The 72089-nt window shown below is 38.1% G+C and overlaps 2 protein-coding genes across 2 annotated transcripts in view; one reads left to right on the top strand and one right to left on the bottom strand.

Annotated features, from left to right (window-relative positions):
- Nucleotides 1-13713, top strand: part of METTL14 (methyltransferase like 14) — a 21853-nt gene extending 8140 nt beyond the window's left edge. The window contains exons 5-10 of the mRNA XM_009576144.1: nucleotides 818-908; nucleotides 2476-2617; nucleotides 5136-5228; nucleotides 6660-6776; nucleotides 9430-9640; nucleotides 12124-13713. Coding sequence (XP_009574439.1) covers nucleotides 907-908; nucleotides 2476-2617; nucleotides 5136-5228; nucleotides 6660-6776; nucleotides 9430-9640; nucleotides 12124-12437 — 879 coding nt within the window. The 5' untranslated portion in view covers nucleotides 818-906 and the 3' untranslated portion in view covers nucleotides 12438-13713. The remainder of the gene's footprint in view (nucleotides 1-817; nucleotides 909-2475; nucleotides 2618-5135; nucleotides 5229-6659; nucleotides 6777-9429; nucleotides 9641-12123) is intronic.
- A 5183-nt stretch (nucleotides 13714-18896) lies between these two features.
- SEC24D (SEC24 family member D) lies at nucleotides 18897-70582 on the bottom strand. Its single transcript, XM_009576143.1, has 22 exons — nucleotides 70432-70582; nucleotides 68333-68459; nucleotides 66094-66242; nucleotides 63769-64038; nucleotides 62856-62977; nucleotides 59165-59276; nucleotides 58449-58576; nucleotides 39896-40034; nucleotides 38062-38177; nucleotides 35158-35282; nucleotides 30792-30983; nucleotides 30052-30145; nucleotides 27380-27496; nucleotides 26733-26903; nucleotides 25986-26082; nucleotides 25192-25337; nucleotides 22999-23137; nucleotides 22411-22529; nucleotides 20713-20892; nucleotides 20006-20197; nucleotides 19429-19518; nucleotides 18897-19037 (listed from the first exon to the last, which is right to left on the bottom strand). The coding sequence occupies exons 1-22, from the start codon at nucleotides 70580-70582 to the stop codon at nucleotides 18897-18899; spliced, it is 3117 nt and encodes a 1038-aa protein (XP_009574438.1).
- Between the last annotated feature and the right edge of the window lie 1507 nt (nucleotides 70583-72089).

Below are 72089 nucleotides of genomic sequence, written 5' to 3'. Positions count from 1 at the left end.
AAGTTGAACGGATACTGCTTGGGAGGTGGGAATGGTACCTTTTTGGTTTGTGCTGATACTACTGCTAGCAATAACAAAAACATACTGTTTCTACTTATTTTTTGAAGGGAGAATGTAATATACTGAAGAGTTTGCTTGGGTTTTTGGTTGCGTGGTTTTTGTTGTTGGGTTTTTTTTTTTTTCTTTGACGTTTGTGCAGAAAACCTAATTAGGGTTCTCCCTTTTGCATTCTGTATATATGAAAGGTTTGAAGATTAACATCATAAAGCTAAGTCTAGGAACCCAGTAAATAAATATACGTGTATTCAAATCTTCATGACTGACACCAGAGTACCAAATCTCAATATAAGGGTTGCCTAAGAGAACCAGCCACACCCCAGTTGCCACCTTAGAAATAGTCTTCAAAGGTTAAATAAGAGTATTCTGTAAATGGAATGTTAATTAGATCTTAATATAAACTTATGGATGGGGGGGATAACAAAATAACTTTCTCTCATTATTCTGGCACTTTTAGTTGAAATGAAAGATTGTTTCCTTCTGATAAAAGGAGTTGTGAATTCCTGATCACTGTAGTGCTCTAGAGAAGATTAGAGCATAGATGCTACATTCAGTAACAGCTGTAATTAACTGGGTGAAGGCAGGAGGCTTTTGTGAAGTACTGAACAAAAAACTGCTTTGAAGCGTTTGGTTTGTTGTAACAAAAATTAAAATGAGGCTAAGTATTAACATTTGGACCTATTCAGATTACTGGACAATGCTTAATCGATACAGATTTACTGTCTAAGTAGTTGTTAACTTCATGTTTTCTTCTTCTTAGGCTTAGCAGATAGGTTTGAAGAATATCCAAAACTTAGAGAGCTCATCAGATTGAAGGATGAGCTGATATCTAAATCTAACACTCCTCCCATGTAAGTGTTCCTGTGGAAAATGCCTTTCTTCTCCAGACCTGTTTGAAGTTAGCTGTCTGCTTCGCAAATCTCTATCTTTAGCACCTGCTCAGAATTTACATTTTCTATTTCTGTTGTATATACAAATTAATCAATTGAAACTTCAGAAGAATAAAATCAGTTTGTTTTTGTTAGTTTAATCTAAATGTTAATGTAGTATATAAACTAGATTTTCTTTCCAGTGTGTGATTATTTATAGTATCTAAAGACCAAGCTGTCAACTGATTGGGCTGCAGGCTTTAATTTGGGAACTAAAAGAACATCATATGATCGTGAATCTCATGATACCATGCAGTTTACAATAACAAGAAAAGCTTTAAAAAAACTGTCCTCTTACATAACCTTAGTTGTTCTTTTAACAGCTTTTTTTGTATAATGTTCATCTATCATCTTAGTATCCATTAATCAGATGTTACTTCGTAGTTTAAGACCAAAAAAAGTTTAGGCTGGCTGGAAGTGACTTGTCCTATTAACTTCAAATTACCTCTGAGTTTTTGCTGAACGTTAGACACAGTATAAGCATGCAGCGTGTTACTCCCAGGAATTTGAACCTATCTGAATATGAACCTAATACTTTTAATATACTGCAGTCCTAATCTGTATGGAGTAAAATAGTATTATTTCATGATAGTCACATGAAAAACTCTGAAATAGTTGTCTGAACTGAGATACAAACTGTAAAACTCAACTTGCTATTTTGCAGTTGGATGCATTTTGGCATTCTTAGCCTAAAGCACAAAAGGGGAAAAAATAGTAATCAAATGCTACCTTCTGATAACACCAAATACACTTATGGAATAATAATCTCTTCCAGACACTTTCTTAGGAAGGGGGACGTGGTGGTCTGCTAATCAGCTTTTTTAAGGTTAAAGGTATTGAGGGGAGGGCAGTGTAATTTTTTTGATAGTAATACAGGAGTGAGTGGTGGGCAGGTGTGGAGGCCAGTCGTAAGAGTGCGTTTGAGTGTGTATTTAATAAAATCAATGGGCTGAAATTATCCTTTTGCTACAGGGATAGAGAAATACATTTCTACTATATGAAAAGTAACCAGGTTTCCAGTGTTCAGAATCTTCTGAACATAACATATAAAAAATGGCAATTCTAAAAATATGCCACTTTCCCAAAGTGAAGCAAGATAGACGTCTGTTAGCCAGGCAGTGAGTGTTTGCTTCTTAAATGTTGATGTTTTCTTCTATATAGTCCATGGATGTACAGAAAGTTCAGTGATTCTGTACTAGATACTGTTGTACAGTCTGTGTGGGCATCTGTGTCCTGCTTGCTGAATTAGAATCCTAAAAACTGTTTATTGAGAGAAAGACGAATTTTAAAAAAATCTAACGCAACAGCATCCAGCCTAGGTTAAGTGAGAATGTGTTACGCATCTACTCTGGATTTAGTGCATTTAAGCTATATGAACTACATAGGAGACCCTACTCTTAACTGGCTACACAGAAGTGCTGTGTGGAGTATAATTTTCAAACCACTGTTATTACTTGTCCAAGCAATCAACCATCTTTTGTTTAAACAGGTACTTACAAGCAGATTTAGAAGCTTTTGATATTAGGGAACTGAAGTCCAAATTTGATGTAATTCTCCTGGAACCACCACTGGAAGAATACTACCGAGAGACTGGCATTACTGCCAATGAAAAATGCTGGACCTGGGATGATGTAAGTATTTTTCTTACTGCGAAAAGGATTTAATATACATGCATTTAAGCAAATAGTTTGAGGATTTAATTTGGTATCAAAATGTTTGAGATGTGTTTTAAGGAAAAATGGGATATGTTTTTTTTGTTTTGTTTTTTTAAAGAATAGTCCAGATTCTTATAAAAACCAAGTTTTATATTGTATGCATGCCTACACTATTTGTGTTAAAAGACTTTTTTTTTTTTTTGAGAAGTTTAATGAATTAAACTTCCTTTTTGTTTTCCCTGAGCCTGGTTGAAAACTTAAATCTAATAATAGTGGGTTTTCTCCCTACCCTCAAATTCCATGAGTTTTCTTTTCTGTTTGGTTTTTGCTGTTGAAATTCAGAATATCCATTGTAAATATTCCCTTTTTTCTTGAAATTCTCAAAGAGATTTTTAAGGTATGCTTTTTAATACGCTGGTCTTCTAGTCAAAAGAGTAGATGAGTATGCTTCACTGACACACCTCCTTTCTCCAATGTATTGATTGGGTAGGAAATTTTAACAGTCAAACCAACTGTAATCCTGAGAAGCTTAAGAAAATAGATAAACCTTACTTGTGGAATTTTTTTTTCTTGTGTTTATGTATTCCCTTACTGTTTAGTCACGTCACAGGTTTTTTTGGAAGCCATGTTGATTTCTGACCCCTTTTTGGGAACAAGGAGAAAACTTAATGTGCAAGATGTGATCTTTTTTGAGATCACTGTTGGTGGTTGTTTGTGCTCTGGTTGTTGAGTTGTTGTTTTATTGTGCTCTAGTAAACATTTAGAGAATTGAGTTAGAGAAAAGATTTTAAAGTTCTTTCTGTAGTAATGCATGTAGATGCTTGTAAGGAAGCAAACACTCAAGATGTATTGATACAGTAAATTCTGTACCTTTCCCTTTTCACTAAAGTCAGCTCTGGAAAAGCAGGGTGAGGGCTGGAGGCTATGAAGTGCTGGATGTCATCAAGCGTAACAATTTGATGACACAAAGCCTGCTGCCAAGTTGCCCTGTCCTTCAAGATTGAACTGGAGAATTCCTTCACTTGGGCATTGAATAAAAAACTTGTAATGCTAACATCAAATAGCGATAAATTGGCTCTACTCTATGTATCTACACTTTACTCATGTAAAAAAAAAACCAACAAACTCACAAAAACACAAACAAAACAAAAAAAACCCCAAACAACCCTACCCTCACAACAAAACGACAATCTGTAGTGAAGAGGAATAGCTCATTAAAAAAATACTTACATAACCATGTCAAGAATTCTTAAGTTCAGGCATATGGGTGGGAGTATGCAACGAATAAATACCTATTATTTAGAGACCCTATTTGAAAGGTATGCAGGACTATGTCTGCATTAACAGCAGATTTGTCATAATATGAGTGAATCAGTAGTTTGAAGCAGTTGTTGCTGAGATTTTCTTATCTGTGTTCTATGTAGTTTGGGCGAGGGGGATGATGGTGTTACTTTAAACTAGATTTAGTTTGTCCTTAGGCTGGAACCTGCACATGCGTAAGTAAATCAGTCAAACTGAAAGATCATGAGAATAAAACAAAATTCAATCCACCTTTGAGAAATGAATTTAAAAACAAAGGCATTCATGCCTGTGATAAGAGACTAGGTTAAGGAGATAAGAGACATGTTAAGGAAGAGGTAGCTTCTGTGTCAGCCATTTTGTTACATCAGGCAAAAATGGTGCTTGGCAGCATTGCCTGGGGGAAAAACATTCCGCCCTAACAGAAAAACTGGAAGTGTTGGAGGCAAGAGTCATCCTCTTAGTTGGGAGTTATATCCTCTTAGAATGGCTTCTACTGCATTATTTTTCTGTCACAATGGCACTGAATGAAGCTTGATTTGATGTGTTAGCAAGTTACAGATGAATCTTTTCAACTTGTAATGAGTAACAGATGCTTTGCATCTAACGTTATTTCATCCTGAATGTTACTCATTTGTCATTGTTGAATGACTGTCCTGATAAATTCTTGCTGCTTCTTTCCTGAAAGTGAAAATGCAGAGAATGTCTTTCCTGTATAGTAATAGGAATTAAGCTGGTTTCTTTTATCGTGTGTCTTCACAAGCTTCACATTAGTAACTCCAGTGCTGAAAAGAAACAGAGCACTATTACTCTGTTATTAAATCTTTTTGCTACCAATGGAATGATAAAATGAAGCAGAGGTTTAGGGGAAAAAACATCATGTGGTTTGTATTAGTCTCTTAAGTCCAGAATTTTCTATACCGATAGAATTTCTGTTAAAAAGAATAATTAAGCTAGTCACCAGCTATGTTGAAAACACACACTTGGGTACTGATAAGGTAACTTCTACAACATACTTTCTGGAAAACAGTTTTAAGAGGATGGCTGTGAATGGTATACAGACTAGCATCTTTAATAAAAGTGCTTCCTGATGGTTTTTGTGATAATGCTTCAACACTTACTAAGTATTCTTCCTGATACAATTGGTGATTTATATTTAATTCAGAAACACTTTTATTGCTATTATTATTATTAGATCATGAAATTGGAAATTGAAGAAATTGCAGCCCCAAGGTCATTTGTGTTTTTATGGTGCGGTTCAGGCGAGGGTCTGGATCTTGGCCGAGTGGTAAGATGATGTTTTAATTCAATTTATCAGGGACAGGCTTAAGAGTTTATTTTTATCGTTGACTTTTTCTGTATAGAATTCTCAACTGTAACTGCTGAGAGACGTTTTGTTACTGTGGTAGAGGACATCTAATTTTAAGTGGATTAAATAAATGTAAGTGTATCTGGCATTAACTGTTTAGATACTGTTATTTTCCAGATGAGTTGCTGTGACTATGTGAGGAAGCATAATTCTGCAGGGTCTAGAAATCTGAAGTGCTGTCTTGTTTTTGATGTATGCATGTTGCCGTAGGAGCAGGTTGCCGTGTTGAGTGCATTTACAACATTTTTTTTTTTTTTTTTATCAGAAGTCTTAATAGTTTTCTGCCAGAAATATTCATGTTAGTGGAAAGGTGCTACTGTTTCATAAAGTGAGATAAAATTGTGTGCATAGCACTGCTTATTTTCAGAAAACACCTGGAGTTTAAGTGGGTTTACTCTTGGTAAGCTCTATGAAATTTTACTTCCCTATAAGCTCTTGGAGTTTTAGAGTAAACTTTCTGTATGCCAGGGTAGCACTGCTTGTGTTGGGGATGATGGAATAAGAATTTCCAGTTGGCTCTTGCTGTGCTGAAACGTTCTTTGCTTAGTTTGAGCGGTGCTTTCTATTAAAACAATATGGCATTTGTTAAAGGACATCATGTGGTTACTAATCTGTTTGCTTTATCTGCTTTTCATTCTGAGGTTGGTTAAAGTAGCTGTTTGGGATAGATTGATTTTGGTCATAGACATATTCGTAGTAGCTGGACAGTTCTTGAACACAGCAATAGCCAAATGAGCTTGAGTCCTTAATGCCCAATTTTCTCCCTTTGCAAGGGAGAAACTTACAGAAGTTAAGGATTAAAAAGTCATGTAAGGTTGTGGGTTTTTTTGTGGTTTTTTTACAGATATAGGAAAAGCCACAAAATGGTAGCAAAGGCTTTTGGCTATTTATCTTCTCGTTTATAGAATTTTACATTAATGTGAAAAACTATCAGAGTGCAGGTATTAGTTGAGACAGGGCCAAGGCAGCTGATCACTATGTTGTTCAGGCTGGTTTTGATTAAATTTAGGTGTTGCTAGGTAAAAATGAGTGCAGAGTTCCATAGGGGATCTGTGGAGTATTTTTTTTTTTTTTTTTTTTTTTTTTTTTTTTTTGAAAAAAAAAGGTGGTATGTAGACAAGTCGATGTGCACATAAGCCTCTTGCTGGTGTGTGGGTTTTTTTTTTTTTTTTGGGCAGCTTGACAAAACATAGTGCAGTCATGCCAGTAAACTAAGTGTTTCATTCATCTGTGACAAATTTCTCTTCCAGCTATGCTTTAAGAAAAGTCAAGTACCTATATGAGTGTTCAGTTTAGGTTACTTAAGTTTTTGGTGTAGTGTGAACTGTTTTATCTGTCTATAATATTTAGTGTCTACGCAAATGGGGTTACAGAAGATGTGAGGACATTTGTTGGATTAAAACGAATAAGAACAATCCTGGAAAGACCAAGACTCTAGACCCTAAGGCTGTTTTTCAAAGAACCAAGGTAAAGGTTTGGCTCGATTTCTCTTCTGTTCCCATCCTGTCTCTTCATGCTAATGAAACACCTGGTGCTCCGCATGGTGACATGCTTTCAGACACGAGGACTTCAGAGTTCTGTTCTGCAAAGTACATTATATGGAAACAAACATATTTATAGGATGAATGATGAACTTCTGTCCCCTTGACTTTAGTCGGTGTGAGGTATAGAAGTTTCATCTACGTTTAATGCTGCTTGGTAAATTTCTATTATAGTACTCTAAATGTGATACTCATTTGAGCCTGGTTGAAATCAGGTAGCTGGGGAGGGTTCATGGATTGATGGGACAAGAATGAAATCCTGAGAGGGAAGATGGAAACTGAATACAAAATGTTGCTGTACGTTGTGATGGTTTTGACCTCTGGGTTGTTTCGGTTATGGGTGAATGGCAAATAAGCAGTTCATCTATTAGCAATACGTTTTGTGTAAAACGCAAGCTCCTTTCCAGATTAGGGGAGAAAAATTGCTGGCGGAGGAACACCTTTTGAATGGAACTAAACTTAGCAGTAGAATTTGACTGAATTTAATGTCAAAAGAAGTAGATTATAAATGGATGTAGTCATAAAAAATAACTCTGGAACCAGACTGCCTAATGGTTCTAAATACACGTGTGCAGGTATGTGCCCAGAGCTTGGACCGGATAGAGGACTGTTAGGGACCATAGCTCAGTCAGCGTCTCCTGACTTCCTGAAGATGACTGTAATGCCCAAGTGATGGAGTCAGTCAGCTTGGTTTAAATTAAACAGTTTCTTAGGGATGTGTTGTGGAGGACGTGTATTGAAGAAGGTGCAGAGAAAAAAAAGTATTCTGATTTAAGAGACTCAAATGTATGTCATTCAAAAACTTAGAGAAATGTAGATGGGATTAATAAAGAATTGTTTTGGGTGTATGTGGGTGTAGCTGTGGCAGTCTTACTGAATACAGAGAGTTGGCTGACAATTTAATAATTTAAAGTGTCATTAACCTCAGGACTCATTCCACATACATTAATCATTCGTTAGTATTAAACATTCTCAACTCTGTCTCAGATATGCCATTTTTTAGGAGTATAAACTTCCCTTTAAGTTATCTGGAATCTTTCTCTGACTTGGATTTACATTAATCTGAAGTTTGTTTGAAAGTGTGGTTTATTAATTATAAATATTTGTAAGTATATTGTATGTTTATTGCATATAGTATTGCAACTATGTGCAACTTGGTCATGAGGGAGAGGTTAAAACTAACACAGGAGGATTTGGGGGGGACTTTATGTCTTTGTTTAACGGAGGAGAATAGTTTCTGGTATTAGAGAATTTCTCTGTTTATTGAACAAGGGTTGGGCTGAGGTCACTATTTATAATAAACATTGAAAATTGAGCTAGCTTATTCTGACTAAATAAATAGTCTGTTGTGCAAGATGTGTTTAACAGTGATTACAACAGCAAATGCTATCCTATTATGTTTAGTTCAGGCATCTCTATAGATGGATGCTTCATGCTGTGCCACCTGCTATAGAATCTAAGGTATTAATGAATGACATTCCATGTGTTAAGAAAATAAAATGTTTTGCATAGTTCTTCTAAAGACTAGATTTATGAGGCTTTGCTTGATGGGTAATGTGTTTAGCAGTATTGTGCCTTTTTATTTAGTTAAACACAGGGTCCGAAAACCCTGTAGCTTGGGTGCATTTGATCAACTGCACAGATTTGATAGGTCACCTATTCTGCCTTCCATATTTATTCACTAACTCTTAAAGCCCTTGCCAAAAATCTGGAAATGATTACGTGCTCTTGTCTGCAAGTTTTTTTTTAAAGCCATCTGGTGGCGCTTAGTGAATCAGTGTGTTATGATACTGGGGAAAATCGCTCATCTGAGCTTAACATTCCCAGAAACAGAACTCTGAAATGAATACATAGAACCCTCTTTTCATCCTGTACCAGTTATGGTGATTCCTCATTTATAGATTCTACATACTAGTCACTTAAATTGATCTATTACGTTTTAGAGGAAAGGAAAGCAGTTAAAGAACATTTTTAATGCTGAGAGTGCATTGCCAGTTTGATAGCAGTTTTACTTTTTTGATGCAGTGATATCTTCTAGAAAGGAATCTGAGGGCGAAGGCTACTTTTGTAACAGAGGTACAAAATGAAAAAGTACATCTTATTTTCACTTACTGGCTGTTCTACGACTTAAGAACTCTGAAAATTATTTGTGTGAATAAAGTTAGGATCAGAATGCTGATACAAGTGTTAATCATAATTAATAACTATTCTTGCCATCACCTTGTACTCCCTTCCCTTGTGGTGATTTCTCAGCCTTTCCAACTTAAAGCTCTAACTTTGCTGTAATTGAAGAAGTTCAATATCTTATCTCAGCCTCAATTTGAGTTTTACCACTTCGTAGTGTAGTTCGTCAAGCCAGATAGCTTAAACTACTCTCTGCTTGTTTTCAGAAGGCCCTTCTGGTAGCTCCAGCTTGTTCTGTTCTTCTAGTTCATGCTTAAGGCTTCTCTCTGTATACGAGTAAGATCTACTCTGCCTAGAATTTCCTTTTCTCTCCATTGTGCTCAAACCACGGGCATCTGTGCTGCAGCAGTATGTGTGGCATGTGACAGGTACTCTTCTGTGTTCTCTGTGCATAGGAACACTGCCTCATGGGCATTAAAGGAACTGTGCGTCGCAGTACAGATGGTGACTTCATCCATGCTAATGTTGACATTGACCTAATCATCACAGAAGAGCCTGAGATTGGCAACATAGAAAAACCTGTAGAGATTTTTCACATCATTGAGCATTTCTGCCTTGGACGACGACGTCTTCATCTTTTCGGAAGGGACAGTACAATTCGGCCAGGTAGCTGTTACGTTTATTTTTGTCAAATAAATTCTAATTTACTTTAATTTTTCTCTTCCATCATCTGAGGCCACTTGATGGGTTATGATGGAAGTGAAGACAATAACGGTTAGTCCTAACGCATGATTCTCAAGGAGATACATTTTTGGTTTATGTGAAGATCTGTCAGTCACAAAGCAGTATTGTTTGGAAAGTCTATGACAACTACCAATTCTATCAATTTTTTTCAGAAGAAAGTTGTTTTGTTAACCAGTATTTTTGCCTGTTCATTTGTTTACACTTCTCAGAAGCATGATTTCTTTCTAAATCACTGCGAGCTTAGTGCTGGTCCTGTTTGCCAGTATCTGAAGACCCAGTGTCTTACACTGGGTGCTGTATCTGGCGTGATAAGAAATGCGTAGAAGTATATGGATCAGACTGAAGGTAACTGCATTTTATTTGTTTTGATGGTCAGGCCTTTCAATTTATCATGCGTAAGGGATGAAGGACTTTCACTGCAGGAGAATACAGGCTAGAAGAATAAAATCTATTTTGACACCTTTTTAGACTTCTGTATCAGTTGTCAACGACATTTCTGCCCTAAAGCCTAAGGTGAAATACAATTCAACAGTCCTGTTTCTTTCAACTACCAATGAATGCTGGGATTGACGGACTTCATACCTCATGTTATGGATAGTGTAGTCACACTTCACATACTGATGGATACTGTGAGTGTTGGTCTCTGAACAATTTACGGTAACAGCATGGCCTTTTCAAAAATAAGTGGAGGGTGTGTGAGTGGGGCAAGTGCTATAGCTGCGCTTGCTTTAGGTTTGTTTAGCAGCTTTGTGTAACACTGTTTTCCCCTAAATAGAGATTAATAGTTTGGATGACAGAGGAGAAATGGGTACAAGTCCATCCAAGGCCTGGTTTGCTGTATGTGAATGCTAATACTTACGATATAAAAAAATGTTGCTTATTCTTTTACTCCAGTTGGAATAGGATGTATATCGGTATACAAGCTGCGTGCAATAAGTACCTAAATAAATGTGAAGGTGTTGTTTCTTTCTTGCTCATACAACTACGGAGGAGTGATTATTGGCCATTCCTATTTTTTGACTGGCCTTTAGCTTGAATTTTAATGATGATGTCAGTATTAATTCTGTTGGTTACCGGTGTGTGAGAGAGTGTGGAGGGGGGCTGTTTTCTTTTGTAGAAGGACATCGTTCAGGTATTACTTCAATGCTGTTGTAGGTGAATTCTTATTCGTTAATGTCCCAGAGAGTCATGTTGGTCTGATTTTGTATTTTTTAATTTGGTGGTTACCCTGAAATTGCATTGCATACTTTAAGTCCTGTACTCATCACAGCAGTAGGGACACCTTTTTCCCTTTATTCTTTGTTCAGGAAGTTGGCAGAGCATGGTGTTTCTATTAATTAGCACTTTGAGGTTTAGAATTACTGTTTGTGAATCCTTATAGTGATGTGAAGTATGAAAATCTAAACAAATAGACTCAGACTTTTTTTTTTTCTCTCTCTCTCTCTCTCTTTTTTTTTTTTTTTTTTGTTTTGTTTTAAAAATGTGCAGGAAGCAAGGTAAATGTTACGTAAATTCCCAGGGTAAAGTGAACAGTGTTAAAGAATTGATCTGGGTTTTTTTTTTTATTCTTGTTTTTCTTATAAGCATGTTGTTGAGATCACTGAACTACTTTTTTCTTCATTAGTATATGATACGACTGAAAATGAAATTTCCACTGCCACTTTTAAGTGGTCTGAGCCCCATTTTAGGTCGGAACGCTACTTTAGCTCAAAATATGAAGAAATAGGAATGTGCTTGTTTTAAATGTCTGCCTGCCTTGATTCACTGGGTGAAGCTGAAGTGCCCACTGAATGTTTGTGCATAAACAGATTAATTTAGCTCTTTAACCTCTATTTTCATATCATGTGGGCTTCAACAGAATGTTATTTTATTGTGTTTTCAGATGTGTGCTTCCAGCGTGCTGTGCTCTTGGCTGCACTGTCACGACTGGTTTCTGGAGACAAAATTATCTAATTCAAGTTTAAATGCCTTTTAAAAAGGGGAGAAAAAGAGGAGGATGACGTTACTTTTAAGCTAGATGAATTTACTGATCTGGTTTACAGTCTGGTCCCAGAAGGGCTGGAAAACGTTGCTGTGGTGTAAGAACAAGTAGGGAGGAGGAGGAAGGGGTCTTGTGAAACCATAGCTTGAATGTTCCCATAGACATACGTAATTTAAAAAAAAAAAAAGAGGGAGGAAAAAAAAGGAAAAAAGAAAAGAAGCCCTTAGAAATATCAAACTAAAATCTTAACTTTTCAACAACTCTGGCTTTTCTAGAGGTGACCTTTTCATTCTGTTCAGCACAAGTGATGCGTACATAAGTGTCTGTCCCCATCACGTGAGTGTTCATCTACTAGGAAGAAGGCAGTAACAGCCTTGACGCATGGTTGGTTCTTGCTTTTGTCTACTCTGGTTTTGTTCCCTAGGTTGGCTGACTGTAGGACCCACCCTCACAAACAGCAATTTCAATGCAGAAACATATTCTTCATACTTCACGGCTCCAAATTCTCACCTGACCGGCTGTACCGAAGAGATTGAGAGACTTCGGCCCAAGTCACCGCCACCCAAGTCCAAGTCTGACCGGGGAGGTGGTGCTCCAAGGGGAGGAGGAAGAGGAGGGACTTCAGCAGGCCGAGGAGAAAGGGGCAGAGAGAGGAACAGAACTAACTTTCGGGGTGAGAGGGGTGGCTTCAGAGGGGGACGTGGAGGTACCCATAGAGGAGGCTTCCCCACCCGCTGACGACTGTTAGGTAATTGCTTCTTCCCCCGGTCCTATGCCTCATCTCTGAATCTTTTTCTTAGTCTTGTTTTTGCTAAAGTGAATTATTCTGGGGACTCAAGCTAGATGAGTTTTTTTAAATTGTTTTTGGTGCAAACAGTTACAGATAGCCTGCCTTGCAGTGACCGGCCTGGCACATCACCTCACCTGGCGGGCAGGGTCCTGCACCTGACAGCACTACACTCGGCCTCCTGGCAGCTTCGATTTGTCAAAGCAGAGAACACCACCTCTTCAAACCACGGATGGGATTGAAGTGAAGATACTTGCTCTTCCCTTACGAAACTTGCAAGGTGTGAGGTTTTTTTAACTGTCGTTTTCTCCAAAACATGGATTCCTCTTCCTTCTTTGGAGGTTCAGGTTTGGACTGACTTGGTTTAATATGATGAAGTGGGCATGAAATGCAGTTCTGAATTGCATGGCCATAGCAGACTTACTGTCTTATTCATGGAAGAAAAAGTGCTGTGTCTATACTGACACCTATTTTAACTTCTCTAAAACCAAGGAGCAAATTGAATAAATAGAGTTCTATTTTTTCTTACTGGGTTTAAATTTCCCGAATTATTCCTGGGAATAGGGAACAAGTTTATTTTTCATTTGTGGTGTATATGCACTCACTTTTCATGTCTGTAGTGGGGAGAGTGGTAATTCTGTGCAGTAGTGTCTTGTGCTTCATGGAAAGCAAGAAGTTGTGCGTTTATATGCAGTCCGGAACTTCTGCATGGGTCTGGATTGCTGCTTGAGTAGGGATTTTCACCCGGCGTCCGTTCGTAATAGCCTTGTTCTTCGGTAGAGAAAGCCAGTTTTATTGCAGAACAATTGCAATGTAAGTAGCAGAAGGACCTCGTTGGAGGTGGTATTGGAAATGCGAGGCGATGTTGTGAGCGCTTCCTGAAACTAACCACCTGGGTAATGAGGGCACAGGAATGGAACCGAGTGTGCTGCTTTGCCTGTGGACGTTACGCGCATTGGAAATAGACTGTTGGTGATCAGCTCCAGAGTACAGTGTGGAATGACAGCCATCCACTCTGGTAGGTACAATATTTGGTTTTAGCAAAACCACAACTCTGAACTACTTGGTCAATGCTTGGTAGACTGAATAAACCTGGCTGTTGAAGTCGCAGTCTTAGGTGTGGATTTTGGAAAATTGGCTTTTAAGTCTCATAATGTTTCTCTGTTGAAGCCTAGCTTTTAAATACCTGTCCTGTAACATAGTGGATTATTAAACTTGTTTATCAAAGCTAATGTTGAAATATTTTTCTTAATATTTTGTGGGTTTGTTCTCCTTGAGGTTTTGGAATTGCTAAGTTTTACTGTGGTTTCTTCCCTACTGTTGTAAAAGAGCAGGCAGTAACTGTTCTTTTGGTGCATGAAATCTTGGCACAGAAATTTTTGTAGGGGCTGGTCAACTTTGCGGCCTTGGTAGTGCACTTAGGAAGGGACTGCTGAAGTGCAAATGAAACTCGCCTATTGTTTACATTTTGTTTCTTGTATTGTATTCGCACATCTGAAGAGTGACAGGGTTTGGGGGAGAGGGTGTTCTGAGGGTAGTGCAGCCCTTGACTGTCAGTGAAGGCTGCCAAAGACTGCTTGGAACAGCATCTGATAGAAGTTATATGCCACAGTAAGAAAACTTGTTTGTGATTTTGCCCTAATCATGTTCTTACTCAAAAAGTAAATACTGGAGACACTTAGCCTTAGGAAGGTTGCTTTTGTGCCGGAGACCAATCTTTTTCTCTTTTTCTCAGTTAGTAGAAAACGTTAATTCCCATTTCCCCCTTTTAATTCTATGGCCGTAGCTGATAGTTCAGTGCTTAGGCTACTCTTAACATAGATGATTAGGCTACACTGAAGAGAAGACTCAAAAACAACTGGTTGAGATGTGCATCTGTATCAGTTTGCAGAAGTCGGGCTGCTGCTCAAGACTTCAGTGACTTGGGAAATTTAAAAAAAAAAAAAAAAATTTATGCCAAATAAATCCCTCTTGAGGGTGTAGAGTCAGGTTTCTCATTTTTCCCCTCAAAGCTGAAATAGCTAAAGTAGTGTAAGGAAAAACAGAATACTGCTCCAGAGGATGTTAGGTTAGATCTGTCTGCGTGGGCCAACTTCACTGGGGAAGTGTGATGTACATGTTGTTCACAAGCACCTGACCGTACTTTTTTAATTGAGGTTAACAGACAAGGAAATAGAACTTTCTACATGTCCCCTACGAAGAAGGATACCTGCCGGTCGTAATCTGAAGGTGGTGTTTCGGCAGTGATAGATAGCCTGTAAAGGTAAGAAAGACAGCAGCGCATGGGTGCGTGTACCCAAAGGCTTTGTGTCACGTACACGTGGTTGTGGAGATGATGCTTAGAAAATACTGTAGTGAGACACTATTCTTCACCCCCTCCTCCCCCCCCAATTACACAGTAAAAACATCTGGTCACTTTTTAATCACTGTTGATTTGGACCATATCTAAAGTGGTGTCTAGAGATTAAAAGCTTTTAAATTTCATTACCTGTTGTCAGTTAATTTCTCAGTTGTAACGCTTTAACAGAGGGAGGATAATGCTCATCATCAGTGAACTGATGAATATTTCATTTACCACAAGTAAGCGAAGACTTAATTTGAACACGCTCTCCTTGAAGATAAAAAGCCTAACAAGTTTCTTCCCTTCCAGTTTTATTAAATGCATAATGCCACCGATTTTGTTTGGGATGCCTGTCTAGATCTTGTCATCTTTCCATTCTGGAAGAGGCTTATAGTACTTTGAATATCTTACACCCTGTATGAATTAAGTAAGTGAAGGATTTGACAACTGACAAGATACGCAGGATGTCTTGGCATTTAGCTTCAAAGGGATTTTAAGACATCGGTCAACTGTACATCAGTGTGTGTAAATCCAGCCATCAGCTTGAGAATTCTTTCCGCTTTCCGACACTGCTGGTTGTAAGAAGTCGGTTGAAATGCTGGATGTGCTGTGCAGGTCAGCGCTCTCAGGGGTTTTGAAGTTCTGCGCCAGTGCAGTATTGCGAACACAGGCTCTTTGCGTGTGTTTGTAGATACCGAATGCTTTGGCCAGTAGAGTGGAAGTTAGGCTGCAATTGAAGAACAATTTTGATCTGACAATGGACGTTAAATGGCATGAAGTCAAGGGATTAATTTTAGAATACTGAGATGTTTTAAAATCCTTGGCAAGGGATAGAAATATCCAGAATGCACTCTAGAAAAGAATAAAAAGAACACTTCAAGCCCATTTCATTGAAAACATCTAAGTCTTTTGTTTCTTGAATGTGGCTTTTTAAGGCTACATTTGAATAGCTGAAAGTGCTAGAGAATGAGGCTCACTGTTTCTGTACGCAGTAGAAAAAAAACATTTCTCCTTCCAAAATTGGTAAAGTGGGTGGCAACTGTATTGCTATAGTAGAAATAGCCCAGTGCAATGGGATGAAGGTCAACTTAATAACATGGAGGAAAGCTTACTAGTCCTTTTCGTAATAGGGTCATTCTCATGGGTGAAAAAAGCAAGCAGTAGGTAAATTCTGTGGCAAACCGTGAAGTAATTTTCAGTATAAATATTGCAGTATTTCAGTATAATAATTTCAGTATAATTATTCAGTATAATTATTAGAATTAAAAAGGAAAAAGAAAAAAAAAAAAGGCCTAACTACTGTAAATCTGAGTTGAATATGACAGTACTACTTTTTATGCTGGGGAAAAGACTTTAATATGTCTGTGTGATAACTTTTATGACTACTGCAAGAGCTCCTGTATCAATGCGTGTCTGTATGCTGGTGCTAGTTTAGCTGTTTTGATGTCTTAATGTACATGAAAGGCTAGAGCTCTGATGAATTAGCCCTGCAAGTATAAAAAGCTTTGTCTTACTACAACTTTGTTCTGAATAGCACCTCTGTGCCTGAAATCCTGCTCTCTCTAGGCTTTACCTTTGCACAGGTAAGTGACGTGCACGCTTTGCTCCAGAATTCTAGGTGTACAACAAGTTGCCCTAAAGCAGTTGGTCAGTGTTGCTTGCAGGGCCTGAACTGGCCAAGCAGAAGATGCACGTGGTTGTGGTGCAGACATGATCTTCTGGCCATCAGCAAACTCCGTGGAAAAAGGTAAGGACATGGGTCCTGAGCAAGCGTGGCTGAGGCAGGAGCTGTCTGGGGGAGCAGCTCACCAGCTTCCTACCTCTGAGGGAAAACTCTCATTCACTGCAGTTGACATGAACTTTCTTCAGCAGCTGAGCACAAACATTTCCCTAATTGCACTGCCTTACTAGGTGAGAATTGCTGCATCTTCCCATTTCCCAACTCACCTGTTAAGTGATTTTTCTAGAACAGTTTACTTGCCAGGCTGTTTTGGCACATGTTTTTGTCAACAAGCTGTTTTGGCACATTTGAGACCTAGCTTGAGCAGGTCTCCTTACCATAACTGGGGGTGACGCTGACAGCAGAAACACACTGAAAATTCTGTAATGCCCAGATAAGCTTGCCTGTCTTTAAAGTTGGGGTAGGAGAAGGTGACCTACAGTGGTCTTCATTAGTTGTTGGATGCATAGCATTGTTTATGCTGTGTAGGAATTACTGTTGCTAATTTAACTTTGCCATGTTCCCTGCCTCCTGAAGTCAGGGTAACACTTTTTATGTTGTCTGGCTGTGCTTACAAGGGAAAGGCAGGGAGAAGAGTTACAGGAACCCTGAAGCCAGTTTCCATTGCACCCTCTGTAGTGACCTGGGGTATGAGGTTTAGGTGCTACTGTCTAAGAGGTGTTGGATAGCTTTTGACGGAGGCTGCTAGCATAAAAAACTTGGAGAACTTAGTATATGAAAGAGTAAACACACACATGATCATTATATTTAATAAGCTTATGTCTTTACACAAAGAGTTGCTGGTGTCATTTTACAAAGTATGCTAATTTGGAACGGCAACAAATACTTCTTACAAGGTAGTGTCCTCAGCCAAAAAGTGCTTGTCCTGGCAGCCAAATTCAGTCCGAGGATCCTTTTGTAATAATAGCCACCTATTTTAAGAGCTCTCAGTCAATGCACAAGGATACAACTGTTTCGATAAAGCTGTCAAACCAAGAAATATGCATCTTGACTACTTAGCTTGGATGTTACAATGATTAACACTAAGTAGCAATATTAACATGTTTAAAGGCACTTTTTTTTAATGAGGCCCAGCTCTTACCCTTACTTTTGAGGTTTTTTTGCTTTCCTTGAAACACTGATTTTTGTAACAACAGCTATTCACGTTTGGAAAAGTTCAAACCTCACGTGCAGAGGCATTGGTCCTAGAGATCTCTGTCCTAGAGGTACTTCATCAGTCTGTCTGTATCTGAGGTAAACAGCTCTTCAAAAGACTCTGGCTTTCTAAATTCTACCTTAAATACTCATATTAGCAGAGGCTTATTTTTCAAAGCGGTGACTGTGGAATAAATCAGTTGTGAGAGGAGGTCACTGTAATAGAACTCGTATTAAACAAGAGGCTTTCTCTTTATAGCACCACAAATAACCTTTGGTTCATGTGTCAACTGTCTTACAGTTGACCTGCCACTGAAATTTTGAGGGACAGATGTTTATCTGAGTTGTATTGGGAATATTCCAGTTAGCAAATGTACTAAATAAAACCGAACATGTTCAGTTTTGAAAATGTAATTAAATAGTATGCTAAATTAATTACTGCCCTTAAGCCTAGAGAATTGTACCATAATAGTGTCGCACTATCTGCCAAACTTAGCAAAAGGATTGTTTGGTTACTGATCTTCCTGTAGTCCATTGTTGTTAAGCTTACTCCAGTCCAGTTATAAACTTGAGGCATTTTTGTGTCCTGGATAGCCCTGGGTGGAAGGTTACGCAGAGCTCTGTTTCTGTAGATGGTAATGCTTGTCCCTTCTGGGAAAAAGGGGATTATTTTTTAGAGATTAGCTTTACATGAAGGACTTTGAAGTACTCAAATTGAACCACATGATTACTGCAAATCTGATTCAACTGTATGCCCTCACTTAAAAAAAGCAGTGTTTTCTTTTTTTTTTTCCTTTTCTGTATAGATTTTTAGCATCTTTCCTGGCTCTTGTACAACTTATGACTAGCAAAAGGAATAATTAAAGAGTCTTCTAAATTATATTTTAATAAATGCATACCATGTGCTCTTAAGCATTGACAGTTTGAAATCTGGCAGTTCAACTTAGAGAAAGAGTCAAGACTCCCAAAAGATTAATACCTGAGTGCAGAACTTCCTATTCTACAGCTTAATAAGTAAACTAAATACTCAGTGAGAGGTTGTGTGAAATGAAACTGTACAAAAAGAGCACAGAAAAGGTTCACTCTAAAGCACAGCAGAATGCCCAGGTATGGTGGAGCTGTGGGCCAGCCTTCAGGCACCAACGACTGTCTTGCAAAATCAAAAAGAAACTGACAAATTATACTTGAATTTCCTTAACTGAGCAGCTGGCAGATCTCTTTGTGAACACAGCATAAGAAATCCACGTAAGAAGCTCCTCCATAAATACTCTTGTCTTCTACTAGGAATTGTCGGAAAAGCATCTCTGGCTGCTCCCGTTGTTTCACTATAATCAGCTGAAAAGATGAGAGATACATACTTTTAGGATACAATCACACTAAATGGCAGTACTGTTTTCCTGTATCTATTACTGTATGCTGTTGAGGGGGGAAAAAAAATCCCAAAACTAATAAATCTCCGTATTTTGGTAGCTGTATTTATGAACACAGGGGAGAGAGGCTAGTGTGAATTAAGGTTTGCAGAATAAAATGGTAACCATTAGACTTGACTACCTCTGAAAATCTCTTTTGATTAAGAGTTAAGCACATTTGAGATGCTTGTGCTACAATGCATGCTGGAACTCACTGATACGTAAAACCTTCTACAGCTACTGGTAAGTTTTGTCAAAGCCAGTAGTGTTCTTTTGAACAGGTATGAGGAATGAGCTGAGGCAGAGCAAAGTCTTACCTTCATAGTGTAGGGCTTTTGGCTCTGGATATGCTCCAGTATTGACTTAAGTTTCTTAGAAAATGGATTGTCCAGGTCAGGCAGTGATGTCTGTCAGAACAAAAGCATGGCAGGCTGTCATCTTCCAGTTACATCTCTTATGAATATTCATACAAGACTAGCTGCTGATATTTATGATGCAGGTTACTGTGGATTTAATTCTGAACTGGCAGATGCTGCACAAAAACATCTCTCATCTGTCTAAGCCATTTTTCAGTTTAAAATAATCACTGTATGAAAATTCACTATCAGGAGAAACTATTGTGAATTTTAGCAACAACATTCAATAGGATTTTAATATCTGCCACAGTGAAAGTTTAAGAAGGTTTAAAAATGTTGTGAAAGCTCCTGAGTGTTCAGAGTGTAAAAGCTTATTAAGGTTTTATGTATTACTTCTGGCGTCTTAACACCTTCTGCTGGTCACCTGTTTCTGCTTTTAGTTGCATGATGAAAATCTGCCTCATTTGTTTCTCTGATTAGCACTCTTGTCTTACTAAATCATGAACTCTAAAAAAGGGACTAGTCTCCACCTACTCACCGCTTCTGTGCTGATGTGTGCAAAGGACGGCACGTTGAAAAGCCCTTGGATGAGCTCTGGGGGCGTGCTGACTCCCAGCCACAGGAACATACTCAGACCGTTGGCCAGAAGGAAGGCCCCTCCTTCTGAGAGACGTTCCTCGGAGCAGCGGACGGCAGCCGGGACAGCGTCACTCTTCAGATCCAGGCTGTGCTGTGGGGCAAAAATACACAAGAGTTGTAGACTTGGGTCACTTCACGGTGACTGAAGCTCTAATTAGATACTGAAAAGTAACTATTGAAAGGTTTAGTGTGTCTTAGTGGTTCCTTTCCAGATTAGAGGAATTAGAAGTCAAACCTCTTCTTTTGCATTTAATGCACTGTCTGCAAAGTTGGGAGACACTTGCATACCAGTGTTGATCTTTAGTAAAGCTGGCATCTTTTCATTAGCCTGGGCAAAAACCTTGTTAAAAGTACAGTGAGATTCTTAGAGGGTGCTTACATCGATGATAATGTTACTTCCCCATTTTCCATTAAACTAGAGGTTCTACCCTCCCTCCTCAATTTGGTTCAACTAGCAACTACATCACAGTACCACTGTACTCCAGTGTGGTAGTACCACACTTGCCCAGCAGACAGAATCTTTTCTGCATCTGCACAATTATAAAATCAGAGCATACTGAAAATAGTTTTACCAAAAAGGAAAAGATGTGCAAACAACATACTCACAATTGGCAGAAGCTGGGGATAGAAAAACAACTGTGTGTCGGCTACCCCCATAGACGTGACCAGCTGTCGATGGTAAGCTCTCTCATCAGTTGGAATTTCTGGTCTGCCAACTAGCACACAGCTCTTCAGCAGACAGTTCATGTACACTGGCAGCACCTTCATTGCATCCGGAAGGATGAGCTGAGAGGCAGAGAAAGCTTGTTATTTAATATATCCCACGTGCTGGGGAATGAGAGCTGGACTTCCAACATTTAAACAAACCACTGCTTGTTTTCTTTGATTAAAGAGAGAAAAACTAGAAAACTTTTTTATATGTGCTGTTTCAAACAAGATGCGGCAGCTCTGAATGGCTAATACATTTAATAAGAATCCAACAGATGGGTGGGTGTTTTTTCTCTGAACAATGTAGGAGGGAAATGAAGGTCCACAGTAAGTGTCTCTTTGGTGTTGTTTGTAACATATTTGGTCCTCACTAACATTAAACAATTCATTGCCCAGGCTTTTGACTATTGGAAGCATTGCATGGTATGTAAAAGCCTTAGTCTTTCTGTAACTTGAATTGCCTGGACATAAGGGTGAATAATTTAGAAGGAAACAACTGTTGCTTTTACTGGAGCATTGAATTTTAAGTCTCATAATTAGGATGTGCTAATAATTATAATCTATACATTACATTTAAGAAGAAGGAATTGGAAAATACAATTTTAAGGAGATCAAAAGAACTAATCTAGATCAAAGGCCCCCAAAATTGTCTAGAGTCCTTTGACCTTCCTATTAACTTCAGCATTAATGTACAAAATTGCCAACTGTCATTCAAAAAGTGTCAGAAAGTCTTTTTTTTTTAAAGTGCCTCAAAATCTGAAGGACACAGAGCAGTATTTTGAGAGTTGCAAGAAAAATAGAAGTTAAATTCAAATGCTTACAGGATTTGGATTTAGTTCAGCCATCTTTTGAGTATTTGTTTGAAACAAAAAAATACTTTTTGTCAGAAACAGTTGCTGAAAGGATTTGAAAACACCTTCCTGTTGGTTCAGTTAACCTCCCCAAACGTTCTGAATATATATAAAAGAATGGGCTGAAAATAATAGAGGTGTCTTAAGTTGAGAGAATTTTCAAGTAGTGTGGAATATATAAGTAATCAAGTTCCTAGAGCTTCTTACTACCCTTTGGTAAAAAAAGGAGTTAGTTAACAGACTGTTATCTTAATCACTATGGATTTTTTTGACCCCTAGGAGTTTGGCCCCATCTAGACCTCAGCTATTTATCACTCCAGCACACCTGAAAGACCTACATGCAAAGTCAGATTGTTTACTAAGATACAATGTTATTTTCATTTTTTGACAATAACAGTCTTATTTGTAAAAAATTAGAATACTAAAATCTTTAACAACATAAGAAGAAGAAATGAAAGCTTTGTGAGTCAGCACATAATTCCAGCAGGAAGAAAAAGGCTGTCTAAGCTCTTGTGTGTGAATATGATCATCAGTTTCCTCAATGGCATTGTCATTTGTTCCAGAACAACAGCCTCCGTGTGCTGGAATTGCTACCATTGAATCCCACCTGTCATTAATTGTCTTTGAAAGAAAAGGCAAAGTCTGTCCCGAAATTTTCCTTTCTGGCACTGCTGATGTTGCAGGGGTGGTCGTTCATCTGCTGCAAAGCCTGGCTGGGGGAGGACTGAGTTCGGATAGGTTTTACCTGGCTTACTGCCGACGGGCTGGCACAGTTCTTCCTGTAACACGCCAGCATGTGAGCCGTCTGATTCACCAGGATCTCTCTGACCATCTTCAGTGGTTGGCTTAGAATGGCTTTAAAAGCTACAAATGCAGAAGAATAAAAAAGCGTGTTAAAGATGGACACGTACTCTTAAAGTATCTGTATTCTGCTAGCTTCTAATTTTACTAACCTGAGGTCTATGGCTGTTTTTTAGTCTCTTTTACAGACAGCAGCTTGGAAGATGTTTATTCATCTTTGCCAAAAAAAAAAAAAACCCCACCAAACCTCCAACACTATTGATAGAATGTCCATTTCTACTACTGTGCCTATACAGTTTTGTGCATTACATGTTTCTAGCTACCTTCACAACCATTACTTTTATGGCAGTATGTCTAAAATATGCCATCTATTTGTCTTTTCAATTTTCTAATACTTCAGGAGTTGCTCAGGCTCGGAGCAGCAAGCTACAAAACATGATTTCGCACTAGGTAATCACTTCAGCTCCCTTTCCTTCCCCTTCCTCCACCCCAAAGTAAAAAAGGAAACAAAATTGGTCTGTTGTAACTTTACCTGACTTAGCAAAGAAGTTGATCAGTGCATCGGTCTCACAAGTCTTGTAGACATCAGCTAACTGGGAGCTACAATTTAAACCTATATTGTGTATGCGAAGTCGTCTTTGCCCACTTATTGATGTGTAAAGGACAGCACACTGCAAGAGAGGAACAAATTACCATTTATTTTTATTTTAAAAGAAAAAACTTCCATCATGCAAGAGCCACCTGCTTTGTGTGTAAAAGGCATATAATTACTTCTGAAGACAGCCTCGCGTTGCAGTGCTGCGTCAGTGCTTCTGTCATCTATAGGACAAACATACCTGCATTTTTGATGGACGTATACTAGACATTATAGAAGTTACTAATCCTGAAATTATAAAAAATAATAATATGACTCATTGAAAGGCTTATTACTCTCATTTGCTACACACTGATGGTATCATCTGAACACAAGAGAGACCACTGATTGTAAATTTGTAAATCATACTTTGTAATTGTGTAACATTTGAACAGTTCAAATAAATGTATCTCAAAAGATGCCATACAAGAGATGAGAAGCTTGCCCATCACATTCTGTCTTGGTAAAAACAACAGAAAAACTTCCTAATCTTGAAAAGTTGGGTGGTTCTTTTTATGTGATTAAGTTGCTTATGAAGTGAAACGAGGTCCTGCTAACCCCTGTATCCTGCATCTGCCATGAGCTTAGATATTAAAAATTGAGGGTGTAATTTAAGAATTTCCAAATGACTCCAATTCTACTTCAATATATGTTGATACTTCAATATAATGTATGATCCAAAGGCTGCAGGGGAAACACAGACTCCAAGTTACTGTAGTCTGCCTTGCATTAGATACTTCCACAAGTGTATCTCATATGAAAGAGCTGTAAATGCAACATCTACGTGGCACACACATCCCTGTCACTGCTGCAGCATGGCCCTAGGAAGCGATTTCAGACGTACCAAACTGGATGTTTCACAGTAATGTATTCATACAGGCATTAACAGCTGACCTATGAAATGTATTTTTTACAGGGGCAAGCTAAAAGCCAAGCAGAACAGAAATAAAAAGATAATTCCAATGGCTTAAGTTTAAAACCTTGCAAACTGTAACATTTTCTGTCATTAAACAAGAAAAAGGTCATAACTAAACATCTAGAAGAGTAAACAACCTCCCATTATCTGATAATGGGTGGGATACTCCCATTCCTAACAGAAGATGTATCACAAGTCAGTTTGTTGGCAATTTACGCGGAGAAGTATCAATTACTGCCTAAGTGGCATCACAAGTCAGTTTGTTGGCAATTTACGCGAAGTATCAATTACTGCCTAAGTGGTGTTTCCAGGAACTGTTACTGAGGTCCCATGTTGTGGACTAAGGCAGGAAGCAAAGATTTAATTGGCTCTGGAGCAGCCTGGCATTTTCAAGGTCGGAACCTGATACCGTAGGCAAAATTCCTGTGCTAGTGGTGCTACTGCGGCCAGGCTGATCTGAGCCTGCAGGGCCATCCAGTTGAGCAGAGGAAGATGGAGGGCTTTCCCCTCTCCGCTCACAGCCTGGGACCACTCTGCATGGGGAAGAGGGCGCTGCACGTCTCGTCATAATTCACAGAGTACATCAGCACTCACAGCAGGTGAGTGCTGCGGGGCTTCTAGCACTCACTTGCCAAGAGCCTGAGGGAGCAGGGCAGGCAGCTGACAGTTTGCAAGCGAGACCTTTCATTGCACGGGTACCATTGCTGGTGGGTCTTGAGCAGTCCGTAGGGTTGGAAGGGATGTTTAGCAATAGAGAACTGCTCTTGAACAGAGATGTCATACGGAATGCCACCAAAATAACAGTTTCCATATAAGTAGTAATGAATCTTGTACTCCAAATAAACTTATTTAGTAAAACGGAGAAGATAATAGCTGACAAGGTCTCGGTGAGTGTTTAGAAAGCATTTCACTATCCCTGAATAGAACATGCAGTATAGAGGTAGGTGAACACACTAATTGTCATGAGGGGCACTGTTTGTGCTTTTGAGGTAAGATGCGACCTTTGGCTAGTTAATTAAAAACTTTTTTTTTACTAGGGGTATTATGTCACCAGAGTCTGGTGCAAGCTGTGCCTTGCGCCCATCAGTCCTACACCATAACTTTTTTTCTATTACAGCTGCAGAAGTTCTTGCTCATAATTTCATGACATTACATGTAGTTAAGTTTTTTTGTACCTGAATTAAGGCTCCATTGTCTTCATTCAGTTTATCATCATGTTTGAACTCCACTGTCACTGCCTTGTCACAGTCAACTGCTGCCATCTCTACGTCTGTGGTGTTGTTCATGTAAATAGCACCAAAGAAGTCCGTAGCCCTGAAGCCTACAGCCAGATTAGAACAGAACAAACGTGTCCTTTTATTTAAAAAAGACAAATAAAATCGACATTATTCTGTGATTTTCTTTTTATGGTCAGTCAATTTTGCTTACTGAAACAGGAACCATTTTCCCTCAGGGATTTGCAGCCTCAGGGGGTCCCACCAACTGTCCTCGCCAATGGCATCTTTTGACCCTTGGGTGAGAGCAAAAAGCTGTGACTCTGAGACCACCCAGAACCTTTTGTGCTGTTGACGTGGCCACTTTGTGTGTGTATGTTTCTCAAATACTTGCACTTGAGGTAAGAATGAATGCTTGAAAAGTAGACACGGTAATGTCATTTGAAGTATGAAAATGAAGGAACATGTAAGTGTCCAGCAGCAACGCTTTTTTATACAACTTACTTGTAATCCAAGATGCATGCATAATGACCAGAAGCCTTACTTATATTTGAAAATTAATTATTATGGAGGCATACACAGGAAGAACACATTCATGCATTTTATCAGTCTATCCAACTACTTTTCAAGAGGTACATAATGAAGTTAAAACAGTTAGCCTAATCTTACAAGTGATCTGTACAGCACTATATTATTTAGATTATATATTGCCGTATGTATTCATGTTTATTTTCATTCCCAACGGGTACTATTACCTGTACTTGTCCGAACCCTCATTATTGCATCAAATCCGGTCTTTTTTTCTATGTCCTTCCTGAGGTCACTTAAGAACTGTGGGCTGTCGGCATCAAGCTAGAAACGCAAAGCAAAAGTTGCAGTTCACCACCGGGTGGCAGCAACATGGCAGAAACCCAACCCTCTCCCCCTCGCTGTGACACCCCCCCCACCATCAAATCTGTTCTTTTCACATTTAACATCTCTCTTTTCCTTTAAAAAGGGATTAAACAATGTTGACTGTTGTTTTGTTAACAGAAACGATTTTATGGCACAGCCTTAAGAATTCTACAGAGTAGCCTTACTGACTTCACAAAAAAATGCTTTTGCAGGTCAGCTCCTGACACAGAGAAAGTCCCCTACTCCCCAGAGAGATTCTCATAAAATTTTAAACAAACAAGTGGTGTTACGGCTTTTTTGGGGGTCTTTATCATAAGTGGCTTTATCTGTATATAGAGGAGTAATTGACTTCCCCGCTCAGATGCCAGCATATTTAAGTAAGTGGATTTCATTTTAAGATACCAACCAGCTTATTACTGTTTCAAGGTATATATTTGAGCCTGATCTGTCATTCCCAAGTTTGAATTTTATCCCCTGGAGTTTATACGTAAGTTTTCTAGAGTCACTCTACTTTTATGTTAAACACCAAAGCACATGTTGAAATGAAAAGAAAAACAACAAATCCCCAGGTGTTACTATCTGAAAGGCAGGAAACCTGCATCACTTACCTGGAAATTGTTGTACTTGTACAATGTTCCCCCAGTGTACACTGTGACAAGACCCATGGAGGCTACATCCACGTACTGGTTTGGGAAGAGGAACAAATTCACGCAGCAGCCATTAGCCACACAATCCCTGGCTAAGGCCTCGTAAGAATTTACCTGGGGCTGGAAGAGTGTCTGCACAGAATTAAAAAATACAAGTGTCATAACATTAGATACTGTTGGTAGCCAACCACAATCCAAATGTCCACTTGAAGAAAAGAAGATGAAGTGGAAGTTTTAAGTGAGGCATGGATTTGATTAAAAACATGTTGCCCCTGCCCATATACTCGTACGCAGGGAACCAACTCCGTACGTTCTCAGAGAACTAAATCACTAAATAGGCAGGTAGCAAAGGCTCTTGATGGGTGGAATTACTTGCTGCTGGGGGGTTTCCTTTATTGATGAGAATGGCTGCTCTACCATAGTTTGACTTTGGTGTTCCTGTGGGGCCAGTATCAATATACCCATACAATCAGGGCATGGTGAGAATGGGAGTATTACATAATTAAACAACACATCTTTGTAAAAGAAAATAAACAAAAAAAGATCAAGGCTCTATTAGAGAAATTCAGTGTAATAGCAGTCCCTTGTTAACTCAGAGTACAAAATACCTTTTCTTTATCTGTACTGAGTAGTTTTTTGTCATCTCTGTTTCTCAGCTTCCCTGGTGCTTCTGCAGTTGGCAATGAAGAATGGAAGACAAACAATTTTCCAGCACATTCTGCAGCCTGTTTCAAAGACACCATATTGGCATATTTATTACTGCTAAGATAAACAAGCCTAATTTTCATACTTTGTGGTATCTCAGAGAACAGTGTAAACTTTCTGCAGGTTCCTCAGAGCTAAATAATTCATTTAGAGACTCAAAACTTGATGGAAATAAGTCCTTAAACAAACTGGGAATTTTATGTCAGTAAACAACTTAGTCTAGCACACAGATACGTTTGCTGATGCACTGTTACAGTAGTTTCTATATAGGAATCTAAAATCTTGATGGGCAAAACTAGGAGTACCTCTCTTGAAGACTTTCCAGTTGGATACAAGCATTATGCAACAATCAACAAGTATCAAAAGTACAAATACTAAATTGGATAAAATTAATTAAAAGGAAATGTAATTTAACAGGAAAATTATTTCTTTCAGTTCAGGCACACTAGCGTTCACTACATTTTTATAGACAAGCAATAATTACATTCCTGTACTAGATTCCACATTCAAATCTACACTAAAATGCAGGAGTATCAAAAACTTGTGATGAACATTTCCTCCTGTCACTAAGAAATGAAGTAACTGTCAGTTTTATTCAAGTTTTCTATTCTTATTTAGAACTCTAACGAGAACATGGTATTTACTGAGATGACAAAACCCTGAATTCCAAAGAAGAGAGTAACGACAGTAGCAGTACCGCAGGCATCTCTGTACTATTAACAAGCTTTTCCACCAAAATTTAGAAAATCCAGCTTATCACTTACTATTAAGACAGCTAATGGGAATGAGCAGAATAGAATCAAGTATTTCAGCTGGAAAGGATCTACAGCGATCATCTAGTCCAGCTGCCTGACCACTTCAGGGCTGACCAAAAGTTAAAGCAAAGTGAAATGAAAACTGATTAGCAATTCTGAGGTCTTCAAGTATTGAAGAAGTTGGGTGAAGGTGAAGGGAAGGAAGGAGGAAAGAGGAATTTGTCCTTTTCCTGCTCCAGACTTAACCGCACATCCAGGTTAAAACTGCAACACCCAAGACTACAGACACAAATCAGCTTTGGTACTCTTTCTCCTCCAGATCTTAAGATGTTCACAAGATAAAGATATTCCACATTTCAAAATAAGCTATGGCATTCTTCTGGGAAAACTAGATATCTCTTTGCTATGGCAGAAATGCAATTGAAGACAGTATCTTTCTTTTAACAAAGCTGAAATTTAACCCCTAATATTTCAAGCATAGTTATCTTTAACCATGAATGCCAATTTCTTCAATTCCTTTTATGAAGCATTCTGCTGAAGACTGAAAGACTTACCAAATACCTATTTGTCACGATACGGATCAGGAATTACTGACATTGCTTTTGACAAATTTTCTAAAATGTATATATATTATTTCTAAAAGTGTATTAAAATTAATCTCAAATAGGAACACAATCTATTTTATTCTTTTTAGACAAGAATAGTTTTCTTGAGCATAGGTATATGCATATTAATAATCCACAGTGAAAATCCTGACAAATTATAACTTTAAAATACTGAGCTAAATAAAAAGCTTAATTAAGAGCTGCTTTCTTTTATAGCCAATATCAAAGGAAATTTACAATTATGGCCCTTAAGATTGTTTTGTAGAAGTCAAGTATTAGGGAAAAGCATTCTGACAGAAGTGGTAACTACATGTATGTTTTGCACACATACCTCCTGGCAGAATGAATAAATAACAAGAAAACAGGTATTAATTAAATATTTAAGAAACGCATTTGATAAACGTATATTTTCGGTTCAACAAATTTATCGTTTCGGTTCAACAAAGTTCACGCTTTACTTATACACAGCTTGCAGATAAATCAACTATTTTAAAACACCACTGGCTGTTTTCTGCCCCTACAGATCTTGTGGTGAACCATGGTGGCATTCTTTTAATTGGCAGTGCTCCATGGAAATGTCAGCACTTTAGGGGATGTCCCGGACATACAGAAAGCAACTGGGGATGCATCTTGACCTGTGGATTCATTTCCAGCTGTATTCAAGCTGTGAGAACTGGTCAGTTAAGTGGAAACCCTCAAACCCCCTACCCAATTCAGTCATAAATAGTCATAAATATCTCATTTTGCATAAGTAGTCAGCAGAAGCAGAACAGGCAGGGCAAAATCATATCTTCTACTGACGCTTTTCCTGCCTTTCACACATGCAAGGACTGGATATCTGTGCAAACATCCAGAGTATCTATTAGTTCTGTTGCAGTAACGAAACCCTTTTTTATTTCTCTCAAATGCTGAACGAGAAACCAACCTCTGCTCCTCATCTTCTCCTAAACATCCATTCTGTGTAGAATAGACTCTAGGGACTGGTTTCCCTCAATAAGCAAAATCTGGAAACAGACGTTATGCTTCTCAGTGTTCTCATTTTGGCTAAGGCAGTTCAAACGTACTGTCAGAATAACGGAACATTAGTACTGGAAACAATCAGCGACTTTTTTTTCTAATTTCCCATTGTGATTTGTAGGAGGACTTGGGACTGGCTTTTAGCAAACAGAATTTCTGCAGCTTATCAAGTCTTATTAAAGAGAGGAACATTCTAACCTTCAGCGCCTCCATGCCAGCCTGGATGACAGGAGCAAAGATGGTCTCACTCTCGTTAGTGTCTGCAAACATCTCTGGAATCTGGTCCAACAAGCTATGAAAGACGAAAGGATCAGTGTCACAACTGGTAAGCGTATTTGGGATAATCCCCAAACATACCTTGTGACATACCAGGTCTTCACACACGAAGATGTTTTCCATGCAAATTTATATTAAAAAAAAAAATTATGAATTTTGATTGCTCAATTTCTTAGGATTCCAGCCAGAATAAAACAAAATATGAATTTTTAAATGCTATGAGATGCATTCTTTCAAAGCTGGTAACCTAAAGGAACACTCAATAAATAAGAAATAGCTAAAAATTAAGGTGTTCTAGTGTGCTGTAAGGACTTAAGAGTCCTTAGATCATATCCAGGTGTGCATCATATACATTGCAAGAGGAAAAACATGCAACATGGCACACAGCTGCAACCCCCCTCCCATTTTTGAAGAAGCACAGCTGAAGATGCGTGGTTTACACCTGGCCTAAATATGCTTTCAAATTTAGCACTGGGGGCTTGTTAAGATCTCTTTTTCTTTGCCTCAGCGGTGGAAATATATGACTTGAAGCATCTGCTGGCTTCTAAAGTATTTCAGTAAATACATCTACCCCCAAAACCCAGTAACATAATTGACTAAAAGGCATAATGCATATCGTAAGCATTCAGATCTTATTCACATATGGAACAATTATACTTTACTTGATAACAACAGATCGTGATTCCTGAAAGTTAACAAGGAAACCATCCAGCAAAGGAACAAAAACTTCTCCAACATCTGAGACCACCATCATCTGAGGCTGAGCTAAGCTGCTTTTTACATTAAAGAAGTGGAGGACCTTGTTGTAAGTGACAAAACCAACTCGAATTGCTGAGGATTCTTCTTGCTCTTCTCTGTAAGAGAAACAAAAACAACTGATTATAATTCTGAAATTCTGACCTTGCAATAAAAGCATTTTGAAATGCAAGGCTGCTTTCAGATCATTATCTGTACTGGGAGCAACAAAGCAAACAACAACCAAGCAGATGTAATGGCCTCAATCTTTGCCTTAGGTCAAATTAAAAGACCCTGATAAAATCAACTGCTGTATTATTTACTTTTTTAAAAATATGTATTTATGTCAACCCTATCAACTGTGCGTCCCATCCAAGCAGTCAAAAGTCCCTAAGATAAAGAATAAACCATGTTGTCCTCAAAACATGGAAAAGAGAACAGGACAATTATTGCTAGTAAGTTCCCAGGCCAACCAAAGCCAGCAAACTGCTGCTGTGAGCTACACCTGCAGGAATACCACAGGCAGCAGGCTCAGCCTCTGTTTTTGTGGAGATAACTCCTCCAAGCAGTAGCCCACTCTGCCATTAGTAGCAGCATTATTAATAGTACTAGTTAGACCCTTACCAGGTTTAGAGTCCTAAGTTCAGTGAGCTTTTCCCTAAAAGGCAATCCCAAAAATTGGTCTTAATTACTAATAAACTAGCACCTTCTTGTAGCAGGGTGTTCCTCTCGTAAAATGACAAACCAAACCTTTAGCATGAAAAATGCCACACAGAAAGCCTGTGGTACTGGCAATTACTACAGGTCAGCCAGTATGTTCTGTACAGCAACATTAAACATTTAAGCAGCCTACTTAACTTACGGTGAGATGTAGCAAATACCGAGTCTGTAGTCTAAGCTTTTGCATGTTTGGAAGAGTTTCATATTCAAAGTACTGAAACTTGGAAATCCTCATTCAATTCCCAGCTATGCCACTGATTTAACTTACAACCTGAGAGGAAATTATTTAATTTCTCTGTGCCTCAGTTTCCATTTGTAAAAGGGGAACAATGTAAAAGGGGAACAGCAAGAACTATTGTTTAATCTCACCAGGATGTAGAACTATGTACCACAAAGTTCTTTGAGACTGCAGCAATAGAAACCACAGAAATAGAAACCACAGAAATAGCCAAGCTGATTTTATTTTCTATAGTTTATAAAAGATGTCACTCAGAGAAGGTTATGATTGTAAAAAATTTAACACAAAGAAATATGCTGATCGACAAACAGGATACCATAATGCACAGAGACTCATACAGATGTTACTATCACACCAAAAGAATTTAATAACAGAGCCCTACCATAGTATTTCCAATTAGTAGCCACTTAGGACAAAAAATCTACTCCTTCACTCTAACCTCTGAAGAAACAAGAGTGTGTTAATAGTCACCCTGAGCCTTTACCACAGTAAAGCAGCCAGGGTGTGAAAATACTTATCCTCCTAAGGAGTATAAAGCCTTGGCCCCACCAAAATCAACGTCAAGGCCTCCATCCTGTTCCACTGCAACCAACAGATTGCATTTCATGACTTCACAAATGCTTACAGAATCAAAAGTCAAACTGAAGAGGAGAAACAACACAAATACCCTCTTACTGCAATTTTTGTTTATTTTTTCTTACAGCAAATAGAAAAAACTGTCAGCTTTCTTCCTGGCTATCAAATCTGTTTGTCTTCAGAGGGGAAAAAAAAAAATTGTCATTGGCAGTTTCATAAGCTTCATCTAAAACCTTGAGCTTGGGAGAGAAATAATTTTTCTTGTCTACAATCTTTAACTCTCATGTCAGTCTAGAATGTTAATCTACCATTCCTGTTTTGTGGGAACACAGCTGGATGAGAAAGGGGCTACTTTGATCTAAAACAAATCAATATTCTATATTGAACACACTCCATAAAGAAGCATTTTAAATAATTCCTCCAAGATACGCTAACTCAAACAGATGCATCATTTCTGAATGTAAATTTCTAATCATTCCCAGCACTCGGACACTATTTTCTTAGTAACATGATTAACGGGGAGCATTCGGGAGCTTGATGAGGACAAAATATTATTAACTTTCTACACATACAGCGCTTTCCTACTTCAAAGAGAAGTATCCACATCATCCTAGTAGTCCCAAAGTTGTTACACAGCAGGTTTTTAGGACAATTTTTTCAGATACTTCTTTTACCTGTGGCAATCTGTAGTGCCACACTTCATTCAATTTCTTCTATCATACTTTTAAAGATTAGCTGTAAATGTAGCAGCCTATGCCTGTATTGCCTATGCAGCTCACACACTATTTAGTTCTTTCTGAAGTCTAGAATGAGATGTCTGGATCATATGTACAGAAATGCATTCAAATAGGTTTTTTTAATTATGCACCTAAAAAATCATATTTGCACAACTAGTTAGCCTGATTTTCCGAGCTCATAAGCACAATTTCTATAAACACATTTCTCTGTATTTCTCTAAATAGAGTCAGGGGTTTCTGGTTTGGAAACATAAGTTTGAAAACATCTGCTCTAAAATTTCAAGTAAGCAAATAATGTGTTTTCTGCTGTGCTGCAAGTCTACAAAACCACAAAGTTCTTAACACCAGATCTTGAGCCACCTACCTTAACCCTTTCTTTGCTACCTCTAACTTCTCGCTTCGCAGCCACTTTCCCAGGCTTACCTGGCACAGGCCTTTACACCAGTGGCCTTTTTGTGACACAGATTGCTTTGCTACCCCAAGTCTCTTCTCTTAAAGGTAAGAGCACAGGGTGAATTCCCAGCACAGGGCTTTCACCTCATGTGGCAAGAGCAGAATATTTTTGCAGGTGTCTTTGTCCAGCAACAGAAAATGATCACAGTGATCTTTGTGACTCAGCACCAAAATAAAAGTTTCACCACAAATTTTGGTGGAATGCCTTACGTTTTTTTAAAATTAATATTGTTTAAAGACAGCAGACGAGTCTGAAAACCTGCCCTTTCTTTATGTTTTTTATTGCTTTTTTCAGTGGATGTGAAAACCTTGGCCCTGCAAACAAATTATTTAGCAGCAGATCTCCTGCTGGTGAGGAGAAGAATTAATGTGTCTTTTTTGTGATGTAGATATCCTTGTTTTCATTTTTCCTCCACTTTCCCTATTTAAGCCCAGGTGTTTCTAAACTGCCAACTGCTTTTTGTTACTACACTCATGCCTTTTATTATCTTCAGAGTTGTGACCAATCCTGATGGAAAGCTCTGAGGTATGTTCAGGATAATATCAAACACTTGTGTCTCCAGTGTAATCTTCAATGACAAAGTACTCGAGAGATGGCCTTACATGGGCATCTGACAAACTAACCCCCCACCCTGGACTGGAATTTCTTTCATGCACAGAGATCCCAGAAGGACATACGATAAAAGATTTTTATCTCAAGGATCTCGTCTCCCACCCTTCCTCACTTTGCTCTCCATTTCTTAAGTCTGTTCTCCCTCTGCAAGTATTGTTATTTGGAATGCATTTTCTTTCTATATATTCTCCAATGCCTTTATACGCCTTCGCTGAGAAACATCCTGTCTACTTAATTTCTCAGTCTTTCACTGCTCTCATTTAACTATGTCTGTCTGCATTATTTAAACTTTAATGAAAACGACACTAAAAACCATACTAAACTACACTAAAATAATACACTGTCATTAATATGGATCAGTAGTAATACTAATACTGTGTGTTTAATGCTCACAAAGCCAATGTGCTGTATTTCATAAAATGTTGCCTATAAGATTTGTTCTCCTCTCAGATACATACCAGGACAGAAAAGCCTCAGAGCACAGCAAGAAGCTTTAGAAGTTTTGCTAATTAACAATAAGAGCTAAAGATACAAGCCACCAACACTATGGCTTTAGAGAGACTTGCTATTCTTAAGTATTCTGGTTTTGATATTTCCCTGTTTAATTTAACGAGAAAAGCAGCATTGCAGTAAACAGTACTACAACCAGTAAAGTCAAAACTACAAGCTGGGACTTAGCTGATAATACCACTAGAGTTCACTACAAGAAAGGAAAAGAATGCAAGCTACATGTGCAATTACTATGACAGATTCTTTCCATTCATATAGTAAGCCCAGACATTAAAGTTTAAGAACTGCCAGCAATGTTAAAATTAACATTTGGTCACTGTCACCCCCAAAATGCCTGTACTGTAAATTTTGACATTTTCTGTAGCTTGTTTTTACCTCACAACATGCAAAGCTGCATGAAAATTGCAGTGCAGTGAGTTAAGCAAAGCACACTTATGTTTCTTTACCTTGGAAGTTTATCTAGCAGAGTCTTCAGTTCATCACATATGAGTTTAACTAGGCCACTGTTTATGTTTCTGTATGATACATCAATCATGAAGATATAAGCTGGTGGCTTTGGAGGCTTGTTGTTCTACAGAAAAAATGACCATTCACAAAAAATGGAAAATTAGACAGTGTCCTGTTATGTCGAAAAAATTTACAGATGGTACCATAAGGCAATCTACCCAATACGTGTCAGCTTTCTGCAATAGTTACTATTTATGATCCATAGCATTTTTCAAACAACTGAACAGTGTATTTAAAGTCCACCCCTGGAATAAAAAATTATCACTGGAAAATAGCGTCCTAATGGAATAAAATATGTAAAGGGTAACAATTTATTAGATAAGATGAAACACAAACATTTTCTGCTGGAATTCAAGTGTTTAAACAAATTTGCCTTTTGGCTTTTTTCTGTACCCATACTGTTTTTGCATTTCCTATATCAATATGCAATACCATTTTGTTAACGTGAATGCTTAAATTCAGTTTTCGTTAGTATTTGCCTCTAACAACTGTTAAGTGATTTCTAACCAATCTGGAAACAGAAAATACAAGGATTAATTCCTGTGAACTAAAACTAGGCCATATTTTTAAAAGCTGTTCTGTTTACTGTACTTGGATTCTAGTTTCAAAAACCGTATCAAACACTACTTCTAAACTCTTGTATCGCATCACCATTTATAAAGAATCCCTGTGTAATTTCTCACAAATATATGGTAGAAATGAGGACTTGTGCTCTTGCCACATCCGCTTAGCAGGAGCACAATAATGCAGAACAGCTGTTATTTGTTAACATTTTTTGTAGCTGTTCATCCTTGTCATTTGATAAGCACAAAAGGAAATGACTTTTCAGTTCTGGTCTGTGCTGGTTTTGGCTGGGATAGAGTTAATTTTCTTCATAGCAGCTAGTATGGGGCTGTGTTTTGGATTTGTGCTGGAAACAGTGTTGATAACCCAGGGATGTTTTCGTTACTGCTGAGCAGTGCTAACACAGAGTCAAGGCCTTTTCTGCCTCTCATCCCACCCCACCAGCGAGGACGCTGGGGATGCACAAGCAGTTGGGAGGGGACACAGCTGGGACAGCTGACCCCAACTGACCAAAGGGATATCCCATACCATATGATGTCATGCTCAGCATATAAAGCTGGTGGAAGAAGAAGGAAGCGGGGGACGTTCGGAGTGATGGCGTTTGTCTTCCCAAGTAACCGTTATGCGTGATGGAGCCCTGCTTTCCTGGAGATGGCTGAACACCTGCCTGCCGATGGGAAGGAGTGAATGAATTCCTTGGTTTGCTTTGCTTGCGTGCGCAGCTTTTGCTTTACCTATTAAACGGTCTTTATTTCAACCCATGAGTTTTCTCACTTTTACTCTTCTAATTCTCCTCCCCATCCCACCGGGGGGAGTGAGCGAGCGGCTGCGAGGTGCTCAGTTGCCAGCTGGGGTTAAATCATAACATGGTCTTAAATGGGATTTATAAAACAATTAAACCTTTGCAACTTGGAGCAAAATGAAAAATGGGTTATAAAATAATGTTAACTTCTGTAAAACCTAATGACTTAGCATTTCCAGCGTAAGTGTTAATTTTGTAAGAGATTTGTTTTTTGTAACATTCTAGTAAGTCTATGGACAGGTCTCTGCCACAAGAAGACAGACCATACTGGATGACTTACCAAGGAAACTCCCTGATTTAAGCTATATGGCAAAAGCCACTGCACTGAAAGATGCACTGTGATGATGAATGCATCACACAGGGTTACACTCTGGAGTAGAGAAAAAGAACTGTGAAAACGGCACACAGCCATTCAGTACACGAGTTTTTGAAAGTTTAGCTGCCAGGTATCAGCAAAGCTTAACCAAATTTGATGGAGGTACACTGAGGATCCCGCAATGTATTTCTCTAATGCCTCACTACAATTCTCTCCTGTTCTGGGGTTTAACCCAGATTTCAATAAAATCTGTATAGGTCATTCTCAGGGATTTCACTGGATTTTGGAGCAGTACCCTACCAAGAAAGCAGAATTAAACCTGTTCATTTTCTTCATACCAGCAATAATTTGATGGTCTGAGGAAGTTACTGGTATCTACTTCAAGACTTCGTAGGATCCAGTTGCCTTTCGTAACCTTATCATGACCTCAATTCCACTGACAGGAAGAAAATTCTGCCCGGTTTCAGCAAGAAGAGGAAAAATATGTCCATACTGTAAGGCAGATGAAGTCACACTTGCAGTTTAATAAAATGAGCTAAAGTTTGAAAAGTTTAAGTAATTTATGCTTTCGGAAGTATCAAATACAGTTCTCTAATAAAATCAACTACAAATATTTCCAGTGACTTGAGTGGGCTTTGGATTGAGTTCTCAGTGAATTAGTATCAGGAGAGAGAACCCATTTCATTGCAACTTACTTACTGGTCAGAATACCAAAACTACTCTTGCCAGGAAAAGATTACAAGGTCAAATTCCCTTGCTACGGTTTTCAATATTGGGAAGGCAATTTAGGCGTGTGTCTGTCTTCAAAATCAGTAGAAGACATGCATCTATAATGCAACACTGCATCAGAATTTCAACGATATCCTCTAAACAGTGCAACACGCTAGCTAGGACAAAACAAACACCCCAGTTAAAGACTGGTGATCCATGACTTTGCTGCGCTATTTGTTATTCTTACTTTCTAGTCTCATACTCTGCAGCACAAAAGAACAAAACATAATATTGTAAGCTTAAATTCTCCACATCTATCTACATTTTCTAGAATGTTCCTGGACTCTGATATTCAGCTTACAAGTGCATTTACTCTACTGTAGGTATTTAAAGGATTTTGTTTGTTTTGACATAAAATTGTAAATTAGTTTGCATACTGGAAATACTCACTCGGCAATAATCCAAAGTAGCAACATACTCATAAGATCCCAGAGATAGCTCAGGCCTTTCATAGTGGTCTACCCGTCGGCCAATGTGGTCCAGATGTTGAAAGAAGAATGGAGGGACTAAAAGCCAACACAAGAGCAGGAAAAAGCGTTTATATTTTGGGGAGGAGGGGAACAACCCAACAACTTCTTTCAACAGATACAATGTACTAATGTAGGCTCCTCTGTTACCGATCAAGGGAAGAGTTTAAACACTTACTCAGGTTGCAATGGTTTTTTTCTCCCACATTGGCTTAAAAAAACCCAACCAAACAAAACAGCACAACATTCTAGCAATGCCAGCTCCTTTTGTCTTTGGAGGATAGGGCATATTCCCCTATAAATGTCCATATTCTCCTACCTCTACACTCTCAGGCTTGAGTAGGTAAAACTGACCCAGGTCATTTCCACAGGCCTGTTACCCTCAGTGACTATTTTGTTAGTAGATACAGTCTACTCACAGCTTAATTCAAACCACCAGACCCAGAGCTCTGCAGAGGGACAGCGGTAAAAACAGCACTTTTCCTAAAGCCTGTACTGCTTTATTCAAAAATACAACTTCACTGGAAATAGCTCTACAAGGTTCACAACCCTGGCCTACTGTGCGGCACAGTGCATTGGGTACGTTATATTGGGAACCTTCTGCAGCTACAGATAAAAGGTGCAGAACTCCAAAGCATTAAGAAATCAAGTGGGTTTGCCACCAACAATCTATACACAGTTAGTCTAACGGTTAGAGTCACACCAGGGAAGAGTCACCTCTGGATTTCAGTTCTTCTTTCCTCAATCAATATGTATTTAGAATGCTTATTTTTCACATTTTTGCATGTAAAAAGTGTATATATGTGTATGCATGGAGGCAATACCTATCTGGTTTGTTCGCTGTTTTTAGTCCTCATTAAAGTTTTTTTTTAAATGCTTTCTGATTTGAATAAAAGACACTGTAGTAATACAAAGCATGATTTAAAATGACACTGCAACTTAAATGTCTTTCTTAAAATGTTCACAATGCATTTGAATTTCTCTTATTGAGAGTTTAAATTGCTAACAAACTATGAAATTTGTTATCTGCTATGCTTGCACAAATATTTGAGCGTCAGGCTGAAAAGAAGCTGGAACGAGTCTGTCAAGGTTCACATTTCAGAGTTGAAAAGATTACTGTATTAGGGAAAGCACTATACCGCTGTGATCCAGCTGAGGAAATCCAACTTGATACAAATGTCTAGAAAGGCTAGTTCTGGCAAAGATTTGGGATTTAGCCAAGAGCACAAGAACAGTTATGAGTCACATGCAGCACACTTGAACAAATATGGCATGGTATCTTCTGTGAAAACCAACACTTGTCACAGTAAGATTAATAGCTTATTTAACCATTGCATCCAGAGTCACGGACAGGACTACGCTAACATGGTTCTAAATATTTGGTTCTTGCTGGACATTTAGATTTCTTAAAGAAATTAATTGTTTCCATACAAAAGTTGCTTTCAGTTAGCAATACAAGCAGCTTTGTATCCTATATTGACATAATATTTTTAAATAAAGTTTTGATCATATCAGACTGGACTTCAAGAGTCAGCATTATTTTTCATACATTTATTTTTTTAAATTGTACTGAACAAATGTTTCTACGTATTTTTCTTGGGTAGTATTTTTTTTATTTGTGAAATAGGCCTAGTTACTGCATCTCACTAAACTATTTTCTCATCAAGTCTGCAAGTCAAGAAAATCATTTTAGGAATACAGCGTCTTTTATTTTTATGGAATTTGTATGAATCACAGATCAGAGAAACATCACTTACCATCATTTATACAATTACAAAATCCACACTGGTATCTTCTTCCACCTTCAATAAACTGCATGAAGGGACACATATAAGCTTTGCATCTGTTGCATCGGATTGGTCCAGTCTCACCATGGTTTACAACATAAAGAGGTGTCTAGATGAAGAGGTACATGAAGTTATAAAGAGCAATGCAAACTTGAAACCAAATAAAGTAAGCTAGAAAGCTACTGCTCAGGGTTAACCCTTGTTAGAGATCACCTGACCGAGAGACCATTCATTATTCAGCATTTACCGAAAATCTGCAGTACGGTTGGCTTAATCCCACAGGTACCCTGAGGGGCTAAATTTATGAGTTCATAGGCCGTATTCTGATATTTATCAGAAAGAGAGTTAAGGATTCACACCGAAATCCTACAAAGTTTTGAAAGCATTGGAAGTTTAGGGTTCCAGGCTTATTTTTCTCTGTTGAAGGGTTTTTACAGCTTACTAAGAGAAATCTGCTGGAGTCAGGTATTTTGCCTTCTCTGTCAGATCGAGCTTTTCATGAAAAAATCTATTGCTGCTCATCTATTGCAAACGGGTATTTGCTAAGAAAGCTTCTAATATGTTGTCCTAAATGTTGCCCCCCCACAGTGCTGCCATGTTACATGCTATACTAACGTTTAAATCTTGTCAGGGTCACCAGCTAGAGTACAAGATTTAGAAGAAATACTAATATTTATTGAAGGAAAGTACATACAGCAAACAAATACAGTATCTCAAGCACTTGTCAGTTTAATTACACTGACCATGCTTGCTTATAGCCTCTGCCAAAACCCACAGCTAATGGAAGACATTTTCCAGATGCCTCTTTCAGTAATAACTGTGCAGCAATTGAAAGATTCCTGTGATTAAACTTAGTGTTAGAAAAGTCATACTTGAAACAACTATAAAAATGGAAATTTGCTCAATTATTTGTGAAACTCTACAGAGCATAAACATGTTTTGTATTTTTCTTTTTTTCTTACTCCCTTCAATCCCAACTGAAAATCTCTGAATATAAGAATAAGAAAAGAAATCCAGAGTTTGGACACATAACAGATCTCTACAAGAGGAAAAATGCTGACAGCCTTGAATGCTAAAACATTACCACTAGCATATTCACCTTTTTTTTTTTTAATTATTCTGTCTCTTAGGGAATGGACATGTTTCATCTATTATACACTTTATCTTTTATTGGAGCATAAGTCTTTGAATACCTAGAAAATCATTCATGTCCTTCTAGCATTCACTGCTTACATATATTTTATTGTTTGTTTATATTTTACAGAGACTATTTTACTCATTTATTTCTCCAAAGGGTTTAATGCTTTTTGCCAAGGATTTTATATGTACGAGTAGATTTTTACTACATGGGTTTTAAGTGCTCCCTCTTGCTCTACTGAGATGTTATTTTCCTTTGTGTTCTTTCTTCTACAAAAATTGAGTTTAACACAAATTAACCAATAATGTCAGCTGGCAAACTATCAGGGTCATTTTTCAGACATGAAAGTCTTGGCTATAAAACCTGCTCATCAGCCACAATCGCTTAATAAGTTTTAAAACTTCTGGGTTTTGTTCCTTAGTTGGCAATTTTCTGATTATCATTCTGCTGTATTAGTTTAATGAGGCCTGGATCTGGTTTGCAGTTTATTATTATTATAGCATCTGACCTGGTAGGGGAAAAAAGAAGACTAAAACAACTCCTGATGCATTTATACATGCTGATTTAGTAATTTTAAACCTTGTTTTGATACATTTAATGTTATCCAAGAGCAAAGAAAAATTACCCCCAAATGACAGTATTTTGAAATACCAAAATTAAGACCTTTACATAAAAAGCATGAAGAAGAACAATCAAAAAATAAATGCCATGAAGTTCAGAGCCTAGGTGTCTACACTCTTATACATAATAAATTACCTTTTTAAAGACAGCAGAAATAAAAATAATGGGGTTTTTCCTTGTCTTTTTATATTTGGAGTGGAAATTTTAGTTTTCCCCTCCCTTTAAGCGTCTTTAAAAAAAAATTACTTATTACAAAGTCCTTTTTAAAATGTGGGGTTAGAGCCTCAGTAGCCTAAGGGTTATGTTGGCAAAGATTTACATGCACGTTTAACTTTATGCATTAAATGGTTGTCTTGAAGTTACTGAGACTATGTCCAGTGCATGAGGTTAAAACATGTGCCCAAGTCTTAAGAAAATAGTATTCACAGGCAATGTTCTATAAACACATACTAGGCTGGATTCTGTTTTGTCTTGCCCAGAGAAATAAAGGATGAAACACAATAAAATCATACTGCAGAAGCTAGCTATTTTTTCTTGCCAGTAAGCTTGTAGAAACTTAAAAAAAAAAAATTAAGGGGAAAAAAAAAATCAATGAAGCAAAACCCACCAAAAATGCATGCAACAGAATTAAGGATTTTGTCTAACAAAGAAAAATCCTGAAAAAAAGCCCTATATGTACCTTTATTGATTTATTCATTTGGAATTTTTTGAAATTAAATGGCATTTACATTTTAGTATTTTCTTTAAATAATTTAAAACATTACCTCAATACTGAACACTTCTAATGAAAAACCTATTTGCATGATAATTCAGAATAAGCACTCAGACCGAAAGCATCAAAAACCCACTTCTTGATGTGAACAACACAGTTGTGAAAGAAACTTTACCTCAAAAAAGCTGAAATCTTCCAGGGCATTACACCATAAGACTAGACATTCTACCCATCAAGAGAAAGTAATTTCTGTTTGGGTGCGTAAACTGCTATTGCATTTCCCACCGTCAAAATAACTTCTGTCAGGGTGAAGTAACTTTTTTAAAAAAAATAGGTAGATCTCCATGGGAATGTACAGAGATAAATAATACTGTACATACATTAAAAACCATAAAATAAAGTAGTAACTTTAAACTAATGAATACATAAAACAGTCATAAAAAAGACATGGTACTAAATGGGAAAGTCTTGTTTGATGTGCTCCACTCTCTGTAGATGTCACTGTATACCAGAAGATAAAGCAGAGATCTGTTTATGGTCCCATGGAAGTCAGTGGCAAACTCTCATAGGAGCAGGGGAATAAGGTAAGATTTAAAAAATACCTTTTTTTTGTTTTGTTTGTTTTAAACAAACGCAATACTTTTTTCTCTTTTGCCTTTCTACCTATAAAGTACCAGCATTTTCTTTCTCTCTTCTCTTCTCTTAAATCTCTACCAATAATAAGTGAATCAAGTTAGATATCTACCCATAACTATTTGGACATTTGCTATACTTGTGGACTTGTTATGGCCTTACACCTCTCTTCCCCCTTATCTCTTCACAACCCTTCGTCCAATTTGCCTATTTGGACAACTTAACGGAGAACAGAGATAGACCTCACAAAAAGGAAACACTTAGGTATTGATCGTTTGTGTTCCAGCACTATCAAAATATAAGTATTTCTGAAAACCAATAACTAAACTAACACTTTGTAGCCTAAATCTGAACGGGACGCATAAAAGGGATTCCTTTTATGTAAGCCAAAAGAGTAGAGAGGCAGAAAGAATCAGTTGTGCTGGGAGGCAGAATATTATAGTTTTAGGTTACAGCAAAGGAGGATGGGCAGAAGAGGTGGGAAATGCTGCAACAGACCTGCTTAAACTTTCCCTTCTCTGGAACCTCAGGGCCCCGCTGGAGTGCAAGTCCTGAAAGCCGATCTGATAAACCATAACTTATCCCACTATTAGTCCAAATATAGCTGGGATAGCAAGAGTTTTATTTTGGAAATATTTCAGCAAGACCATCTCTCAGGAGTCAGAACAATATCACAAAGCAATAGATAGACATTGGTGGCACAGCTCCAAGATTAAATACATCCATAAAAATTTCCAAAGGGACTGTAACCTGCGCTTTAAAGTCTGAGAAAGCTGAATTACTATTGCTTGCTATAAAAATGAAGTCCTGACCCACTCCTGAGGGTTCCCTGCGATGCCTGCAAAGTATCACCGTATTCATATTGCAGGACTGGGGCCACAGCTGGAAATTATAAGCGTAGGAGTAAAGACTGTGATGAAGCTCAAGATCATCATGGCACATCTCTGGAAAGGTGAACGCCTTTTAAAGACAAAATCATAAGAGAGAGACAGTCTCTGGAGAACAAGACAGGCATACGCAAACACTGAAGAAAACTAGCCATGTATCACACAACAAAATAAAATATATACAGCATTTGTTTTCATTGCCAGACTGGCATATAGACGGGGCTGCAAGAAAACATTTTGTGCTGCAAGACAAATTTCCACGTGTGATGGACACCGCACCTCGTCTTTGCCTTTTCCTACCTACCACAGCCAAGGCGGATTCCTATCCACTCCTTGACACAGACCATATCAGTACAGTGACAAGTCTACATTAGGAGCTACGTTCTTGCCCTTAGTTTGACTCCACCATCGTTTAGGTGCATTTAACACCCCAGCGCTGAAACAGGAATGCTATTGTACTGAAAAGAGGCCCACACAACTTGCGAAGTTTGGCTACATCCGAGAGGAACGCTAAAACTCTTTCCATGAGTGTAGTTTTCAGTTAGATCAGTGTCTCTATCACACCCTTATTCATCCCCACAAGAAGAGGAACTTGCCATCAGTTCTTCTGTATACTTTGGAAGAACATTACCGATGGAAGACACGTAACATTGTATACTACACGTGGCAAGTTGCCTCTTCAATGGCAAATTATCTCGGGGCAAATGATTCTGAAAGCACACCCCATGAAAACCCCAGATTTAGGGGATCTAAGATTTCAGGACGTGTTTAGACGAGGGCTATTTGTTTCAAAAGGAAGAGTATCTTACAGGTGTGGAGAGCTGCACAGATACGTAACTCCTGATGACCTGCAATGACAGTTCCTTAATATTATATTCCATGATCAGCAGTACTACAGCAGATAAAATATTTTATACTTCTGATGTACAGCAAACACTCAACACTGTATTTGCAAGGCTGATTAACAGAAAAAAAGACACAAAACTGCCAACTATTCAATCCAGACAGCTTATTAAACAGACAAGCTGTGCAGTTTGCCAGGACAACAAATTCAGAAAGGCCATGCTTCTAGAGTTATTATTCATTGATGCAAATCTAATTATTAAAATATTCATATGAGAATTTTAAGATATACTATACAATATAACTTTCTAATGAACAGAGGAGAAGGCTGCTAGCCAAGCGTGGTACCACTGCCCCAAGTAAGTTTTGTGTTTAATTAGTATAGTAAAGAGATGAGGCAAAACTCCTCTGGATAATTAAAGAGAATTTTGAAATGTAATACTGATGTTTTTAGAAAAAAAACTAGGTCATGAACCAAACTGTCTCTGTTTCCTAGGACTGTTGAAGGGGTTTGTTTTCTTTTATTATATCATCATAGATTGCTTTTGAGAAAGATTAACCAGTCTACAAATAATCCCTTGGTTTTGAGCTGCTTTACTGATTCGCATTAAAATGCCAAGAAAGCATTTCCCTTTGTGATGTTCCTACTGTCTTTTAGCAAAAGCCATTCCCTCTGAAGACAGAAATTATTTTGCCTACTCTCCATTTTTAGATGTTGAACACTATCAGGCTCCTCAGCCAATGACTGAAGCCAGTTGGGACTATCTCCTCCGCAGGGTTCACAGCAGGTTCAAGTATTTCCATAACACAGTGCTTTTTCACCTATTTCCTTGTTTGTTTGCATACCTACAGCACAGCTAAAGCATCAACCATGTGATGCAGTATCTCTTGGCTCTAACCTGATTTTTTACACACCACACAAAAACGCAAGAAGCATGTTCAAACCTTCTTGCTCAAAACCCCTCCAGACCCAGGCTGAACATTCACCTGCATACACGGCAGTGCAAAAAATACTGTAGGTGAATTTCAAGTTGACACTGCACATGGGATACGATCCAGTGTGTACTAAAATAAACAGTTATTGATTTCAGTGGATCATACCTCAGACTATCCTTGAAATCCTTACTCAGCATTCCCTTTTTAAGGGCAGTATTGCAACTGAGTAGAGTTGGCAGCATGAGGAATGTAAATACAGGCTACTCTATTCAACATGAGAAGGATTTTTAAAAGTTTGAGGATGGGGGAAAATACACGTAGTAATGATAAAATTTTGATGTAAAGAAACACCAAAATCAGTTAGCTTACTTCTTTAGAACTTCCGTATCATACAGGTGGTAGAAGGGGGAGGAGGAAAAAAAAAAAGACAAAAGAAGGAAAAAAGTTTATTATCCATGCTTAAGAGAGGGACCACAAATTCTCCCAGTCGTGATCCCAGGCCAGGAATACCAAGCGTTAACAAGTCAGCACTCTCCAGCACTTCTCAGCTTTGAAGTGCTGACTGTTATTTGGATGTAGAGACACGCTGTATCTCAAGTGAAGGTCAGCAGCCAGGATTAACTGATGATATAAGCAGGAGCGTGAAATTGGATAATCAAGAAACTGTGCTGAACAACAGACTTTCAAAATGTTAGCACTTTAAAACAATCATTTCTCAAGCAAGACCTGCCTCAGTCCAGTCTATACTCATCCTGGCAAGAGTGGGAACTGCGGCAGCGGCACATACACAAGAAGAGAACAAGGGAAGGTGTAAGAGACAGACAGAACTACCCTAGGACAGTGTTGTCACTGTCATGTCGGTCCCCCCCCACTGCTTCCTGTTAGCATCACTGAGAGTGATATGCACACGTTAAATCACATGAGAGGACTCGGGTTCATGCCTGTACTAATCCACAGCCCCGCTTCCTACATATCAGTATCACAGATGGTCCAGTACTGCAGTGCTTGTCTGAGATTTTTAGGTATTATTGTCACACTAGCTCTAAAGCCACTGAAATATAAGATAGGCAAGTTTTAGGAAGCTTCTCTACAGAAATGGTAAGTAATAATTACAAGGGAGGTAGTCTAGCTTTATTGATCACAGGAGTTTCACAATAAAATTAGAAGTTTGATTTTCAGTGATTTGTTCTCGGTCTGGCTTGATATTCATTCAGCACAGAACAAAAAAGACATTTAGCAATATATTTTACACAAGTAAATAAAACTCTTCAAGACACCTCATTCAGGCATCATTTTTTTTTTTTGCTGATCACTGCAGGAGAGCTCTAGAGGATCTTCAAAATAGCAGAGAGAATTTGGGCTCCGAATATTATTACTACTGACAACTTCTTGACAGGCCCAGTCTCTTACATGTGCTGTATGGTCACATCAATGTTAATTTACCCTCACATAAAATTTTTCAAGACTGCTAAATAAATGATAAATCTAACACCACAGTTTAAAGTACAGGCACAGCCTATAACATACAAAGATAATGGGTAAATTGGCATATCAATTCTGTTTTAGAAGGTCAAAGACCATTTAATGCAAGCACAGTTGTGACCATTTCTAACATACTCTAGAATATCCTTAGGATAGCCAACCAAGCAAGACTCCAAATAGTACTCGTGGAACATGCAGCTCTAGGTTTAGGGAACAAATATTTAAGTTTGTAAATAAATCTAAATGTAGCATAGTGATCTCCGAAGCAACACTCCTCCTAGATGAAATTCTGCATCAGAAGAACATTATCAATGTTATTCATGTCTTTGTAGCAAGAACAAAACCAAAACCTAACTTTGGATTTCAGGACCATTCTGGCCTGCTGGGCTATTGTCAACTTTAGATACCAAATACGTGGGGTTTTTTTCTTTTTATACATACACACACATATATAGGTGGATAGACAGGTGTGTGTGTGTGTGTATATATGTGTGTGTGTATGTATATACATATATTATTAAAAATATTTTTCAGCATTTGAGAGAAAAGCAATTACTGAACTTAATATCATGCATGAAAAGTCTGATGAAAGGAGTGCTTCTTTCCTTCTTAAAAACCTGGAGTTGTTTCTCTTTTGTTAGAAGGCACTACTGTGACTTTTTAGACTGACTACTCATGTTTGCATTCCTGAGAACTTTCTACAATAGGAACTCTGTTGCTCCTATTTTTGCACAGCCAAACATATTAAAGAAAGAAACTTTAATTAGAAAAAAAAAAGCATAGACAAGTTTAAGAGTGTTTTAATTGGAGGTGGATAAAATAGTTCTGCTTATCTGCAGGTCTTCTTGATCAATGTTTATTAGTAAACATGCCTCTAAGGCTAATTAATTTATTTCCACTGAAATCAGAAAGAACTGGGTGTACTTATAGTATCGTGCTGCATTCACAAGCCAACTATAGCTAGCTAATTGCCACAGGAGTACTTAGAAAGGATAAGAAAAATTTTTGTGAACAAAAAGCAGCACTGAATACCTTCACCTCTAAAGAAAGGATATTTGGGATGAGTTTAATACCCTTCTTAAAAGTCAAGTCCTTGCTATGATGTTAGTTTTGAAGGTCAATAGCAAAACTAGCTGTTACTTTAAAAATACCACAGGAGGTAGAAATGTTCATACTCTGAGTCTCTCTTCCATGAATACTTTCACTACTATGATAGCTGGGATGCTTCAAGCAGACTCCAGAACCTCCAAACATTAATAATGTTTGTATGCAACTACCCTCCCCTCTTTTATTAACACTGAGCTATAGCTGAATATCACAAGTAAGGGGCTGTGCCGAACCCAGTTACGAGCTAAGCAATCCTGTGAAGGGCACAGACCTGTTCTATTACTCCTTTACTCTAGGGCTGAGGAGGTAATCTATGCCTCTATTTAGCAAACACGGACTACCTAATTCTGTTAAACACCATATGAAAAAGCAGCCCCCTCCACCTATTTCCTGTCCTACAAGAACAGGAGCTTCCCGTCCCACAGAATTAATGAAGGGACATTCTGTATACAAAGGCTTAGTCTCTCCTATTTTTCTACAGGGCAGCATTAGAGCCTGCTATGATTAGGCCCTAGATATAAGCAGGTGCAACGTTTGTTTCATACAAAAAAAAGCCAAAACCAGACCACTCAATCACAACCCCCCGCAACATCAGCTCCCTATTCAACTTTAAAAAACATTTTTTCTATGTAATTACACACTTTATATGGTTGCATCCAAAATACAATATGCACAGATAAGTAAAATATGTATAAACTGAAAATGCAGTAACAACTTCAGTTTAAAAAGCAAACCACAAACTTTTCCTCCTGAACTTGCTAAATGCCAGCATGTTCTGACTCTGTGAAGTTTCCAAGGTAACTGAGTAACATCCCTGACAGCTTAAGGTTAGAGCTTGCACAGTCTTAAAATGTTTAATTTACTGCTGTTGCTACGATCAACTGTGGCCAGTGCATAAGAGGAGACAAACACCATTTCAGGAGAGCAACGTGTAGTCTGTAGAGGAAAATGCAACCACAGAATGGCAGATGCCATTCAAGCAGCTATTTTGAGTTAGAGGTATCTAGCGATAGCCAAAGTAAATTTTTACTCGAGTGTCATTTTTGTTGGCAAAACAAATTATTAATGCTGTTCGCCAGCTAGGTGGATATGAATGTTACTTTTTATTTCCCTTCTATATTTACTGTTGCTTAGTCAGGTTTTTCTTCTGCCATTACCATTCTGAATAACAGTCTCCAACTTATCAGAAACTAATTACAACATCTTTAGAAAGGCATTTTCCCAGTCTAAATTTCAAATTTGTAAAAAATTAAGCAGAATCTCTGATTATAATATAAATAAGGTTTATATAAATGTCAAATTTCAAGTCACTGTCCTCATCTCTTTCAGAATTACTTTACCATAACAACAATGGTGCATGAAGTAACATACCACAAAAATATTTTAAAGAGTAGACTTCAAGAGTATTTTAAAATGTACACTAAAAACAAAAAGGCAGAAAAAACTAAATCAGGAAATTTACTTGAATTAGGAAAAGCTCTGCTCCCAAAGTCTTTCCTAAATTTGGCTCTGAAAGTTCATTCTACTTACAGAGCGTAGTTACAGCCCAATAGGCTAACAAAAAACTTTCTCCTTGATGATGAAGTCTTGGGAAGCAATCCAATTCCAAATGCTTTACTACCAAATGCAGACTAGCACAGGGCATACTCCATAAAGAAAGCCTCATCTAATACAGGATTTATGCACCTCTAAATTAGGTATTGCGAAACCTAGCTTACAGGCACTGGCCTCCAGAGTGATACAAAACTTTCTGCGTGAGGCACCTTGAGATGCTGGAGAGTTCTGGGCTCTCCATACCATGCATGGGAGAGTCAGGCACCCCAGAGGAGCTATGCAAAAACCACAGACATTAACCTGGCGCTAGCTAGTTGAAAAAATTAAAATAAAATAGCGTTGACAGAACAACAAAGATTGTCAAACACCCCATCCTGCTCCATAGTCCAGGCAGACTCAGACCAGAATCTCACAGTTCTCTCCCAAATGAAGGCATCAACAAGGATGCTTTGGAACTTGCTTTATTTTAATATCTGGAAAATGGAAGAAATAGTAGTGCTTAGGCTCACAGTTACCAGCGTGGTATACAGCAATGAGTTCAGGATACAAGTTTATGCTACCTGGACAGTCTCTATATGGATTGATTGTTCCAAATAGCTCAACAATGGATTGGTTGTAAAAATACCAAGGCAGTCCTAAGAACAAGGAGGAATGTCTGGTAGCATGGCTCTGTCCTGAAACTAACTGGCCTAGTTGTCATCTCCAATGTGGTATTGGTGCCTGTGCTCTCTTTCTGGCCCACTGACTTCCATCTGTGGAAGTTTAAACAGAGGCAATGAACTCTTCTGTACAAACTGGCAAATAGCTTGGTGGTCAGCCCCCCTTTCCTGGAGGATGAAAAAGCATTGCAATGTCGTCAGAATAAGTGTCCTAACTATTAAGTTATATCACATGTGTAGCGCTTCTACTCTCACCGTGTTTCAGAAAAACATGACAACTAGCACAGATTACTTTGACAGTGTGCCCCAAAGACATTGACAAAATCATTTTCTGCTGGATCTTGGACAATCCAGATACCAGAACTGCTGAGCATGCAAAGCAATCTGTCCCACTTAAAATTCAGAGATAGCAAAATATTATCTCCTCATTGGTCAATAGCTGCTGTTTTTGCTGTGGAGTACTAATTCAAAAGGAGGAAGCTTTTGTTACCTACACTGGAGAGAAGTCCAGTATTGTCGACAGACATGAAGCAATTTTGAATAACCTAGATATAAAGGGTCATATGAAGTTTACACAAAGGAAAATGGCCATTAAACATTCAATAAGCTCTGACATTTCCTTTCCAGTAGTTGTGAATATGAAGAGGAATCTCACATCAAGTCTCAAGTACATATGGGGATTACAAAGTTACAAGCCAACATTGAGAAGGGTGAGATATTTCAAAATAGACAACACAGGGCAAAACTGTCACCAATCTCTCTTTCAGAACCTTTTGTTCAGAAAGTTTTCTTAAAACTATCATCTTTTGATAGTTTAAAAAAGCTTACCAGTAGTATGGACAATTTTACTGTCTAACCATTCAATTCCTGTCTAAAAAGACTCACAGTGTAAAATTGCTGAACTGTACATAAAACCAATTGCTTACATAAGCAATTAAAAAAGCTTACTAGTAGCATGGACAACTTTACTGTCTAACCATGTAATTCCTGTCTAAAAATTTTCACAATGTGAAATTGCTGAACTGTACATAAAACCAATTGCTTACATAAGCTTCAGCGCCCAAAAGGAAAGAAGGCAGCAAAACAAAAAGAAACTTTACAAAGAACTTCTGGGTGATCCCAGAGCTACAGACCAGCAAGTTCTACTTCCACTGGTAGTGGAAGAGAGCAAATTGGTAGATACTACAATGGAGAAGAACATAAAAAGACACACAGATAAATAGGTCATACAGAGGAAGAGCTGATGTGGCTCTTGCAGAGGTATGTCATGACATATAGATCTGTTGAGTTCTGTCAAGAGTCAGCCACCATGCAGATAAGCATGACCAAGTTGATATAACGTATTCCTTTTGAAAAAAGTCTTTTGATAGAATCCCTCATCAAAAATTAGCTAAGCTAATTTAATTAGCTTAAATTAGCCAAGCTCTCATGCAATATGGGGGAAGGGCCTCCTGTGAATAAGTAAGCAAATAAAAGACAGAAATCAAAGGGTAAAATAAAAATGACAGCTTTTTACAGTGGGTAAATGTTATCAGCAAACACCTCAAGGATCTGTTCTGCAGTCTGTGCTTTTTAACACATCCCTAACAGAAAGGAGCAGTCAGTAAGATGTTTAGTTGGAACAATTTCGTATTGCCTGCAAACTAAGCATTCCTCACTCTCCTCAAACCAGAGTTCTGCATAAGCACATAACCACTAACAAATGCATGTGTCTATATAAAAAAATGCTTCAAACTAAAGCTACAGCCTGCTCGCCCTTCTTACCAGCTACAGAATACGGACAGCAGAACCCGAGTCCCCACTGAGCCCAGGGTAGATTGCAAGAGTGTGGGGATTTCCCTAATTCTTCGTATTTATTTAACATTTGAATGACTTATTTAAAACTCAAAGGAGTAGACTTGGGGTCCAAAACAAAATTCGCACTCTGGTGCTTGATTTTGTTCTTGAAACCGAAAAAAAATTTGTAACATTGCATCATGTGCTACTTACTCACTTCACTCAATTTTTAGCTTCTGCTAACCTTACAGCTCTACCTAGGAACCATACTGTCATCCCTGTAAAAACCATGGCTTTCCCAACAGCTCAGCTGCACTGGTCATCATCAAAGTTTCCTATCCTGAAAAGGTTAAATGGCTTTTAGCTTACGAACACCAGCATTTCTGAGATGCAATTCCATTCCAATCTTATCTTTTAACTAGTTAATTAACCAAGCAGAAAATGAAAAGTGAAATATTAAATTCCCACCAATGAATACTTCTAAAAAAAAAATTTCAAATGAATAGGAAAGAACATGGTAGAGAATGCACAAAACCACTAAGGAGGAAAGAAGAAGGTAATTTAGATATTTAAATATTTAAATCTATAGATAAACAACTTATTTGGAGTTGTTTATATTTGCTTTTACAACATGAAATACTCTTTTAACTACCTTTTGTTAGCAAGTAGTATTAAATGTTAAATCAAGATCACATGGTTTATTCAGGCTCTGGAAACATTCATACATCTCCAAAACAAATTCATGTAGGGCTTGGTCTATGATGATAACTGTGAGAGCTAGTTTATTTTTACAGACGGTTGCTAAAGCACTGGTGGACTAAAAATAAGTTCTGCCAAACAATGATACTGTATTCTCAATCTATAACAAACAACTACTTTCCATAGATCATCCAAATCAGGAGAGTGAAAATGAACTGTTATTTTTGAGAAATAATAAATAAGGATGTGGTAAAGATAAGATTCAGAAATGTCTAGAGCTGTTAAGACGCCGGGGGGGGCAGGCGGTAAGGCATGAATGTTTTAACAGCCTTTGTTTCAAATGATATATAGCATACACATAATGTTCACTAGTTTATAGTTTTCTAGATTGGCTGAGAGACTGTGTGCCCTCCATGGATTTTGCCCCTCTAACTTTCAACTTGAGGGCTTTTCTGAACAAATCCATTTCACTTGCTCTGCTCTTCTAAAGCTCAGTGCCTATATGCCAAGAGTTGCTAACCTAGCTGCCCTTGGGATATCAAACACAACCCTACAACGATCTCTGTTGAATGGCCTCTACTTATGTCTTAAATTCATTCTCACTTGTGATTTAACATTACTGAAGTAAAGCCTCCTTTGTCAACTTTTCTTCAGTGTGTCCAGTTTTACTATTTAAATTTTGATAATGGCTTCTCTAGAATGTTTTCATTGTGCAGTTTTACCAGGTTACATGTGAGCGCCTGAAATCCTGCATCTTAGCTGCATTAGATCTTTTTTACTCTTTCAACTATAAATTGTTGCGCAGCTGAGCTTTCCTCTCTGGATGTGAAGACCGATATTGCAGCCTACTGGTATAGGTACATTTTTATGTCTTGCTTTATATTCACTTATGTTGGCCTTGTGTCCTCTCAACTCAGAATTTCCACCAGACTTCTAGATGCTATGGAACTTCTCAGACACAGTATTACTCCACTGGGTCTCAACTGCCTGGGGAGTTTTTAGCAGTGTATAAAGCAACAGCATCTTTGTCTTTTCATTCCACTACATTTCTGTAATTTTGAATTTGTTCTTTCTCACTCCAGGGGCAAACCTTGTTTGTTTTGGGGCTCCCCCCCAAAAACCACATTACACTTATTCAAAGACATGCATGAGATCTCTTCATTTAACATCTTTATCTAGCACCATGACGGTTTTACTTTGTGTTCTTATGTTCTCTCACAGGGATAATTTGTATCCCGTTCTTTACTGGAAATGGAGATATCTATTGTACACATCTTCAAAAGATGCCACTGTTCAAGTTCGTGTATTTCTCAGCTCTTAACAGTTTTTTCCCAGACCTTAGTTAAAAAAAAAAAAAGTATTCACTGTGTATGCTAACATTCCCACTTCATTTTTGGAGAAGGGACACCAGACCCTGTGTGTAGACACTCCACTTTCCCAAAAGAACCCACAGTGACTAATGAACTTAAATCTGCTTTTCAGACATGCTGAAATCCCAAATTCTCTTTTTCCAGGTTGGATCTCCAAACTGGAAGAGTATTTCTGAGAAAACTACTGTTAAGTCACTGTACATAAACTTTCTATTTGAAAGCTCCCAGGATCTTTTAGCTCCATCTCCCTGCATTCTTAGTCAAAGGAAACAAATCCTCGAAGCTCAATTTCCAGTTGACTATTGTTTCTATGAATGCAATTGGCAGCTTTTTCTTTTTTTTTTTTTTTTTTTTTTTTTTTTTTAAATTCATTACAGACATTAATTCCAAAACTTCAGGAAGCGTTCCAGGCTCTGCCACCTGGAACACTACTGATTCTTCAAAGTAAAATCTGAAAGGAGAGACAAATGAAAAATATCTAATTGGCAGAACAAAATGCTGCTCACCTGCAGAAGCTACAGTAAACTCCAAACAGAATTTCTCATAGGATCTCCTTGTCAATAAGTAACAGGAACAAAACAGATTTGACAGCAAAGTGATGCCTACCATCTCCATTACACACACATCTCTGACAACTCCAGGACCCCAATTACCTTTTCCTACTACCTCCTATCCAGTTACTTTAGATGAAGAATCTCTCAGGCACTCCTTCCCGCTGCCTGCACAGCCAGCAACAGCTCTACACTTTGCTCTGATGGTCAAAATGTAAACTCAGCAAGAGACACTAATCAGAGTGCACAACCCTCCAACCGGTACCAACATGTAATACCATTTACAAGTCATCCATCGAAACGGTGAGTAAGTATTCAATTAAGAAAGAAAATAAGGTCTGTACAATTGTGCTCTCCCTCTCATACACATATCTAATTCTATCAGTGTCAGTAGACTTAGCTATTTCATTGCTCTTTTACTAAATTTTTGCTGCAGTTCAGATTACACAGTGCCAAACAAAGCATGGATAGGAGAAAATACGATCCGCAGTTCTCTTGACATCATTTACATCACCTGGACAGAACATAATGCTTCATCAATGCAAAACCCAATCCTCTCAATGAATCAAAATCCACACCCAGGACTGGCTTCCAGAAAGGAACAACAAGCCGTCTGAAAACTGCACTGAATCCTCATATTATTTGGAAATGGGAGCAAGGCAAGATTTTTCCTTTGTTTCTAACTGTCTTAGTACCGTTATGGCATAGAAAAAAAAAGACACACATGAATTCTATGGCAACAGACCACTGAAAATGCAAATGTATTTTATATACTATTTTAAATTCATCCTCAACTATAAGTAACGATCAAAGCAAAATACCAATTAATTAAGAATTGTATTTATGGACCACTCACAAGTCTATTAGTCACCTGAATGACCCTGATAATCCATAGCTTTTTAAATATGGCTTTACTAACACAGAAAGGCATGTCTATGTAATATGCATCATAATAGATTATGTATACTGTGTAGATTTGCTGAAGTCCTTACAGTTCAAGTGAGATAGGTCAGTTTCTCAGCTGTTCCTAACCATATTACCAGCTGCACACACCATTTGTGGCCATTTCACATCCATGGTCCACTTGTAGCCATTGCTTTTCTTCCTCCTCCTTTGAAAAGAAACAGAACTGAAATTCTCTGGGTGCTAACACTGAGTGTATTAGAAACAGCAGAAACGGAGACATATCTGCAGCTGAAGCTGCAACAAAGATGAATGAAGGGAAACTATTCATTAAAAGGCTAGAAGAAAAAAATCATTATTTTAAACATTACTATGTACAACATGCTGTTTATCAAGAGATAAAGAGATTAGACAGATTTCAACTCTGTACTGAGCCCTGTAACATGTGACGAGCATCACCTGTAGGCATTGTTAAAAGGCACCATCCATAGGATAGGCTAGATATTCTGAAATGAAGAACATTCTGTGCCTTGCAGTCACTAGTTCCAGGCAGAATGCACCATACTAGGAAATTCAGAAACACACATAACCCCTGAGTGTATTTTACCTCTATAAAAAGCTCAGTTCTTTCAAATTAAGTGGCTTTTCAGAATTAAAGTCGTTATAAATCCCATATGGAAGACCATTTTTATTAGAACATCTTAAGAGCAAGATGTTATTTTGGCAGCAGCAGTGAAGACAAAGGGCACAGGCAAGCCTCGGAAAAACTGCCTCAGCTAAGACTGTCCAACGCTTCCTACTGTAACACCATCTCTTCAGTTCTTATAACTTTACCAAGCTATAATTGTTCAGACTAAAATTTTCCACGCTGGACTTTTGCCAATTTTGAGAGACATTTTTCAGGTTTTTTTTAGCCTCTTCCAAGAAAGAGGCTAAGGAAAAATACACTGCTTTTTACAGATTAATGAATTCCACTGACCCTTCCAACAGCTTGAGAGCACTAACAATTCAGAATGGGTGGGTCACTGAGTACATCTTTTTGCCAACCCTGGGAAAACCCTCCTGAACTCGGCCAAGTTCAAGTGTTTGTACACACTGCTAATTGATGTATGCAGAAGAGATTTAGATTTTAGCAACTCATTGATCACCCTATCCAAACACTATGCAGGAGACAGGGAAGCCATGCACAGGGGACATAAATGACTGAAAGTGAAAGATGCACAAATGAAGAGCCAACATGAAAGCAGAATCAGTAAGTGCCACCTGGGCACAGAAACTGGGATAAAGGGTAGGAAAGATTAAAGGTTGGCTGGTAAAGCGAAGGGGTGGAAAAGCAACAACGGGAGTTTCATCTAGGAGAAAATGCAGGGGGGCAACAAGCCAAGTCTGCACATTCCCCTCAAGAACTGGAACGAAACCCCAAATTGCTGTCTAGCAGACAAATGGTGAGATTCAGTATCTGCAGAACCATAAGTAATACATCCTATTTCCCTGTGGACCACAGAGAAGATAACTACATACTACGCTGCTAAAATAATACTCTTAATACAAACTACAGAGGTCTGTTGGATTGGAAGTTATCCATCCTGATAAAGAACAACATCTGTTTTTTTCCAACACATTTTTCAAAAAAACCCTAAGAATTTACAAGTAATAAAACAAAGTTAAAGAAAAATTAAAGACCACAAAACCAAGTGCTGAAAGTCTTTGCAATTTTAATGAGGCTTTTCTGTGCATGCATTTTATGAGTTTTTGAAGACACAATCACATACTACAATTTCCATGAAATCCCTGTTTTCTTCCCAGCAAACAGCACTCTGAAAGTAAATTAGTGCAGCACATGAAAAGGAAACGCATTCTGCAGAATGCAGAAGCTGTGCAATGGACGACGCAGGAGCTGAAGAACAAGAAAGATGATGCGGCTAAACAGTGTACTTGAAAACTGGTTTTATCCCTGCTACTGATAAAATCCTTTGGGGATGCCAGGAAATCTGGGTAACTGTCTTAAGACCACAGGATACTGCCAACCTGCAGAAATACTCTGCAGAAGAACTAGGGATATGTTTGGAATATGAAAGGCTATTAGAGATGGTAATGTGAGAAAAAGAATTGACTAGGTTAGTGTCTCCAAATGAGTGCCAAAAATGGGTGGTTACAGCTGCCTTCTATGACTCAGCTCATCCAAGTAGAAAATACCATTATCTTCTCAGTCTGTTGTGAAATGAGATTATTTTGTAAAGAACTAAATGGAAAAATGTCATTCTTTGAATGTAACTGTCCACATCTTAAAATTAACTTGATACAGTTTCTGGTCGTCCTCTTTTAATGTCTTTGCCTATACCTAAGGAGTTCCAGCAGAGCAAACAACTGACAAAGCCTGCATAAACTAGAGGCAGTTGGGGGAATACCAGGAACCCAGTGGTTCAGATTACACAGTTGTCGCTCTTGTACCTTTTCTAAACACAGATTTTTTATCCCTTGAAGTTGCATCATGACCCAAGTGCATCTGACAGTCTTCTGCCATCTCTCTGCTGTCTTACTCCTTCACAGTCAGAGGAAAAACACCCTCACCCCGAAACCAACGAGAGAAGAACAAGTCTGTAATATTTAGGAGACAAAACCACATAGGACTAATATTCAGTTAGCCCTCACCTCATTTGGTGGAACAATAGCAAAAGGCTGGATGACAGCTGCCAGTGGAATGCGAGCCTGTTTGGCCATATCTGAAGATGATGGGAAGCAGTAGGTAGTACATCGGATATAGCGAGGGCTGGCGTGGCCTAGAACACCCAACACAGGCAGAATGAAAGGCTGTTAAAAAGAACCCACCTATCCCAAACACAAACCAGAAAAATCAAAACAACAACATAAAGCAACAAGTGCATGTGCCAAGTTAAATACATGCTTTTTTCCCCTCCCATACAAGCTTCTGCCCATCTCTCCTCTTTATATGTCAGCCCATTGCCCCTCTGTGGGTAAATCTTTTCTTGCTGCTTGAGTTTAAAGCAGAGATTTAAACATATCTTTTAAAATTTCAGAAGAATCCAAAAAGGATTTTCAACTTGAAATTTAAAACCTTGAAAATTTTTAAGTTAAAAAGAAAAGTTGTCACAACTATTCATATTATTTTAAAGGTCAGGAAGGGTAGAGGAGGTGTTAACCCAAGGTGTAAGAATTCAACTCCCATTCTCCCCACCCACCCCCTTTTTTTTTTTCTTAAAGGGGAGTTTCCCGTTTCATGTCCAATTTAGAGTGAGAAGCATCATTTACAGATGAGAAATTTGAGAATCTAGTCTTTCCTCTTTTTTTTTAAAATTATATTTGATTTCATCTAGAAAGACTCCCAAATCAGTAACAAGGACAGTTACCGTGGTCTTGGATTATGCAGTCTGTGGTGACAAGAGGAGGAACCTGTCCTCTTGTGTTTGTAGCATAGATCTGTCCTCCTCTAGAAGCCTTATCATTTTCAATTACTTGAATCTGACGAATAAGAAGCAAGAACAGTATGAGAAAGGTAAGCCATGCATTCAGTTACATTCATAAACAGTTATGCTAACATCTACACCAAGTAACACTACTGACATTGTCTTATACAGAGGTGCTATAAACCTATCACAATACAGGCTTCTGGCACACTTAACAACTAGAAAACTATACACATAGCTGAGCAGTGTGACTCATTTACAGCTGCAGTTGCCTGTTGGAACTCAGGGGTAACACTACATGTTGGGGTGGATAAGACCTATATACAGTGAAGTATATTCAGTGATACACTGAATAAATGAGTTTTTTAGAGTAAGTATATTGACTGCTAGGAGGACAGACCTTTTCAAGAGAGCCTAGCCAGCAAATTGAGGAGAGTGATGGTGTAAATAAGCCCTTGTTACTGAATCTGGCCTTCCATTCTCCCAGATGAAACTGAAGTGCAAGGTTGCATCACCTCACTCAGATGCCATATATACCAGGTTATCTTTTGTATGACCATAGTTGTGCCAGCTGCTGTTCTTCACAAATGAATGTACAGGTAATTGATCAGATTGCAACAGTGGGAGGGGTTAGCCCTCATTTCTCCTGACTAGGCTCCATACACAGGGTGGTTAAGAAATAAACAATAATCTACATAGTAGATCACCTTCCTAGCTGAGCTATATTTCAGCACTGCCGTTTAGAAAGCAGCAATTTAAACTCCTGAGAAAAGACTTGTTGGCCGTTAAGTAGGATTTCAACACTGGAGCTCAGGGTTTTCATTCTCTAGGTCAGACTACCATGTTGTGAGCCTCCTCCTAGAAAGAAAGTAAAGGAGAGCAATCACAGAAAACTTTTATTAAAATGAGGCAGCTCTGATCATGTACAGATCTACTCTGGTTGAAGCCTAGTTTACAGCAATTTGCAATGTAATGTCATGAAACGCTCATGAAGCTGGCTTTACTACTGAACAAATTCCTTTCCCATTCACTTCCACCCCTGTCACTTCTGCACAGTCCCTCACCCCTGTTTAAGTTTGATACTTTTCAGGATATAACTGAAGTTACATAAAGCTGTGTTTTGTTTCACATGATAAACCAGATTACTGAGATGATACCATTATTCCTCCTTTTCCCTCAAAGAAGCTATCTTTTCAGCAATCTGGTTTAGAGTGTAGCTGAACAGCTGTGAGAGGCAAGAGGAATGAGACAGGGAATTTCTGAAACTGGCTTTGCCAGTGTTGCTGGTATCCCATGGAATTGCATCTTTACACTGCACATGAATTTCTAATAACAGCTAGGGAAGTTCAGAAGCCTCTGTTGGAAAGCAAACAGAGAAGAAAAACAAAATTAGCCTCACAGAGTCTATTGATCATTGTCCAAGAGGTATTTCCTAACACACTGGAAATAATCTGGGGCCTGTAACTTTTTTTTTCAATAAAGTTTTTGTATTGCAATTTAAATATACAATACATTCCTCAGACAGCTTGTTATATCTTCTGCTTGATTACTTTTCCCTGCCTCCTTGGCTTGTATACTTATTGCTAACTCTTGCATTAGAAGGAAAAAGGCTTTGCTCTAAAATGGTCCACTGGCTGAAGAAAGCAAACCACTTTCAGACTTAGCTCTGCAAAGGATCAATGTACCATGGTATTCTGCAGTTAATTGACCTAAATATATCATTGTTCTTGGAAATAATTGTTGACAAAGCCCAGATGCTAGTTTTCATAAATGTTGTCAGAGCACGAATCAACCCCTAACATACGTAAGAATAACGTAAATCAACAATGGCTACAGATAAGAAGTAAATTTATCTGGCAACACTACTGTAATTATATAATGTAAATATAACAAGAGAAATACACATGGTCATACTTATTCCTCATTCTGAATTAGCTTTTTGCCCTTTACAGACGTTGACCCAGATCATGTTTCTTTTAAACATGTCATTTTGATCCTCTCTGTGCTGCTTAAACAAACCTTTTAACCTATTTTAACATCGCTGTCATAGTCAAGGCTGTTTATTCTACATGTGTAATTGAAACAAGACATCAGTCCATGCTTTCATGCCAGACCTCCTTCTCCCCTCTCCCCCCTGCTTTTTTTTTTTTTTTTTAATTAGACAAGACCATTTTATCCTCCCTATGTAAAAAGCACAATACTGAAACATAGGAATGATTGACCTATTAAGGGCATTTGTAAATTATACAGATATTCACTTTAGGGGTGTTTTTTTTTTTTACACAATGGTTTTCAGTTACATTTAACTTGAAAATTGCCTTTAACAGAGGCAATTCCAGTTGTTCATTAACCTCTAAGTGATTATCAACAAGCATTTTTCCAAAATTCTGGGGATTTTACATCAAAACCATCACTAGATAAAACAAATAATCTTTTCTAGAAGGACAAAAGAACATCCCAATTTAAGGAAGCAGGGCTGCTCCCTACTAGACAGTATCAGGCTTTTACCTCATCTCAGTGGAACACAAATTCTTTCCACAAATACAGCAATACTGCCTCAGCAGAGAAGTGGAAGATTCCTCCACCCAGACTAGCTTACAATGTGGTGGTTAATACATTTTTTTAAATAGGAAGTTCTAGGTCAAAGCTGCAGGACACAGCCTGCTTCAAGAATCCCGACTCTCTGAGGACCTTTAGACCCATCCGCACAATTGCCAGAACCAGTATAAGTGTGTGCATCAGAATGTGTTTTCCCCATAAGTTCAGCACATTTTCTCCCTCTATTTCAATCAGCTGTTCTCAATAAAGAAGTTAAATGCAGCCTCCATGTGACTAGCTATTCCTTTGGGTAACAATTAGACTATTTTATTTAAGAAAGATGGACACAACCATAACCTTGTTTTCTCTTTGTCTAACACCATGCTAAGAAGAAGAGACACTGTCCCACCAGTGCATGTTTGGGCATGCTTCAACAGCTGAGCCTCTTCAATCTGTATGAAGCTTAAGCATTAAGTATATTGCAAGCTACTGAAATCCTTACAAGGCTGCAGCAACTGGAAGGATGGTCAGGCAAATAATTCTAGTTGCCTGAAAAGCTCCTGAAATCAAATTGTGATTGGCCTTTGAGCATGGGACTTCTCAGTATTTCCAGGATTGCAGTTTTAGAGTTCACATACCTGTATTCTACACAAATCCTGCTTTAGGTGTCTACCTGTTACTAAGCTTAAGCCTTCGAACTTTCTGGAGTGAAAAGAAAAGGTGATCAGCTGCAGTGAATGCAAGTAATCCTTCAGTACTGCTCACTGTCATACTAAGAATCCTGTTGAGAATTCCTATTAAAGTATCCAGAGTCATAGGTATGTCCCGTGTTAGATAAAGTTATAAAGCCTCTTCGGTACTAAAACTAACGTTATGCACTAGTTTATCCAAAACTGACAGCACAGAGTACAAAATTGCATGTAATTAAGGAACTGCAAAAATTGGAACGTATCTTGTGAACCAAGCCATGTAAGTGCAATTTTATGTTACAAAAAAACCCACCAACTAAAATAAATAGAATATTAGCATTGTCATTCCTTTACCTTAAATGCAGCAGAAATTTACTTTTATAAAAAATCAGTGCCACATTACTTACTGGGCTTGGAATAGAGTCAGGATCAAGCTTCTTCTGCTGTAGACTTGAGAGCTGTGCCGGACCCCCAGGAAAAGCACCAGGATAAGACAGTTGAGATCCTGCCATCTGAGGACCATAGTTTGCTGCAGAGTTATAAATGACAATTCATTTAAAGTATTTAAGTTGTGTTATCAATTTTTAACATCAACTTCTGCCATACAATTCATTCTTACTCAGCTAAATGCAACTTCTCCTTCCCTTCTATTTTCAGCAAGTAAAGAAATGGATTACTTTGGCTCATGTAGTCTGTGTTTGAAAGGTAAACGTAAGACTGGGCGTGACAACTTTGGCTCCAAAGTTTTCAGGTGTATGTCAAGTAGGACGGTTAGTAGAGATTATCACAGCTACTCAAACCAGGCCATTACATTAGTGAGAATCTCTCCCCTAACACCAGTCCATGCAAACTGGTCTAGTTAGCTGGCTTTTTAGTTGTCAAAATAACTGTTTTACTTACCTATGTCAGGTGAAATAATTGTATTCAGTTATAATTTTTTATTGCTGTAGCAAAGCATTTTTGAAAGCTGCTTATGACAGACAGTACTGTAAGACAGAGAGCAACTTAAGCCTTTACAGAGTATAAGAAAAACTCCTTTCTGTAGTATGTTGCGCCTTTACCCATTACTAACCAAATAATTCTGTTCCTGATCCAAATTAATCTCCTTTTTCTAGTTACAGTCTCAACAGACTTTTGAGCAAAAGCATAGCCTGTCTTGAATGTACCTATTGAGAATGCAAATCTTTCTATTCCACAAAAAGAGGATTAAATGTTCATTTTTCCAAGTCAGCAGAACACCAACCGTGAATGGTTGCAGTTCCACCAGTGATTCTCCATGTATGTTTTGTTTTCAATTACATAACAAACATCCTTCCTTACCTTGCTGAGGATGATATCCAGGCCCTGGAGGCTGTCCTGAAAGCTGTTGCAAGTTAGGATTTGGTGGGACAGGACCCGGGATTCCATCTTGTCTGGCCGTAGGAGGCAATGATGGTTGAGCACAAAGGCCATTAACATTATTTGCTGGTGGAGGAACCTGTGATCCAGGTGGTAAAGCGATTGGCTGCTGGGTTGGTGGTGGTAGTTGTGGACCCTGAAAAGATGCCGGATGCCCAGAAGACATGCGAGAGCTCGGAGTAGCGCCAGGACCTGAGCAAGAAACGATGTCAGCTGAGTCAAAAATGATAACCTACTAACTCTTTGTGGAAGGTGTTCTATCTTTGCTCAAAACATTTACGACATACAGGCAATATTGTATCCCATACTGACAATGCTGCGTTATGGGGATTCTGAATGCCTATTCACATAACAAATCTGACCTCGTAGTTTAAGTCTGAACTGATTCAGACATTCAATTTTATTTCTTTTGGCTCCATTTTCAACAAAGCCCTGCAGCTGGGGTGGGTGGGGAAAGAGAGAGGGAAGCCAGCCTTTGACAATTCTTGATTAGAATACACATAAATCGCTATTTGCTTTTGAAATAATATTTAATTTCATAATGTGAAACAACATTCTTTTTACTTAGTAATTGATTTCTCTTATGTGGACTGTTTTTGTTAGTCTGTTATTTGCATTTCACCATGACAGGTTCGATGGAAGATAAATCCACTGATTTTATCTAGTTTACAACCATCTTCTGGTTTTGATGCTAAAAGAGTAAACATGTGGGAATTATTTTGTACACACTGGTGATGAACAGTTTGTTGTTTATAAGATCCAGACTCCTATTAGAATTAAGAGGACCCCGGAAATAGGGGGTTTTTTTGAGACTTACAATCTGTAAATACTTATTACTTTCCAAAACCTACATTTTTTTTTTAGTCAAATTTCTCCCCAAAGACCTACGGCAAAATAATTTTCAAGAAAGCTAAAAAATAAGGTTTGGAGCAAAAGGACCAGTGTATTAATATACAAATATTAAAATGTATCTTCTGTCAGACATGTTAACTGAAAAAAAAATTTCACATGCAAAACACAAGCTCAGGTTCTCAGCTGGTACAAACAAACATCACTCCAGTAGCTTTACAAGCTGTGAATTTCAGCACTCTGTCAAGTTACATCAACTTAGACTTACAGCTAAGGAAAAATCCGAAGAACAAAACCCAACACAGAGGCAGAGTTGTAAAGAATCCATGTCTTCAATGGTTTGAAGGGTATCTCAACCTTCCAGCAAGAACATTATATTACGTAATTATTGCTGAAAGCAATATAACGAAGGCAGGAAGCAAAAAAAAATTTCTGCTCCAAATAATATGAGTTCCTATATATGAAGTGCTCTAGACGTGCTGGGCCACACCTCGTCCTGTATAAAAAGGTCTGAGTTAATTGTGCACTTGCAGTTCAGTACGTCAAGGTTGAATTAGAGTCTAAATTAATTTTTCTAAGGTGAAGTTGTAAGTTTTCACAAGCAATTGTACAAACAGAGGGTCAGACCTACCGTAGTTACGCAGGTTTCATTCAAGTCAAATCAGCAACTCATGAAGTCAGGGTAGGAACAGTGATATAGTATCAGTGCAGCCTGAACTGAAAAATTCACCTTTACACATATCTTAGAAAGATATCAACCACCAAAGTGATCCTCATTTAAAAAATTCATCCTCCTAAAGACACTGGCCTCAGCAAAACAAAACGCTAACTAAATTCCACTCCTTTTAAATGAAAGTTCACCAGGAAATACTCAGGAAAAGCAGATATAACCAAACAGAAAATTAGTGGTGGGAAGTAATTTACATAGAAGAATCACATGATCACATCTTTACCTCATGGCTTAGGTTTGAGATGTTTTCACCTTAAAATAAATGCAAAAAAACTTAGATGAAAAAATAAACTGCAAGATTTAGACAAAAAAGAATAAGAGAGTTTCAAAACAGAGAGAAACTCTAAAAAGCTGAGAAAAATGGAACCCCGTCTGTATATTATTGCTCATGCATTGGCTGTTACTGACAGGATCACCAAGTAATTTGAGAAATGACTGATAAAATAGCTGACTTTTCGGGAAGGTTCATCATCAATTCAGAATTAACTTAAGAATATTGATTTAAGGAATAGGATGAGATTAAAATAAAAAAAATCTAAGCTTAAGCAAATGATAGTGGTCAAAGATTTCATTTTCTGTTTATATAGAAGTTCAGTAAGTTTCTAATTATCATAGTCTTAATAGCTTTAACTGGGAAAAAGTAAATCAGATCAGATAAAACTGATTACCATAGCTATTTATCTGCATGCTGTTGAGCTGGTTAGCAAGCTGCGCTGTAGGTGAAGTGGCTGCAGTATTTGGGTAGGCTGGTTGTGACTGATGACTGTAGGGAGGATAGGAAGGTCCTGTATTGCTTGGAGGTGGAGGGCCTTGAAACCTAAAGGGAAAAATTAGTGCAGTTATGCAAAAAATTACATCAAACAATCATATCTCTAGAAGGTCTCCTACCTTCTCAAGGGTGGTACTGAAATAATTAACTAGGATAGACAGACTCTTAAGAGAGTTTGCTCACATTCTGCTCAGAAAACGTATACTTGTATTAAAATGGTCATGAAGCACAGAGAGAATGCACACTTGTTTAAAACAAAAAAAGACAGTACATGTTTGTTTGCATACTTGTTAAAAACAATGAAGAGTGAGTACGCCATGGCAAAGAGAGAGCGGTAATAACCGTATGAAAGCTTGAAGATTAAGAAACACAAGCTTCTGAACATATCGCATCACTCCATCCCCCTTCCATGCTTATAAAGGAAGATTCCCTACTGGGGATGGCTGAAGAAGATTAGGAGAAAAGTCTGTGAAGAGAGGAAAATGAAGTGAGAAACTGTTAAGGAGTCCCCTGTAGTAGAAGAAAAAAGAACATGCAGGTAGGGAAAAACTGCTTCATGATTATCAGATATGGAAAAACATGAATGCAAGAAAAACAACTGAAGAAAAGAAAGAGGTGACACACATGTGGGTTATAAAGGTATTTTCTACCAGACTATTTCACTCCAGAAAAATAAGATCTCAGGCTATGTCCCAAAGACGACCTATGCTGATTTTCCTATGACCACTTCTAAAACTGAGGAGGGGCCTAGCTGTATCAAGAGAAGTAGAATTCACTTTCCTTGAAGTTTTGATGTAGAAATTTCCTGGCCTAGAAGAGCAGCTCTCCGCAATTTGGGAATAAAACAAGATCAGGTACAAAACAGTAGATGTGCAGCTGTCAGGGCAATGACTGGAAGCTAGGAAAGAGAATCAGTATTTTGCTGGGTTGGTCATGTCAAGTTGACTCTGTTCACCATCTTCAAGACAACCACCACTTCTCCCCATGCATTAGTACATTGTCTTTTACAATTGATCACCAGTCTCTTCGGGTCCTCCTTTACACAGTGATAACACACAGACAACAAACAGGCTTCCCTATTTTGATGCCTAATAAAACATATACATGGCTTTATCTGAACACAAATAACTATACAACAACTAAAAAGCACAGAAGCAGATTAAGACTTCAATCAACTAAAACAAGAATGTTGTTAAATGGTGTGAATTTCACTAACACTAAAATACCTCTAGGTACACAAACTAATTTTGCCACTCCTGGGAGATGAGCAAAATAATTGACATTTGACAGAATTAAATAAAAGAGCTAAGCATATCTACCCACTTATAACTATCTGCAATATAACCACTGTGTAATAAAGCTTGATTATGCCCTCATACAATCATTTTTCCAAGATTTCTTTTCACAGCTTCCACCTGTCCCTATTTTCTCCTTTCCCCACTCCTGTCTCCTTCACTTCTTCCTGTGAGCTCTGGAGGCAGGACAACAGCACTTCAGATAAACTCTTCATAGCCAATCTCAGATGTAAGCAAAAGAGTAGCAGTCATCCATCTGAGAGGGTATAACAAAACTGCACTATAAAATGTCTTTAAATTACCCTATGGAGCCTTGGCTGTGATTCCACAATGAAGCCAAGACATCCTAACAAGGCAGAGAGGGGGGCGGAACTACAGATATAGAGACATGCACCAGCTTCTAGTCAAAACTCGCTGGCAACTATTCACTTGTAAATAACAACTTCTTGGTACCTCACAACAAAGGAGAATTAAGACATCAGAAAGTGAACAAAAAAAATAATGCAACTTCTGTACCAAACAGCACTTACAACACCTTACTGCTGCTTTGAACAAGGGGTCTAAGATCAAGAAGAAAGAATAATTAAAAATAAAACAAAAAAGAACGCATGATAAAGACCAGAGTTGCTGTAAAATGGAACTTAATGAGACTGCAGACCACACTGTATGATCTGGCAGTTTAATATCACAGGGAACCGAACTAGAAGATCCAGTTCAGAATTAGAGTAAGTCAGAACTGCTGAAGATAAACAGGATGCCATACTTAAATGTCAGTGAAGCAGCTGAAGAGAGGTAACAGAGGTCAAATAGCTTAGATCTCATGCATTAATTCTTCAAAGTCACCTATGTGGCTGTTGCCCTGGTGTACTGGGCCCATTTTGGAAGTTGGTCTGGCTGAATTGATGTGTACCAGGTGGTGGAGGCCCAACAGGAGCTGAAGATCCAAAAGGCGCAGTTGACTTCGACACAGCTGCAAAAGAAGAAGTACTTTTATGTAAGAACCTTGTAAGAAAGCACAAGATCGCCAAGAAATACAAGTGTACAGCCCTGCTCTAGCAATAAGAATACCGGCTCTAGGTAGCCCTGCTTGAGCAGGGGGTTGGACCAGATGACCTCCAGAGGTCCCTTCCAACCTCAGTAATTCTGTGATTCCATAAGGACAGATCTTTGGTCAGCTATAGAAGCAGGTATGAAAAAGAACAGATAGTAAAAAGGAAGCAAATAGTAGTCAGTAACTTTCCAGCAAAAGAACCCAAGAAGGACAGTAAAAAAGAAGCAAGAATGAACAGACCCTGCAATTCAATTTGGGATACTGGTAATTCCCTGTCACCCAGTTATCTTTACAGGTAGAGGCAAAAGGACCCTTTGATTTCGGAGACCACCGTCAGAAAGAAAACTTGGAACAACCTTTTAAAAAAAAAAAAAAAAAAGCCTCCAAATGTGGAACCTGTAAACCTATGCTAAAAATGGTTCTTAATTCAGTCTAGAACTGTGAAGAGACTCTAATTTATGTAAACAGCAGAGCTGAATAAATAGCTCTTCAACCTGTATTTCTTGAATTATTTTCCTTTAAATTACTCTAACATCAAAAATTTGTTTGGTACCAAAACTGGTATTTTTCCCAAGTATTCTGATAATTCCCAAATATTCTAATCTAACTACTAAGAAGTAGTTCTATCTTCTGGCTATATTCAGCATTAGATTAAGGTAACACAACTCCTGCTGTCTTTAGTAAGTTTTAGAGAAACTGGGTAAAACTCCTTCTTTTTTCTGTTTTCATGATAACACAAAAATGAAGGACACCACAGAATATTTTAAAAACTTCAATATGCTTGGATACTTAGTTCTGTCATTACCCTAATCCACCATCTCAAATACTAACTTTAACGTAACTTACCATAATCTAAACGTTATTGAAAATTTTAACAAGTATTTTTTTTAAGATGCTTTAGAGAATACTTCAGACATCTTTACTATTTTAACTAATTTCCCCCTGTGATATCAGGCAAAATATTGAGATGGTCCCTCTTGCTGTCACCCTATCTCAGCTACGTATACTAGTAGACTTACAGAGGGAAGAAAAAACCTTACTCTTTGGATATTTTCTACAGCCCCAATTCACTAGTCTAGCATGCCCACTTTGACTCTACTGAAATTAGACCAGCCTGACTTTCATACAGCAAAATAGGCTTAAATTCCACGCTCTCAATTTTTTTTTTTAAGCTTCAATCACCATATACTCATATATTATACTTCTTGAAAGATCTGAAGCCACATATCACTAAGTTAAAATTAATGAAAAGCAAAGAGGAGACAAGGACAGTCATGTTCATCTGTTGGATGTCAATGACATGATCTGTAGCATGATTATGCTGGTAGAAATAAAGCAAATATTCCCTTTGCTTGTAATTTGCTTGTACCCAGGGTGCCCCTCCTCATAGAAAGTAATTGTCTCCTGAGTGGTCAGAAAGCAGATGGGCTCTACTTACCACTCATTATCCAAATACATGACCCAGTAAGCAAGCTTAAGCGGAAGAACACCAACTCATACTCATAGGCAAGTTTGTGTTCAAGAATTCAGTAGGACAGGGGTCCTAATGTGAATACAACCCATTTCTGAGAGCTCGCTTGCCATTAACACGTATGAGTTGAGAAACATTTCTCTATTCCCAGAAATCACCTCTTTTGTATTTGTCTGTATTAGGTATTACTCATAATACAGCATTAAGCACTCATGCACAACGGAATTCATACACAAAGGTCAGATACCCATCTTACGTTAACATCTGAGCATCAACAATAACACACACAAAGCTAGCGTAGGATCCGGTTGCAGTAGCAGTGTAAAATTGAGCATTTTTTGACACAAGTAAGAAAAAGAGATGCAAAATGCCTTCATAGAAAAGCAGACCCTGAAAACACATTTTATGGCAATTTCATACCTGGTTGAGGTGCTGAGTATGAGGAGTTAGGGTCCCCGTAATGCCCATAATGAAGTGAAGAATTAGGTGGTCCAAAACCTGCGGAAAAGCCTCCTATTCCTGGCTGGGATTGGGAATATGGAGGAGCTGCAACATAGCCTTGTTGGCTCATGATGGCAATATTTTCATTCCAAGTATCCTGTCCTCTTCAAGAATCTGTAAAAGAGAAAGTAACACCTGCTACTACTTTTACTCTTTGTGCATTTTAAAAGACGCACTGTGTTTCCAAAAACACAAAAGACACATCTGAGGGCAAAAAAAGACCTTGTTTTCCTTGCTATTACCAGGCAACTTTTCCCTAAGCTTTCACATCTTGATTCTGTTGTTGTTAAAGAAGAAAGGAAAAAGGAAAAAAAAACCAAACCAAACCAAAACACCAACAGAATTTGATTAAAAGCAACCCAGAAAAAGTTTTCTAATCATGAGAGCATTCACAAGACATCTAATTTCTTTCTTGCAGCCAGATTTTGTTAAGCAGGATAAAAGAAACTTTTAAGAAACTTTCAGGAAAGAGTATCCTGATAATTGCAATCATTTAAGATTAAAACTAGAAAATCTGAAGAATTCTGCATTACTAAACCAGATGATTGGATTTCATAAGACTAGTTTTCAGATACAGTGCCCTTGCCACCACGGGATTTGAAGTTATTGAAGTTGTACCCTTTGCAGCCTTGATAGCTAGCTTTCTCTTTAACATGTAAGAGAGAATTTTTTATTTTGACTTTATATTGAGTTTAACAAAAACAGAATTCCACTAAGTTTCTTGATGCCCAAATTAAAACTTGTTTTGAGAAATGCTGAGGATCCAAACCCCGAATAAGCACTTACTACTTCTGCAGAGTCCCAAGTATATAGGTCAGACATCCCCAAAGAACTAAAGATACATGATATAAGATAGCATTTTAGATATTAAATGTTCCTTTGCAACAGCTTTCCCAATCACCTACACTTCGCATTCTTAGGCTTGAGCCATGGATTGATCTCTGAGTATGCAAACTAGATGAAAGTACATCCGGAATTGTGCTCCAGAAGCATGCACAAAGGCACCTCAAAATTACCCGCAGCTCCAAGATCACAACAGACAAATTCATACTGCATTGGCACATGTCAGTAGAGAAAAGCTATCCCTATCAGAAACACCACCTCTAGGCTTCACATTTTAAACATACATTTCTGAAAAAAAAAAACCTGCAACAGTTTTATTAATGTTCCACGACAGACAAGAAATCACTTTGAGCTGGGTACAGTGCCTAGCCCTCCTCACACATTGCCCATGCGATCCTGCAAGCCACACTTCTCAATGTGCCCTAAGATTTCTCAGTTGCAGCATTAAACTGCTTCAGATAGGTAATCTTAGGGAGTTGTCTTCTATTTCTTAGTTAACAAGGTAAACACGGGAAGAAGAAAAAAAATGTTTAAACAGAGAGGCTTCTTGCTGCCAGCCATACTTTCTTCCCTCCCCCACCCCCATCAGAAAAGACGTGGCAGTGTGAGCTTTCGTTGCTCCAAAAGACAAGTCAGCACTAAATTATTTACACACTAGTATAGACATATATATATTTTTTTTATCTATATAAAGGAAGAGATTTTCACTTAGAGGCAGCTGCAACAGCCAACAC

Source organism: Fulmarus glacialis, unplaced genomic scaffold (genome assembly GCF_000690835.1).
Source record: "Fulmarus glacialis isolate BGI_N327 unplaced genomic scaffold, ASM69083v1 scaffold13544, whole genome shotgun sequence".
Taxonomy (NCBI): domain Eukaryota; kingdom Metazoa; phylum Chordata; class Aves; order Procellariiformes; family Procellariidae; genus Fulmarus; species Fulmarus glacialis.
Note: the sequence above shows the minus strand (reverse complement) of the source record. Positions and strands in the feature narration are given on the sequence as shown.

Bases quoted from the DNA above. Each gene is read 5' to 3' on its own strand.
- SEC24D (XM_009576143.1), bottom strand. From the start codon at position 70,582: ATGAGCCAACAAGGCTATGTTGCAGCTCCTCCATATTCCCAATCCCAG. The intron at 64,039-66,093 runs GTAATCAGTTTT...TTTCTTGCTCAG, and splicing joins CATGCAGATAAATAGCTATG to GTCCTGGCGCTACTCCGAGC. The intron at 35,283-38,061 runs GTGAGTATTTCC...TTTTTTCTGTAG, and splicing joins CTACTTTGGATTATTGCCGA to AACAACAAGCCTCCAAAGCC.